We start from the raw sequence: 72,089 nt of genomic DNA, 5'->3' as shown, positions 1-72,089 counted from the left end.
AGAAGAAAATACCAATCATGTCATATTGCAAATATTGATCCATAATTAACAATGGTTGGGATTGTTGTATGTAAAATCGTTATGCTTTTATGCACAATCTCCTCTTCAAATTGTAAAGTAGTCGGGGACTTTAGTTTAAAGCTGACTTTCCTCAGGAAGAGTTTGATTTTCCTAGAATTGATATTAAATGAATAATAGAATGGTAGGAGGCCCTATTTAATCCTTAAGCATAGGCCATAGGCTTTTTCTTTAAATATGCTTTGGTGCTGGAAACACTTAGAGTAAAGCTAATGACAAAACACATTGTTTTCTATTGTCCATTATTCCTCTGTGTATATGTGTCTATCTCATTTAGGCAGTTAACGTGGAGTAAAAGCCTAAAAAATACCAAACAATCAAAATCTCACCCATGTTCCTAAGAAGAATTTGCTCCTAAAAGGAATGACAATATTTCTATTGTTCTTTAACTGACATCTTTCTATGTGTATATCCATTCAACACTAAAATCAGCAAAATAATTCTTGGATTGTGTTTGCATCATCAGTTGCCAGAATATGGAGAGATTTTTAGAATAAAATGGTCATGGTGGAATTTGAAATCAATGCATACACACTGATGTGAAAACTTGTTACATTTTGTGAAAACTTGTAAATATGAGATTGTTCTTGGATTGATCAAGAATTATAACTTTTTAAAACTAGCATATTCTTTTGTGTTAACCTTGTGAATGATTAGTATGCCATATGCTATGTAACTAATGAAGAGAACACTTAAATTATTATTTCTGCCTGGCCCAAAATATGCTTAGAAAATAGGCTTACTCTTGGTATCAGATAGGTATTGTGTTTAGTGGCACAAAATGGAAAAAATCCAAAATAATAGTGTCTTGAACAAGGAATCATTTATAAAACATGTTAATTTTATTAAATGTTTTATATACATTATGCCAAATTGTACCATTAATAATCATCCTTTCCACTCTGTGCAGGCACACAGCTTCTTAGTGAACCATCTTTTTTGAAAGTTTTAAATGGTTAGTCCTGCATATCATCTGATCCCAATAAACTTGGTCACTGCTGATTGCCCTAGCAGTTGCTTTACATTAAGTCTAGAGTTTCCACTGTGAAAGATGAAAATTTTCTAGAGATCTCCTTTCAACATTGTGCTTATAGCTAACAGTACTGTACTGTACACTTAAAACTTCATTAAAAAGGTAGATGTCATGTTACATGTTTTTTATCAAAATTTTTTTAGAAAGTAAAAACAGAGTAACAGCACTTGTTTGGAATTTGAACAAATGATTTCACCTTCTAACTGAAGAAACTAAAAAACAAATACATAAGAAAACAAATGACCAAACAAAACAAAACAGTAAGTCATCCTTAAAAAGAAATAATAAAAAACAGAAATAGATGAAATAGACAGTAGAGACAATTAATAAGTGAAAAAAGTTGCTTTTTGTAACAATTAGTAATACTGAAAAATCATTAGCAATTTAATCAAGAAAATTAGAAGACAGAGAGGGAAAGAAAACAAAATAAATGCTATTAAGTGAAAAAAGGACATCATTATGGGTTCAATAAAAAGTGGATGCCAATAGAAATAAAAGCAAAAATTAACAAATGGGACCTAATCAAACTTACAAGCTTTTGTACAGCAAAGGAAACCATAAACAAAACGAAAAGGCAACTTACAGAGTGGGAGAAAATATTTGCAAATGATGTGACTGACAAGGGCTTAATTTCCAAAATATACAAAAAGCTCATACAACTCAACAACAACAAATAACAACAAGTAACAACTCAATAAAAAATAAGCAGAAGACCTAAATAGACATTTCTCCAAAGGAGACATACAGATGGCCAACAGCACATGAAAAGATGCTCAACAGCACTAATTATTAGAGAAATTCAAATCAAAACTAAAGTAAGGTAACACCTCACATTGGTCAGAACGGATATCATTTAAAAAATCTACAAATAACAAATCCTGGGAAGGGTGTAAAAAAAAAAGGGAACACTCCTACATTGTTGGTGAGAATGTAAATTGCTGCAGCCACTATCAGAAACAGTATGAAGGTTCCTCAAAAAAGTAAAAATAGAGATGCCATGTGATCCAGCAATCCCACCTTTGGGCATATGTCCAGACAAAAGTATGATTCAAAAAGATGCACGCACCCCTACGTTCACTATTCACATTAGCCAAGACAGAGAAACAACCTAAATGTCCATTTACAGATGAATGGATAAAGAAGATGTGGTACATATATACAGTAGAATACTACTCAGCCATAAAGAGAGTGAAATAATGCCATTTGTAGCAACATGGATGGACCTAGAGATTACCATACTAAGTGAAGTAAGTCAGAAAAAGACAAATACTATATAATATCACTTACATGTTGAATCTGAAATATGACACAAATGAACTTATCTATGAAACAGAAACAGACTCACAGACATAGAGAACAGACTTGTGGTGGCCAAGGGGGATGGAAGTGGGGGAGGGATGGATAGGGAGTTTGGGATTAGCAGATGCAAACTATTATATATAGAATAGATAAACAACAAGGTCCTACTGTATAGCACAGGGAACTATATTCAATATCCTGTGATAAACTACAATGAAAAGAATATGAAAAATAATGTATATATATGTATAACTGAATCACTTTGCTGTAGAGAATAAATTAACACAACATTGTAAATCAACTACACGTCAATAAAATAAATTTTTTTTTAAAAGTGGATGCCATACACAAATGTAAACCAATAAACTTTATAACTGATGAAATTTTAAAATGTCTTTATAATACAATTTAGTAAAGCTAATAATGAAGGGATTAATAGAAAATAAATATAATCCTACATGTATAAAAAATGGACTTCATAATTAAAAACTTTTTTACATAGAAAATTTCCATGGTTTCACCAATGAATTCTTATAAATTCCTGAAATATACTATAAATTTATGGTATGTGTACATGTCTACATGAATTTTATTCTTCAGTAATAATAATGATAATGATGAAAATAAATCCTTGCTCGGCCATTTACTCTTCATTCATCTTAAATTTAGTTTCATCTGTTATGAGTGTGTTAATAGTAGTATTTCCCTTCTAACTCAGTTGTGAGGATAAACTGAGATAATGAGTAAAGGGCTTAACATAATTATTATTATTATTTTCATAAATATGATATCATTTCCTAGACAAAATTTTTTATGCTATGAGAGATTTAAAGTAGATAAAAGAGGTTTAGGGTAAGATCTGAGATTGCCAAAAATGTTCCCTGTGTTCAGCGAGGCTTTAAATCATACAGCTTCTCCATAGTGGTCACTATTCAGTAATACTAGCTTCAGGAAAGATGGTTTTAGTCAATACTGAACATGTTTACAATGTACTTATTATGAGTAATGGAAGCAGAAGTATAATACTGCATAATTAAATATCCATATGTATAAGGTATTCAGAAGCCCAATGTTCAGTATGGGAATACTTTCCTAGCCAAATCTGACTGTGATTTAAAATCTAGTTGAAGAAAACTATATCAGATCTATCTGTGTATACACAGAGAATCTGGTTTCACCATGAAGATTAGATTTTATATTAAAGCTATGATAACTTATATGAAACTCTGTGTATTCAGGGATTACTACTCATATTTGCTACTCCAAAACTCAAATTACTGTTGTTTATATTTTTTAGCTTATTTTTGTGATTTATATTATCCCTCATTTCATATTATATTTTATTACTAACTTTATAAATGTGTATACAATAATCTAGAAAGTTGGTTATAATTTATTTTTTGCATGTAACAATGGCACTGTATCTTCATGTTTATATGGCACTTCATACTTCAAAATGTCACTATAATCATTAATTAGTCATATAGTAAAATTCTTCTAAATTGGTTTTCACAAGATCTAATATTAAAATATCCTTCCCTTGAAATCTATGTATGAAAATGAGAAAATTCATTTCAGTCTCAAAATCTGGCATTTAAAACTTTTCATTTGATTAACAAAATCATTGTTATCAACTTTGTATGAGAATGTACAATATTAATGTACAAAATTATTAGGTGCCCTACTAGAATTTATTTGGCACTCTAATAATTTACTGTCTTCACATTTTTAAATACTTTATGAATTACTATTTTCTTCCCATGTAATTTTATTCCTTAATTTCTCTTTATTTTCTTGTCATGTAGGACTTCCCAGTTTCCCCAATTCTCCTAAAATCAAATTTGGGAATTTTGTTTTTGAGAAATTCACTCCCTGTTAATTTCCCTTGATTTCCTAATATATTCTACGTATCAACTGTCCATTTTTCTAACATTCCCATTCCACATTCTCTGAATCTTTACAAGAATATGAAGTTAATAGGCATACCTGAACCCAGTGCTAAGACAAACTTCTGTTATATTTAGAGTGTTAAACAAATATTTCTTTAAAATCACTTTAACTCATGTATACCTAGGGAGAGAGATGGCCTTCTTTGGTTAAAAAATAATGTAAATCGAAAGAAAGTGCTTTAACACACATGAAGAGTATTTTTTCTCACATATCTAAGAATTTTCGTAAATAAATACACATTCATTTATTTCATCCTGAGTTTTCATCTCCATTTGTATTTTATTCAGCAGGTGTGAGCATCCTACTGTGAAGGAATGCCGTGTTACAATGTAGGTCAAGATTTAACCAACTGTGAAAAACAAATAAACTTACTGAACACATTTTGCAAAGCAATGAGCATTTGGACAAGAGCAATTCTAGTTTAAACAGATATATTTGATGAGTGGCTGACCTTTAACCTCATTTTATAGCTAAAATTGACTTGCATGCTTCTGTAGATACAAATAAGAAGATATTAATTGAATCTGATCTTTGCAGAGGTGATAGGTACATCCTCCAAAGGAAATCTGATCAGATCTCAGTTATTATTACAAATATCAAGGACTTCCCCTTCACTGTGGTTCTTTGAAGTGGGAATTGAATGATTCCTAGCTAAGGAGAAAAGTCATGGAATTCAGGTGAAGGGCTGAGCTGCAAATTAATTATATTTTAGTTCAATACTGATTATTAATCATGTCTTCTGTTGCTTTTATTAAGCTAGTGACTATAATTCAAATGAATACCAGTTGCTACTGTAGAGTAATATTTGATGATAGGACAGATCTATCTTAGATTCTGTACAAGAAAAAACAGATACTGGAAATAAAAATATCTCATTTTAAGGTCTCATAGCATAAACCTGTACTTAAGATCCAGTTGAATCATCAATTTAGTAAATAAGAACTCATATTACCTAATCTTATATATGTTAATTCAGTTCAATTCTAAAGAAGCTTAGGTTCACCAGACAGTTGCACTGATTTATTTTATTACAATCAGAATGCTATTAAAGACTGGCACAACTAGAATTGTGGAAATGATTGGTAAGGATGTCATTGTACTGGAATCCCGATGAAGGGCTTACTCTCAGAATGAGACCATCCTGCAAAATAACGGGTTGTTCTGTAAATTAGATAACTGCACAATTTTATTCTTTTGTGTAGTTTTAGAACTATAAAAATCATCCTAAGTTCCTGCTGTGATCTTCTGGAATGTACAATCTAAAAGAAGTATACCTCACTGTTATTCTTCAATGCTAAACTACGTGGCCAAAAAGCAAATCAATTTGGAGTGGAAAATGGTCCATATGCATCTCAATAAAAGCAATTTTATCTTCTTTTATAACAGCTTATACATTCTCCTAATGATGAAATAAAGCATGTGAGGCAAGGTGGCATTGAAAATAGAGTTTATAACATGAATTATTGGGAAAATGTACAGTATTTTCTAGTAAGTACTTAACAGTGTCATCAACTAGCACTGCTAATTTATATTCAAGAAATGTATTATGTGTTTTCTATTCCACGTACAGTGCCAATATTTTTGTTTCATTATTAATTTCATTTTCTGTGGAACTTAGGTATTATTTTTTAAGCAACTGCTTTTCTTTTCTTCAAATATTATAAATGGAAAAAATGCTATATGAAAAAAATGCCCTTGAAAGCTTTAAAAGTGGAAGATACATATTCAAATGTTTCACTTGATCTGATAATTGCCCATGACTAAATATCCATGCATGAATACACTAATACTTAATTATATATAGAAAGTAAAATTAACTACTATAGAAGCTCCATCTCTAAGTACAGGTGAACTGAATTTTCTAATAATGCATCCAGTTAGCTGATAACACATTTTGATAATGTATTATTGGGAGACGGGTATTTCTAGACCCTTAATAAATGTTGTTGTCTTAGAAGCCAACCACTCATCTATAATTCAGATCAAAGGGAAGCCACTGAAATATGGGGAACAAAGAAGAATTGCTGCTCAGCTCTACTTGATATGGTTTAGAAACATGGTGGGTCACAGAACTCAGAATGAAAACGTTTCAAAAATGTGAAGAGAAAAATAGGTGATTGGGTCTCAATGGACAGGGGTGTAAGTAAAGGAAATAACCTAGGAAAGAAAAGAGCTGGGGGCTGTGGATGATGACAGACTATGAGAAAGCATTTCTCTCATGCTCTTGTCTTCTGTTTAGTTTCACTGTTAATTCTATCAATTGTTCCCAAATCTTTACATATAGGGCATTACAGTTCTATTGAAAATATTTCTTTTTAAAAGTCAGTTCTGATGTTGAAGCTATAATGCAAATTTTTAATTTTTGGCACTATACTATAAAGCACAAGGAAGAACTACTTATTTAAACAAAAAAGAGAGTATTATTTCACTAGAGAGTAGTGCAATAAAGAGTTTTTTTTCTCTTCATATCAACATCCAATGTTGTCAGACTAATTTCTAAACAGATGCACATTTTTATAAAATGTTGACAGTCATATTGTGCTCATAAATACTGTTATAAATATACTATAAGGTTTATTTTACAGCAGATACTAGTTTGCCAAGTTTGAGAAGGGGAAACACTAATTCGTAAATTTGGTATTTCCAGCTAGTCATTTCTCGCTGCCTTAGAGAATGTGGTGACATATACCTTGTCACTACCACTGCCTTTGTCACTGTTGTACCCCTTATGACAGAACAATCACATCCTAAAAATGCAAGGTCTAGCAAAAAGCCTCCTATCAACTCTCTGGATATCACAATATTCTGTGCGATATATTTACACAGGGACAAGTTTCTGCACATTCACTCTAAGGCAAAATTCATCCAAAGTGGCCAGTAGTCCTATGGAAATATGTCAAAAATAATAAGCCATATGAGGAATGAAGGCATTAGAAAAAGATAAAACAAAACTTTAAAACAGGCAGAAGAAAAAAATAGACATAGCAGAATACACATTAAAATGCATATTAAAAGCTTCAAAAGAGAGGGAGAAAGGGGATATTATTAAAAACATAAAGCAAGAACAAGTGAATATGACTAGATGTACATAATGTGTATGAAAAATATACAAACTCAACCTTATTTTGTAGACAAAAGACATGTCTTTACAAAAAAAAAAAAGTTGGGAAAACTTTATCAGGCAAATGCAAGCAATAAAAAAGCTAGAGTTATTACCATGATCACATGAGACAGAATTCACGTCCCCAAAGCATTAAGAATATAAAATATTTAAATTTTCAAATACCATAAGTTACAATTAAATTATGAATACCCATGCACCATATAACAAAGTAGAAATACTGATATGGCAAGAAGAAATAGAAGAAATCTAGTAACAACAGGAAACATTAAAATATCATTCTTAGTCTAAGACAGGTCAAGTTTTGGAAAAAATGAATATGTGTTCGAAGATGTAAGCAACATCATCAGTAAAGTAGATCTAATGGATCTACTAAATATATCAAAATTTTACCTACATATAGAGAACATACCATCTTTTCAAGTTTATGAGGAACATAAATGTATATCATTATTATAATATCATATTACTATTCATTTAGCAATGCAAAATTTAATAAATTGGGAACAACACAAACACCATTATTTTATTATGATGTAATAACAAAATTAAAAAACTAATTATCTTTCTCCAGGACATTCAAACATTTAAAAACATATTACTAAACAGTTCTTTAATAAAAGTGGAAAATGAGAACACATATATAAGGTATGCATCATTATTTCATATTCCAATTCTTTCCTTATATAGAGCTTACTTTTCTGCAGCCTGCCTTACTCACATTTTAAAACTCACTAAAAGCCAATTGATATAAATCTACCTCATGTTAATAATAATGGTGCAAAATTCCACCGTATTGAAGTTCCACAATTTATTCAACTATTTCCTATTGATAGGTATTTATTTTCCTTTCAGGTTTCTATCTTTTTAAATTGATCTTAATGAAGTAAAACTCTGTGTATTTATATCTCTTTCTTAAAAAGAAATCATTGCATGTGCTTTCCAAGGAAACGTCAAAATCCTTTGATTAATTCAAATAAGACCCTCACAACAACAATGCACTTGCTGACTTCTTTAGTTCTTCCAACTGTTCCATATTTAATAACTTATCTAACAAAACTTTCCTGTGAGCTGTTTCGTCAGTTAATAACCTTCCCCACACAAACCTAACTTCACTGGGACTCTCTGGATATGCATCTGCCTCTGCTTCTTTACGCTGATTTCCTTGAAGACAGACCAAGCTTTACACACAGCAACTCAGGCTCAGCCCTATGGCTAGAATCCTGTCAGCATCAATAAATTCCAAATGAAAGAAGGAGTGAACATTATTTGGGTACAAAAATGACAGAATTTTCAGGGTTTGTTTATGGTTTATAAGTCCAGCTTGACACATTGTTTGAAAACGGACTATCCTGAGGATGCATCCTGTTCTTGGAATGTGCTACTCAAAGCATAACTCTGAAAATGACAGTGATCTGTTAATTCTTAATTATGGTGAATTAAGACTACAGAGATAGTCTTTTCAGATCAGAGTAGCTGACTTTTTTTTGGCTAAGATTTTGAGAAACAGAAAGGGTTGTAATAGTCTGTGGAGGGCTACATAAGAGAGGACTCAAATAGAAAACAACAACAATGAAAGCAACATATATTAGTACTTATATATGTGTATAATATTTATATATTATAAAAATATATGTTTAATATATATAAATATGTGTAATATTTATATATTCTACAATATATGTCAAGACTCCATTATCTATCTCAAAATAAAATGTTTGACCCACCCTATATTTGGAGATAGTTCAATCATGATTGATGTAACAGGACTTCCATTGAATTTTATAAAGTGTAACCTACATGAGAGGATACATGCTTAATGAAGTTAAGAAAATTAAAGTTAGAACCATTAACAGTAGTAGTAGTAGTAGTAGTAGTAGTGGTAGTAGTAGTGGTAGTAGTAGTCATAGTAGTAGTATTTAGCTGGGAACAACAAGTTTCAAACCTATTTTTTATTAATCATTTTGAAAATCTCTCTATTGTTTTTTAGTATTCAGAATGACTAAAATTCTCCTTTCAAATATTTGTTTAAGACTCAAACACTTTTGTCTTGGGACTCTCTCTGCATTCTTAAAAGTTATTAAGGATTCCAAGAGCTTTATGTTATATGGATAGTATCTATAAACATTTGCCTTATTAGGAATTCAAACAAATTTGAAAACATTGCTTATAATTTGATTAAATTAATAATAATAATTCCATTTCCTGGTAACATAAAAAATGTTATAGAAAAGTAACAACTTTTTTCCAAACAAAAAAGGAAAATTATAGTAAAATATGGCATTGTTTTAACTTTTTAAAATTCCTTTTAATGGACAATAGCTGAATTTTCATCTGCTTAATAATTGACAGATAAGATTTTAATCTTTACTTCTGCCTTTAGTGTGTTGTGATCTGTTGTTTTGACTGAAGTATGTGAGAAAATTTAGCTTCAGAAAGGTAGTCAGCTGGAAAAGGAAAAAGTATTTTACTTTTTCAGACCATTGTAGATATTTATTAATATTACAACAAAACGTGGCAGATTGTGGTTTCTAAAAGGGAGTTACAGTAAACAACCATCCCAGTTTGCCTGGGATTGTCATGGCATTAGCACTGAAGTCTATTTACTAGAAAAACCCTCAGTCCCAGGCAAACAAGAACAGTTGGTCACCTTAGGAGTTATAAATATCCAGGGAAACTAGAAATAACTGTGTGGTACTGGATTAGAGTTGGAAGCATCACATTTATTTAGCTTAATATAGATCCAGATGCATAGATTCTGGGAAGGGCTAGAAGCAGTGACATCCTGATAACAAACATACCCAGAGCCCTGATACTGGTTTCTAACTACCATTCTCTAATAAAAGGAATCAGAGCTCTTTTGAGAAATGTCTGATTCTAAAACTGGGGTAGGGAAAATGTAAAATGACACCATGCATCTTGTAGTACCAGAAAGTAATGGAGTACTAAAAAGCAAAAGGATCAGGGCATATCAGAGAAACACAGGAGCCAACCTGAAAGAGCTCCCAATGGGCAAAGCTGAAACAATTTGAACAGAAAGTTAATAAAGTGTCTTTTGGGATTATAACACAAAGTATAAAATAATATACATAAGTCCATACTGATATAATAAATTATTACACAAATAAATGGGGAGGTATTGAACAACTCCTTAACTACTCTTTCCAAGAGATGATGCAGCACTTAGTGACAGATTTCCAAATAATAATGTGGAAAGGTGGACAAAAGTAACTTTAGTGTGGAGCTATCTTAACTAAGTAATCAATTCAAACATTACCAGGGGTAAATCATTTCATTGCATGTATTCTCTTTGAAATGTTGTGTGTACTTTACCTCTGTGATGGTCTCCAAAATCCACAACCCCAGTTGAAATCCAAATAAAATCTGGAGGTTATTTTAAGATAATGTACACTATTGTTTTACCAGTTTTGACAAATGTCTCCTGCTAATTTAAAGGGTTGACATTTGGGGAAACTGGGTGAACGGTATATGAGAACTCTGTACTAAAAGCTTTTTAAAATCTAAAGCTATTCTGAGGAAACTTTGGAGGCAGAGGTTCCGGCCCCTGTGGTGGTGGAGACCAATACTTTGCCAAACCATGAAACCAAGGTGGCCATGATGGTTCCAGCAGCAGCAGTAGCTACGGCAGTGGCAGAAGGTTTTAACTATTGCCAGGAAACAAAGCTTAGCAGGAAAGGAGAGCCAGAGAAGTGACAGGGAAGCTATAGGTTACAACAGATTTGTGAACTCAGCCAAGTGCAATGGTGGCAGGGCCTAGCTGCTACAAAGAAGACATGTTTTAGACAATACTCATGTGTATGGGCAAAAAACCTTGAGGACTGTATTTGTGACTAATTGTATTAAAGGTTATTTTAGTTTCTCTTCTGTGGAAAGTGGAAAGCATTCCAACAAAGGGTTTTAATGTAGATTTTTTTTTTGCACCCATGGTGTTGATTGCTATATGTTAATAGCCTGATCATGGAGCTGAATAAATGTGTCTTTTTAAAAAAAATTTTTTTTAAACTATTCTAAAATTTTAAAATTTATTAAATTTATCTCTTCTACATAATCAAAATTCTTATTTTGAAAGGCAACTTGAATTTGTTTTGAATATAAACATAACATAATATTATGGATTTAAGGATGGTTGAATTTTAAGAGTCGATGGTAAAATGCAATCAACAAAGGTTAGACATATAAAACCAGTCTCCTTTTATGTCAAATTGGGCTTTAAACTATCAGTCCAGCCTCTGGTTTTTTTTTTTTTTTTTTGTAAAAATGTGAAAATATAAGAACTAGCTGTTTTTTAAAGCTCTTCCTACTTTACTCATTTTGTGAAACATGCTAGTGATGATGAGTTCAGTCTTATAATATGCATTAAATAATTATTAAAATTAAACACGTATAGTTTTATATAATCATAATGCACTTATTTACAATTATTTAGAAAATAAGAATATTTACTTTATTGTCTTATAGCACATAAAATAATTTGCAGCCATAAGGAAATGTACTTATGAGAAAGGATTGTGGTTTACACGCATCAGAAAATTAAGACGACTGAGTTTATGTCCCTAATTTTGAACTTAACATGTCAAACTCAGTTTGACATAAACTGAGTTTATGTCCCATATTGAACTTAACATGTCCAAAACCAAACTCCTTACCTTCCTTCAGAAACTTACTTTACCTGCAGTTTTCCCTATCTTGGTGGATGCTTTCAAGGTGCTCAGATCAGAAAATTTAGTATCATTCTTGACTCATCTTTTTTTTTCTCCCATTCCTCACAGCCACTATTGCAGAAAATTCTCTTGGCTCTGTCTTCAAAATATATCCAGACTCTGATCACTTTTCTCTACTTCTAGTTTTACCTTCCTACCCTCAAGTCATTGTTATTTCTTGCTTGGGTTATTGCAATAACTTCCACTCTCATCTCCTTATGGTTTACACTCAATAAAGCAGCCAAGTCGGATCACGTCTCTCCTTTCCTTAAACCCTCAGAATAAAATCAGTCAGTGCAAGCCATAGGCCCTAAAGGACTCAGCTCCTCTTAACTCCTCTGATTTCATCTTCACTACTCCCCCTACTGGCCATTCAGCTCCATTCACACTGACCTATTCCTCAAACACACTACTCCTCCCCAAACTTCCAGTGTCCTAAATGAATTCCTCAAACCCAATCAATAATTCTGTTTTCACGTTTATTTCCCTTTCGCTAGGCCTTTCCTAAAATTAAAATAAAATTTCAAATTACTTTGTAAAAATCGCTTCCTCGAAAATATGCAGCCTTCTCCCACTTCTTGGAACTTGGCTGCACTCACGCCTAGAAGAGTCTCCCACGTATCCTCACGGCTTGCTCATGCTCTACTTCTGTGACTTCAGTCAAACATCACTTTCTCCAAGAGACCTCCCCTGACTACCCTTTATACAACTTTAATATTATACAATATTCTCCACACTCCCAATTATGCTTTTCTGCTTTAATTTTTTATAGCACTTATCCCAATGCAAAATAGCATACATTTTATTGACTCACTGTGTTAGTATATATTATCTCCACAAGAATATGAATTTTTTTTGCCAGAAGGGATTATTGTGTATGTTTATTCATTGCTTTATCACTGGTATCTAAAACGGTGTCTGCCACATAATAAAAATGCAACAAACCCATGAAAAACAGATACGTTGACTGAGTCCAAAGGGGGTGTTTTTGAGTGATTAAGGGATTAGAGTATCTGAGGAGAGTATTTTATGAACCAGAACACTGGAAGTGCTGCCCAAGTGAATGTAGTGGTTAGCTTCTTTCAGTTGCAGAGAAATCAGTAAAATACAGAGTTGGGGACTAGGTTGATTCAAACACTTTATTTTTTATTTCTAAGCCTTAAACCCTCAGAAGGACATTACTGAAGAATTTCTCAGTCTAATTTATAAAAATACAGAGAGTATCTTTGAGAAACCTGGAAATTTTGTTTTATGCTAATTACCTAATTTAGTATTCAGGTTGGAATCACATTGTTTTCTGAAAAATGGGTCAAAAAGGATGAATTAGTTTCATTACTAACAAGAATTCTTAGCTAAGTAGCAGTTTTGCTTTAGGCTTAGTAATTAAATCTTGATGTGATATTATGTTGCCTTTCTCTAGCCTTGGTCTTGTGCTAATTGCCCTTAATCTGTTATTGATCACTGAAAATTTCTCCCTAACCTTTCCATCTCCTAAATCAATATCTCGAATCCAATCAATAATTCTGTTTTCAGCTAGTTTCCTTCATTTCTACATTGCTGTCTTTCCCCAATTTAAATAAAATTTCAAATTACCTTCTATAAAATCTGTAGACAAATTAATATATCACTATATACATCATTTCAGAGGACAGAAAATGAATTGGGTAGATTCCCTTCCTCTGGTTAACTTTTCAAGAATATAGTGTATAATTCATTTACTCTTGTTTTAAACATTCTTCTTTTTAACATTTTTATCTTCTGTAATGTATTCTATGTTAAATCTAGTGGGACAAGTAAGTAGTGTGTTCCATCAAAAGGGTTTGATGAAAAATTTATGTGAGAGAAGAGCAGTTAAGAGGACACTGGAAATAACTACCATGTAACCTTGCCCAGGGACTCCAATCTTGCAGATGACATGCAAAGGTATCAGTCAATTTAAGAAATATTTATAAGCACACGTGCAAATATATATTATCCCTATTAGTAAACTGAAAATCAGTACATCATGAATGAAACAGTTAATCGTTAATAAACTCTACATAAAAAACTGTTGGGCTTCCCTGGTGGCGCAGTGGTTGAGAGTCCGCCTGCCGATGCAGGGGATGCGGGTTCGTGCCCCGGTTCGTGCACACGCCACGGAGCGGCTAGGCCCATAAGCCATGGCTGCTGAGCCTGCGCATCCGGAGCCTGTGCTCTGCAGCGAGAGAGGCCACAACAGTGACAGGCCCACGTACCGCAAACAAAACAAAACAAAACAAAAAAACTGTTGCCATTTTATTATATGCCATGTTATTAATATAATTTATGTTAACATTGATGTCATCTTATTTTATTTTCTTTTCATTTATTTTCTCCATTTTGAATCCTTTACTAGCCAAAGAAAGAGAAAACTGAAAGCTGTTTAGAGGCATCCAAGTATAATGCTTTCACTTATAGTTGAAACAAGGAAACTGAGTACAGTGACATTGACTCCCCTAAATGACAATTACTTTTAGTAGCAGATTGGTCTAAAGCGTATATGTCCTCATGCTTGTCCATTGTTATGATCTATATGCCACATACACTCTCTTACTTGCCTTCAGCACACAAACGGAAAATTCAGATTCTTCCCTCTTTACCCTTGACGTATATTCTGCTGCATTTAAAATATTTTGCCAATACTCTGTCACTGGATAATCTGTTATATGTCTATAACACTGTATTTATCCAGCATACAGCATGTCTGGTGTCAAATTTAAACACTATTTTAACTAAGGAACTATTAAAATGATATACAGAACACTTTTAGACTTCCACAGTTTCATACTTTAAACAATAAGAAATTAGAGGCAAAGTTACAATATTACAAATTAAATATTAATATAAATTGTGTGCATATCCCAAAAATCATTTTGAGAAAGTTAATACTTGATTTCAAAAGTAAGAGTCAAATAAAAGCACAATTGTGATACAACAAGTATATTGTAGTTAATAATTTAAAATATTATTTTAGCAATATCAGAACTATTTTAAACTGTCACACTTGCTCTAAAATATAAGAAATGGATTTTAAACCTAAGTACAAAATCTATATATTATCCTAAATAAAATTGTCAGAGATAGGTTAGTACAATAATTTTTAAACTTAAAGTTGTTTGCTGAAACAAAATACTCCTTTTTAAAGGAGAGACTAGATCTTTAATTCTTTTTTTAATTTTTATTTTTTTACCATCTTTATTGGAGTATAACTGCTTTACAATGCTGTGTTAGTTTCTGCCGTGTAACAGAGTGAATCAGCTATATGTATACATATATCACCATATCCCCTCCCTCTTGCATCTCCCTCCCAATCCCACCCCTCTAGGTGGTCACAGAGGACGGAGCTGATCTCCCTGTGCTATACGGCTGCTTCCCACTAGCTTTCTACTTTACATTTGGTAGTGTATATATGTCCATGCCACTCTCTCACTTTGTCCCAACTTACCCTTCTCCCTCCCCGTGTCCTCAAGTCCATTCTCTATGTCTCTGTCTTTATTCCTGTCCTGTCCCTAGGTTCATCAGAACCATTTTTTTTTAGATTCCAGATCTTTAATTCTTTATAAACATTGCTTCTAACTATAACATTTATACTGACTTCATGAGATAATTATAATAAAAGTAGGATACAAATGGAAGTCTTGTATCCCCACAGGCATATTTGCTGTCATAACAAAATGTCTTCCAAGCTCAAATTTTAAAATGTTTGTCCCAAATTTATACATTACTCCATTTACCAGAGAAAATATTCACAGATGATTATTCATCCTTTGAATCTTCCTCCTCAAAAAATAATGCACGCTATACATTTCAAAGGAGCAGAACGGCTTGTATTTCAAAATCACGGGAAAAGAAATATGTGAAAGTACATATCTTGCCAAATGTTAGTATACAATATCTTTTGCGCTTATGGGCATCCATATACAGTAATATATTCCAATGCTTTATGAAGGATGGTTTATATGTTACTCTCATCACTGCTTTCCAAATGTTCAAGCACTTAGTAGAGTATTCCTATGCACAAATAACTGATTAACATAATTATTACTCATCTGGTTGGCTTTATATATTATTTTATATAAAATATTGTTGAAGAGGTAATGAATTAAGAAAATTAAAATCTAAAATATATAAACTATATCATTTAAAAACCTCCTTCCTCCATTCTTTATCTGCCCAGTTCTCTCTGCAATACCACATTCCCCAGGTTACCGATATTCCCACTGTTAGCAGCTTCCTTTCAAAGTTTTTTTCAGGAAAACACAAGTACATGAAAATACTCTTTTTTCCCCCATTAGTAGTATGTTATATAGACTCTTCTGTTCCTTTGTTTTTCACTAACCAATACAATTTTTAGGGGTCCATTCTCATTTTTAATAGCTGCAAAGAATTCCAGACTACAGATGGACTTGAATTATTTAGCTAGCTCCTAATGACGGGATTTTGCGGTTTAATTCTCCTCTCCTTGATCTGGTCCAGCCTTTGTTTGTACTTCTATAAAATATAGAATGCAGTGGAAGTGTTAGGGGAACCACTGACCAAAACCACCCACCCCCGCCAGGTAACCATTTGCATGAGTTGTTTTACGATAGGAGGTCCTAGTAAGGAACACGGAACTAACAAGCCACCACCAACCAGAAGAATTTGGGAAAGGTCAAAAAGGAGAGTCCATATGTCCTACCAACCTCCCAGAATCCTCCTCCCTGTAATCCATCTTGGCTGAGTGCCACCAGGAAGGACTCTGAGTCAGAATGATTGGCCAGAGACAACCTGGAAACTAATCCCATCACCATAAAACCTGAGACTGCGAGCCACGTGGCAGATCAGGTCTCCTGGGTTCCCTTACCCACCTGCTCTCTGCCCAGGTGCCCCTTCCCAGTAAAGTCTCTTGCTTTGTCAGCATGTGTGTCTCCTCGGACAATTCATTTCCAAGTGTTAGACAAGAGCCCACTCTCTGGCCCTGGAAGGGGTCCCCCTTCCTGCAACAGAAGTGACTCTATGTGACTTCTAGGTGAGATTAAAAGAAGAAAATACAGTTTTCTCCTCTTTCTTCTCTCTCCATCTCTCTGTCTTCCTCACTCCCTTTTATCTTGCTTTTCATTTATCTTTGGATTTCCCAAATCATATTTAGAAAGAAAATTTACTAGATCACAATCAGGAAAGAAAGATTTTATAGATCCAACATCTAGGGTAAAGAGAATTTATTCTTGAGCAATTTGCTTCAAAACTTCTAAGGTTTTGCTCTTGTCCTATTTTCTTTACATAATATTTAATCTTTTTGAAAAGTCCTAACAGACTATGCTAAAGATGGCTAGCTGTAGAATTATTGCCAGAATTCATTCAGGAAAACAGATGCATTTTATTTAAAGAAATGAGAAGTACTATTTCTGATTTATTTGTAAAGGTCCTGAAAATGGAAATTAAATAAATATCAGAAGCAGAAGAGGTAATGGTCAAAAACAGGACTTATTCCTGTGAAAAATATGGAGTTTTGCTGAGGTAAGCAAAGGACTCAGTGAATGAAGTCTATGAACCAATAAGCTTGCAGAAAAGAGACAATGGAAAGGCCAGTTGTCACAATTAACATAACTTAAAATGTTAGTTTTGAAAACCATTTGCACTTGAAGAACACTCAGAATTTCTTGAATATACTTTCATTATTGTGAAAATGATAATTAAGTACTCTTTCCAGTGAGCACTTAATATAGTGTAGTCTTGCTTGGTAAAATATTTTATGTTTAAAAGAAAAAAAGTGTGTTTTTCTTAGCAAATGTTATTACAGTGAAAAAGATTAAGGAAAGGGAAAACAAAAGTCAAAAAATGTAGCAACTTTATTTTGACAGATGACTGCTTGTCTTCTTTGAGAATTGAAATGCTCTTTCAGTGGAGAGTTGCAATTCTCCTGCCTCCCTTGGAATCCACACTGCTCATTTAAACTACGTGCTTGATAACGTTTTCAACTTACCGAAGGGTACTTCTGTTGTAAAGTGATACATTGTGGCCAAATCAATCTTCCTAATGGTTAGGTGACTGTACCACTTCAGTTGGTATTACAGGTTATTTAGCATAAACATACATGTTCTCATTAAGAGCCACATTTCCTGAAAACACAATGACTCACCAGTGAAAGAAATTTTGTCTGTCAATCTGAAACTAATTTCTCCAGTGCATACTCTATATGTCTAGTTGTAAGACTACACAAATGTCACTCATAAAATAAAATTATGTAAGAATAATACATATAGTAATTTACATGATTTTTTAACATCATATTACATAATCTATTCAACAACAAAGAAGACAAAACTGGCCTTGAGTGTTTTTCATCCTCATAAGAAAGTTCAGATAACATATAAACATCATTTAATTGACATGGATTTGACTTTCTTAGATAAAATATAATTTATACTTCACATATTTCTATTTTCAGTTTCTCTGGTTAAATGTTTATGGTCAGAGTTGGTGTCCATGCTATTCAAAAGTCTGTGCTTTGGTAAAAGATGGAAATAATCACTTAACAATCCTCAAACCTGACAAATAAAATATTTTGAAAGATTTACGATACCAGTTCAACAAAAAGACATTATATGAATAGAGAAATGTAGATGTTCAGTCAACATTTAAAAGCATATTTAACCTCAGTAATAAAGAAAGAAAAATTTTAAAAAATTAAAAAACATTGTTTACATAACTGTCAAAGAGTGGGTGAGATAGATGCATATACTCTAGGGGTAGAAATAAAATTATAGTACAATTCTTATGAATATAGGCTTCAGTATATAATTATTAAAGATGTTCATATATTTTGGTGCAGAATGATTCTCCCTACCGTATTCAACTAAGAAGACAATTGGTTATAATATTTTAAAAGTTTCAATGGCCTACATGCCCACCAATCAAAGAATCATTTAATAAATTATAAATATCAATAAAATTAAATATTTTGAAGACTAAGTACTGAATAAGAAGGAAAAGCTTATGACATTCTGTTAAATCAGAAAAGTACTGTACAAAACTCTTCCTCTCTCTGAGTGTATGTATATGCATATATTTATATGTAAGTCTGCATTTGCTTATATGTATGTGTGTGTATATATATATATATATATAAATCTAAGAGAGTGTATTGCAAATTATTAACACTGGTTACCACTAGAAGTTGTAGGGATAGTGACTATATTTTATTTTCATAAGTATAAGATTATATTTTCATAAATGTGCCCCTAGACAAAGATAGGACACCCACTGATGCTTTAGCACACCTCATTCTGGCCTTCTCCAACTGTGTCTCAACCCAGAGTGCAGAGTCCACAGGGCCCAAGTTTCTTGTGAGAGATATAGACTGAGCTTTTGTAGGCAAGCTGAGGTAGTGGACAACATCCCTGTGGTATATTATCCTATTAAAGTGGAAAGAAAAAGGGATCAGTGGATGCGGGGAGCGAGAAGCAGCTCTCCCCACACCACCACATTTTGACAAGGAACTCTGAGAATCCCCAAATTCTATGTTTTTCTTGTTTTCAGGTTGTTATGAAAGTATAATTATGAACATAAAATGATTGAGTGTATTATACTTATTTCAAATATTTACACATATGGGTTTTCATTGACATAAGAGGTAGAAAGATAAAATGTTAGTACGTTAAATTCATAAACTCTAATTTTAAGGCAATTCTAAATAGTCAAGGAGTAGATTACTCCAGGACAGGAAAGAAAGTATTCACTGTTAAAGTCTGGAAAAGTTTGAAATTCAGACTTTGTGTAGAGAGGTTTTCTAAATTCTTCCAGAGCCCAAATAACACAGCGAGAACTAAACCTGGAAGACTCAGATCACAGAATTCCCTTTTGTGCCATTAAGGATCAAGTCTGAAGACTGAGGTCAACAAAGGAGAAAGTTCTGCAAGAGAAAGTGTCGCTCTTTTTTTCTTTTTTTTTTGAAAGTGTCGCTCTTTAAGGTTCGGAGACATTAAGGGTGAGGAAAAGAAAGAAAAAGAAGAGAGGGGGATGGTTGGAATTGTGGTAGATGAGTGAGGGCAATGTTGAGGAAAAGGCAGGTTTCTGCCCTCGTCCCTGTTTTCACCTTAGACCACAGGTGCTAAAACAACCAAGAGCAGGGTGGTACAAGGTGAACCTTAAGATTGAGCTTCTAGGGCCACTCTTCCTTATCCTGAGGCCTGGATAGCTTCAGGACTTCCTGCAATACCTCCTCCCCCAGGTAGAGATGAACAGAAAGTAGTCGACCTGAGAAACAATTGACCAACTGTCACAAGCAGGAGGTGCCCAGTACAGATGGAAGATGTGGCAACGACTCCACATGGGCTATAGGTAACCTCAGTACAAGAGAGGGAGGCTATCAGAGTTCAACAACAACAAAGAACATCCCAGTGAATGAGGGACACTTTCCCTGCAGTATACTTCCAAATGACACTGAAGAACCCTACCCACCTCACCACACCAAAGTCATACCACACAACTCATGCCCTCCACTTGGACACCATCTTAGACAGAAGCTAGGCAAAAAGGATATTGAAAATGAGAAATACTAAGTAATTATTATAGAGGTTTCAGCACTAAACAAAAGACATGATTAAAATATTGTATTGGACCATGTTTTAAGAGATTGGGAGTTGACATCCATATTTTAATTTAAACTCTTTTGGTATAGATAACATTATACTGTATTAAATCTGCTGCTTGGTTTAAGCTCATCTGGGGTGAACTCCAGGAACTGAGTTTAGTTAGCTCTTGATTAAAATTACTACAAGGATGACTGCTCCAAATTCTACCTCTCTATGTTTTAATCTCTCATCAACACATGGGGTTTTGCTAGTCAGCACTATAAATGGTAGAAATGGATTTTTCTTTATGATATCAGGATTGGCTGCATAATTTGTGGGGACCAGAGCAAAATGGAAAAATAGGGCCTGTTGTTCAAAAATTAAGAATTTCTAGACAGTTGAACATCAGAATGTTAACAAGAGTGGGGCCTTTTTGTGTGGGGTCCTTCATGCCTGCATAAGTCATACATCCATGAAGCTGGCCCTGAGTGAGGTTGTAAATAAAGCTAAACATTGTTAAAATGTATTCTGATTTGAATAAATATGTGGAGTAGAAGGAACAAATCTTTTTTTCCAAAGCAATCCAAACAATATGTGTTGATACTCTACCCTCCATCAGGAGGAATTTATCTCCTCATCCCTACCATGCCCGAGCTGGACTTAGGAGCTTGTTTTGAAGGAAGAGAGTATGGAAAGAGAAAACAGTAACTTTATAGAGAGAAATCTGACAAAAATTACCATAACCAACAATCAAAGTACATGTCACCAATGATAAGACATGTGGCAACCATGTGTTCCTGATATGATGAGAAGGGAGCTTCACCTCTATGGTATTTTTCCCCCAAACCTATAAATAACTGCAGGCTAATCATGAGATATGCATCAGACGCACTCAAATTTAGGCATATTCATCTGACCAGTACTGCTCAAACTGTCAAGATCATTAAAAAAAAAAGACAAGACTGAGAAACTATTGAGAACTATGATAAACCAGAAGAGAACAAGAAGATATGATGACTAAATGCAATGTGGGATCCTAGAAAAGTAAAAGATTTCTGGAAAAATTGGTGTAATCTAAATAAATTCTGGAGTTCAGTTAATAGTAATGTATGAAAGATGGCTTCTTAGTTGTGACAAATGTACCATGGTATATATGGTAATATATCTAATGTACGTATGGTAATATATCTAATCCTTTAACATAAAGAAATGGATGATGGGAGTATGGGAACGCTCTGTATTATCTTTGCAACTCTTTTGCAAATATGAAATTATTCAAAAGTAAAAAACAATAAAAATGGTTCATAACAATTATTTGTAAATTAATTATTTGTAAATCAATTATTTACAATGTATGAATTGGTTTAGAATATTGATGAGAAATCCCTTCACCCTAGCATGAACAAGGTATAAAACAAGATGTAAAATCCTAATGGGCTCTGTAGCATGTACACTTATGAATAGCATTCTAGGTTTAATCGCTAAATAGGAGTCATGTATCTTAGCCATTTGCCACCTGAGGTTTAGAGAATTCTTGATGTCCTGACTGATGGATAAGGATGTCCTGAATCCTATTGCTAGAATATTGTTACATTTGCCTCAGTGATCCTTTAATGCCTGGTATTTTCAGAGAAAAGTTCATTCACAAAGAGTGTGTTTTGTTAAATCAATGTCACTTATTTACTTGGATTCTCTTTGATTTATATGCTCAAAATCACATGAAAATCAATTGCTAAATATTATTTTGAAAAATCTACGAATTGACAATTCAATTAGACTTTGATTTACATTTTTAAAGGGGTCTTAAAACAACCAACTTGCAAAACATATTTTATGCAGTCATTTAGACTCATTTTCATTTTTTACAGTGCCTGAAAAGATATAAAATTGCTTTACGAAGACTTGCCAAATAAGTGTTAACTATACCTGCTTTTTTTTTTTAAGTAAAGTCATTTTTGACTGAATATCTTATGAAACAACTGAAAATAAAATGGAACACACTGTTCATTTTGATATATCTTTGTCAATACAACATTTTTGATAAAATTTCATTGGCTTTAATATGTTAAGCCAACAACATGGAATTTCATGTTTAGTTCATTCAATTTATGGAAAGTGTTATACAAGTTGACTAGCAATGTTTTCTCAGTGTCAAACTAATCAGAAAAATCAGTCATACTTTTTCTCTAAAATAGTATAACTTCATTTTCTTCAGTTTAGGTAAATATATCAATATACATTTAGAGGCATATTATGAGAAACATTTAGAAAGAAATGACTAAATCTTTTAAGAAAGATTGGCATCAAAACGATAAAGATACAATATAATTAATATATTCATTTATATTGTTACAAAAAGAAGATAACAGTCTTTCTCATTTAATGAATAATGATCTAATGTTTCACTAAAATTGTGTTATCTTTGAAGTAAAGTATAAAAATGTGTGGCATGATTAGTTATAATATGTATAAATGTTATTTTGCTTTGGGAGGAATATTAAGTGCTAATCACATATAAAAATTATAAATAACTCCACTAAATTCTCTTTATGTCATTATTAAATTTTCTCTACGTATTGAATGAAAGACAAAAAACTCATGCCACTAAATGAATTGGTGCAGCAGTTAGCATGTAATTCTATTTTTAGTTAACAGTGGGTAGAGAATGTTTAACATTGGTAAGATGAAAGAAAGTGAGGATTAACTGTAATTAGAATACATGTTTTGTGATACGGTTTGATCAAATATATGTTAACTATTTTATTAAATAATGCACAGAAATTCTATAAGAAAGCATATGAAATGTTATCTCTAGATTTTATCTACTGCAAAATAGAAGGGAAAAAAGAGTGATTCTTGAAACTATTCCAGTGACAACTGAACAGATTAGAATCAGTGAAGTTTTCTTTTAACTAATTATAACCTAGGATGAGAATAACTGAAAAAAAATATTGTTTACATTGGAATATTTCCAAAGAGCGATGGTTTAATGTTCAGTATTTCTTGCCAGTGTTCTTTTAGCTTTGCTCTCAGAAGACTCTTCCAGGTAAGAATTAATTCTTTGACAATTATGGGACATGGAAGAGGTGCACTTAGCTGAAAACTGCAACTACTCTCACCACCAACACTCCAGATGTGTATGACTTTTGATGATTCTCACGAAAGTCTTAATCCCCCACTCATGAGTTCTCACTCTTAACAGAAATATATGTAAGACAGTGAAATATAGTAAAACATTTTTTAAAAATCTTGATTAATTATTATTATTATTATTTTTGCAGTACGCGGGCCTCTCACTGTTGTGGCCTCTCCCGTTGCGGAGCACAGGCTCCTGATGCACAGGCCCAGCGGCCATGGCTCATGGGCCCAGCCGCTCCGCGGCATGTGGGATCTTCCCGGACCGGGGAACGTACCCGTGTCCCCTGCATCGGCAGGCGGACTCCCAACCACTGCGCCACCAGGGAAGCCCAATCTTGATTAATTTTTAAAGAAAAATACAATACTTCAAAATTTCCATTTGTTTTATGCTATAGAGTTTTTACTCCCTAAAACAATGAACCATGTATTTTTAGGTACACATCCTTATGTAATTCTACATATAGTGGCCCGAATACAATAGTAAGGGAACATTTCTGACAGGACAATCTATCTTCACTCAGTCACTCCACACTTGCCTCCCTTAACAAACTGCCCAGTGATTCTCACAAGATTCTGCCTTAGCTTTCCACAGAAAAGTAATAAAAGTAGTCAAGAGGCAGACAGCTATACTTTTCTATCTTTATATAAGATTATATAGTGGTCGGATCAGCTTGTGTTTGCTGATTTACCGTTCTTGATTTCATGTCTGACCTCTATACTATATTGTCTGACTCTTAAATAGCATTTTGAAAAAAAAAGTTTTTGTTACTATTAAACTAAATATCCTATCTTCAGGTTCATTTACCAAATAAGAGTAATTTCTGACTTTTCTAACCTTTTTCATTTAGCATATGTTCTCTAACAAGTGTGATATAGTAAATGGCCATTTGAATCATAAAGAATGCAAAATAAAGCCAAGAGCTACACTGCATTGAATTCCTAATGCTTTACATATATTTTCCCCCAATATTACCCTCTACATTTGAAACTTTGGAATTTTCAGCTATTCTTGAAATTATTTCCATATTTCTATTATACACCTAAAATTATTACTCTCTATAAACTAGAAATTTAACTATATATATTTTTTCTCTCAACTAACTCATGACACTAGTAGTAATCTTTTTCTGTTAAATGACTATTGATCTAAACTTTTCTTGTCTGTCCCTAAGTGATTTGTCTATAAGGCAGTCTTAGAATTTTTGTTTATGAGAAATTTAACAAGATATTTTTAAAAGACCAAATCATGTTCATCCCATATAGAAATGTTTTCTTTCCTCTAGACTGTTCTACTAGGTTTATATCAAATAATTTCTGTTATTATTAATTCTACTAAGATAGGTATTTGACTTATTAGTGACTAGTGCATGTATGTTCAGAATCATTTATGAATTCTTATTATATAAAGCACCCACAGAGTCACTTTAATACACTTTGTGAAAATGGTAATTTATAATAATGACCCAGAATTAGTATTAGCATAATTTTATCCTTGATTGTCCATGAAATCCTCAGGCTTTTGCCATCTGATTTTAGTATCTATGCTAGTCAGAGAGTTCTAGAAAAAAAATCTATTCTCTAGGAAAATTACAAGTATTTTATAGGATGGAAGCCTTATAGGATATTATGATTTGACATGAATATGTACAGTGAATTCTCCATGAGGAAATTGACTTATTTTCTTCAATACTTAAAAAATATTGTAAAATAGTACATTAAAGACACTATTTACTTAGAAGTATTTGATTAAAATATGATAATAAAAATAATATCCCAATTATTCTTTTTGGTTTCCCTAGGTTTAGATTTTCAAAAGAAGCAAGAGTAAGGATTTGTTACTTAAATTTCCTTTTGTCATAAAGACCAGAGCATTACCTAAATTTAACTAAAGTTTCATTAGTCAAACTGATGTAATTATACATCATAGAAACAGAAAACAATAAGCAGCCTGAAAGTGTATATCTTATCTTTGGGGGAAATATAATTTGAGAATAGTTCAGTTAAAGCTACTATTTTTATCTTCTAAGGATGTACAATGAGGTGGCGCCATAAGAAAATGAATTTCATGCCGTCATTCCATTATTTCACTTCTGTTTTAGGATTAACCTGACACCATGTTAAACTTTACAGAGGACAGAGTTATCTTTAACTCCACCTCAATTATTATTTTCCTTTCATAAAAAATGCACTTTTAGGGAGTTTAAGCATTTGAAGCAAAATAAGAGCAGAATAAAATCAGTTATATCATCATTATAAGGAGGAACAACATATTTGGACTCAGTGTGTATTCGTTTTATTCGTTTGCTTTTGTTTTGCTTTGACAAACATAAGCGGAAATGTTGCTTCAATTTGTAGTTAAATTTGGATCAATTTTGGAAAGAATTGTTAAGATACATAATTCATATTATAACTATTTGCAGGAAGCAGATGATCTTGTAATAGCAGAGACATATAGACACTGGAGTCAAAAGAGTTTACCATAATTATTTGGGATCCTAAGAGTTTACCATAATTATCTGGGAGCCTAAGAACAAAAGACATTTATTCTCAGTCACTGTAGGGCTTATATAGGGGTGGTCATGACTAAATGAAAAGATACTTGAGCTTTAGGGTGAAAAGTGGAGGAAGCAACTAAGATGTCTTTTAATAGGTAAATGAATAAACAAATTTAGTGAATCCATATAATAGAATAGTATTCATTATAAAAAATGAGTTATCAAGGTATACAAAGATATATATAAATTTAAATGCATATTGGTAAGTGAAAGAAGCTAAATCACTGTTGGAGTGGTAATCTACAGACAAGCAAGGGAAGAGGTAAGATTACTCATGTGATAATGGATTAGAGTTGGAGACATCTGTTAAAACTCATGCTAAACTTAGTAAGTACAGAGATGGTACACATAGAAATATTCTATAGATACGTGTATATACATAGATTAATATGTAGGCATATTCCTTTGTTCTGTCCACTGACAGGGCCTGGAAGCAATGATAATCCAACCAGTAGAAAAAACATTCCTAGCATCCGGATTTTGATTTCTAATACCATTCTCCAATAAAAGGAATCAGGGTAACTTGGATAGTTAGTTCTAGGACTGGAACAGGACATATACAAGGGCCTGGAGCATCTTTTAAAGGCAGAAACTGGGCTTCCCTGGTGGCGCAGTGGTTGAGAGTCCGCCTGCCGATGCAGGGGACACGGGTTCGTGACCCTGTCCGGGAGGATCCCACATGCCGCGGAGGGGCTGGGCCGTGAGCCATGGCCGCTGAGCCTGCGCGTCCGGAGCCTGTGCTCCGCAACGGGAGAGGCCACAACAGTGAGAGGCCCACGTACCGCAAAAAAAAAAAAAAAAAAAAAAAAAAGACAGAAACTAAGGAAGTGTTCAGACAAAATACAATACTGAGTTATGTCAAAAGGACACAGGAGCTAACAGAAAGAGCTCCAGTGGCCAAAGCTGGGCTATTAAAGCAACAAAATTAATAAAATAGTACTAGATTATAAGCCAAGGCATAAAATAAGTATCCAGTCGTCCATAATAATTCAAATAAACAATTTAATAAACAAATAAATGGAAATGGAGAGACAAATTTCCTGTGCAGAAGAACTGCAAATAATTTATATAAATACACTGCCCTCAACAATGGGGAGAATTACTCTCCACTCTTTGTGTGTGGGTTACATATAGTGACTTCCTTTCAATTAGTACAGTACAGAAATGGAGAAAAAAAGAAGAGTAGTTTTATAGTGGAGAAATCTGGCAAACAGTAACTCAGCCAGGTGATCAAGGCCAACATAAACATCGATAAGTTATGTTGACAGGATGTGCCCTTGATGTGATGTGATGAGAATAGCACTTGACTTCTGAGCTATTCTCCTCCTTCCCAAAACACAGACACACACACACACACACACACACACACACACACACACACACACACACAATCCCTGTATAATCATAATTAAAACATCAGACAAATTGTGACTGAGGGATATTCTACAAATACCTGACGAGTACTCCTCAAATCTGTCAAGGTCATTAAAAGCAAGGAAAATCTAAGCAACTGTCACAGTCAAGAGGAGCCTAAGGAGACTAATACAGTATCTTGAGAGAGAAAAAGGACATTTGGAAAAAAATAAGGAAATCTAAATATAGACTTTGGTTAATTATAATGTGTCAATACTGGTCCACTGACTGTGACAAATATAACGTAATGCTAACGTAATACTTTAATAATAGGGGAGGCTGAGTGTAGGGTAACTGGGAACTTGCTATTTTTAAGTTATTTAAATATTTCAGGCATTTTTCTAAACTAAGGAGAATGCAGTGGATATAGAAAGAAGTACATGGATTTTGCACGTAGGGAGTAAAGATCAGCAGGACTTGTTGGTATACACAATATGGATATTAGAGTAAATGTAACTTGTGTTTTCTACTTTGGGCCAAAAATAGGAATTGAATTGTCTTACCAGATTTCTTGTGTGACTGGATTAGCTAAATGGAGACGTTAAATAGATAGTTTCTACAGGAGATATGAATTTGAAACTCCTACACACAAGTTATGTAGAGAGTTTAGGAATAAACCTTAGTAATGCTACAATTTAATGCCTGGATTGATCCAAGAAACTTGAGGAGGAGAGGTAAGAGTGGATAATGGAAAACCAGAATGTCTTGTTGTTCCAGAAGGAAAGATAAAAGAGTGTTATAAAGGCGAACTAGTTAATGGTAGCAACTTGTTATTAAGAATTCAAGTAAGTAAAAGACTGAAAAATATTGTTCATTGGATTAAGCTACAAGCTGCTTACGAGAGTCATTTTGGCTGAATGATGGTGGAATGGTGGGGATGTCAACCAGATAGGCTTATGATGAGATTGGTTCACCTTAAACCTCACTTGAAGGTCCCAAATTCCCTTCATCTGTCATCTACACAGAAGCAACTGTACTGAAAAGAGAGCAATAAAACTTGAGTTGAGATATGATAGGATTAAAGGAAAAATTACCTAAAGTTCACTGAAAACACTTTGTACAAAATTGTCTGAAGAGATAGTATATCTTCTGGGGTTACATTTACATCCATGGCTTCAATTATCTGTATTTTAATGACTCAAGCTGGTAATTTTCATAGTCAATCTATTCTCTTAAGCTTTGAGTCACCTATATGTGTCCTACTGATATGTCTATATTTGTTACTATTTAATTACTTGCTTATGATATGGAAAACACTGGGTTGACATCAAGCATAAATTATTTCCATGTTTCCTGATACTCAGTAGTGATAGCTTTTCCATTTTACAAGTGAAATAAGTGAAGTGTGGAGACTAATTAACATGCCTGAGATCTCAGAGTTAAATAAGAACCAGAAGTCATGTATGTCTACCTTCAGAGCCCTCACTATTTTGGTGGTGTCATCCTACATCCTAAATAGAAGACATTGGATTATTATTCCCAAACTTTTAGTTCCTCCTCCATTCCATATTTCAATTAAAAGATCTTCCCCAACCCAGTCATTTAAGCCTGAAAAATGGCCAAGATCATTCTCTCTTCTTTACTTTCACAACTGAGTGCTGAAACAAAAAAAAGTCACCTATTCTACCAAATATCTGCCTGTTCTACATTCTCCCATCTACCCCATGCCACTGCCAAATTTGAGGTTATAGTTTCTTTTTCCCGAATTATATCAATAACCTCCCTCTTGGTCTGTCTTTAATCTCTTCCACATACACAACACATTCTTCATAGAAATAAATAAAATCTCTGCATGTGGGTTCCCTGGTGTTTCCAAGTGAAATTTCTCCATGGTGCTCAAGAATATCTGAAATCTCATAGCCTGACACAGAAGCTTTCTATCGCCTGGCCCCAGTGTAATTTGCCAGCATTATATTTTACCATATATATCCAGGCACATTTTCTTTAGCCATGGGGAACTATTTTAAATCCCATGAACATGCTGTATTCTCCCATAAGTATAGAACATTGCTAATTCTTTTGCCTTGGCCTGAAATACCGTTTTTTCCCACTTCCTATTTGTCTGCCTGCATAACTTTTATTTTTCTTTAAAAACACACAACTTAAGAATTATTTCTTTTTAGAATTTTTTTTTTCCTCTGCCACTGCTATGTTGCATTGGCTGTGACAACTGCACAAACTGTCCTTGTGTTGATCACCTTGACATTGTTGAGAAGTCCTGGTCAAGTTTTTTGTTTTTTTTTTGTTTTTTTCAGAATATAACTCACTTGGGGCTTGTCTGATGTTTTAATCATGATTGTATAGGGGTTGTCTTTTTATTTGGGATGGGGGGTAGGAATATCACAGAGGCAAAGTGCCATTCTCATCACATCATATCTAGGGTTACTTTCGCATTTTCTGCAGTGCATTCACAGCCTGCTTATATCATGAATTTAACCTTTTAATTCATATTATATTTTGTGCAATTTTTCCTCTTTTGATTGTGAATTCTGAAGAGATGTTCTCTTGAACATAGTAGCTGCTCCATTAATGTTTGCTTTCCTTGAATGAAAATGATAGTGCAGATTTTAGAAAATGCCTCAGATATTATTAGAAGCTTGAAGTTAAATAATAAATAGATTTTTAAAAACAAATAATCACCAGTGAATATGTTTTCCATCAAAGTAGATATAATTTGAATCTGATGACACAAAACAAAGGAAACATTAAAGCAAGAATAATAATGGTTAAAAGTTCATCATCAGTAAGAAAATGGTGGGGACAACTCTATTGGCCATGCCGTCTAGTAGTGGCATATAAGAACTTGAAGAGTGTTATTGTTATAATAAATGTTGAGAGAATTATGATAATATAAGTTTCCTGGGTGACACTAAAACAAACCTTATATTTGTATATTAGTGTGTGTTTCAAACTGATGACCTAACGATCATTTAGTGTTAAAAAAAAAAAGAGGTATGCTTATTCTAAAAATATTTCTGCTTGAGTCTAGCGTGAACTAATAATACAGTTGAACTATTTTCTAGTTTAAAACCCATAATTAAATAGTGAAGTTGGGGAAAAATGACAAGGGGATAGGAAACTAGAAATGACAAGCTAGCAATGAAAGCTATAAGATGACTAAAGTAGAAATGGAGAATAGAATCCACTTAAGAGAGAACTCAAAACTGTCGGTGAAATAAGAATTGCTAAAATAAACTATTTATTCAATATGGAAAGGGAGGCAAGAGTAAGTATCATGAAGTTGCTGAGCAAATTAATTTAATTTTAATTTCAGGTTAGAAGGGTTTTCAGGACTTAACATACTACAAAGAAAGGCTCTAGTGTTCTCATTGATTGGGAACCTACTGAATATCACGGATTAGCCCAGCCTACTTTCAACGTGCTCAGAACACTCACATTAGCCTACAGCTGAACAAAATCAACTGAAACAAAACTTATTTTACAATAAAGTGTTGAATATCTCATGTAATTTATTGAGTACTGTACTGAAAGTGAAAAACAGTATAGTTGTCTGTGTACAGAATGGCTGTAACCATATGGGTTGTTTACCCTTGTGATCTCGTGGCTGACTGGGAGCTGTAGCCGCCGCCCAGCCCAGCATTACCAGGGAGTATCTTACCACATATTGCTAGCCTGGGAAGAGATCAAAATTCAAAATTCAAAACGGTTTCTACTGAATGGTATTGCTTTTGTACCACTGTAAAAATCATGAGCCAAACTATCATAAATTAGGGACTCTCTCTAATTGCACTCTAATAAAATAATTTCTTATCCATATCAATGGCTGCCTCCTTAATTGAAGATGTGAAAGCCTTGTCATACTACAGGTTACAGGAGAGCAGTGAGGAGATTTGTCTCTGGTTACTGTAAAAAGAGAAAAAGTTTCTAAACCCTATCAAAAGTTAGCTACAATTGTAGACATTAGATAACTGTCACAGTCTTATTTTGGCGGGGGGAAAAGCATAATCAGACTAGTAAATAAACTTTTGTCCTCATCCTCTGAGTGCCTGTCATCTAGCAGTGGTTTGAAGGTCCAGTGCTTTCCTTAAGTATGTGTTTATTCCTTGTTATTTGCATCATTCTTCCATCTCTGTAAAGCTTTCCTTCCTCTTAACTTCTCTTTTGTCCTTAATCTTAACAGGTGGCAAGGTTATTCGGTGGCAAGTACCCCAAAATATCAAACATTGTCCTAAGATATTTGTTCTGGGATAAACTTTATAAACTTAAAAAGATTTGCTAATTCAGGAAATACACACACATACACACAAACACCCATACACACAGCAGCAGCATTTTGAGCTACAACAATTCTGATGACAGGACAATCAATTGCTTTCATGACACTACAATATAAATCAAAATATGTCTTGAAGAAATTTTAAACAGAATAATCTTGCAAAAGTAAAATTCTAAAATATTGTCATCTGTGCAACAAAAATTTCATACAAGTAGATATCGAATTTAAAATTTCTTTATATTCCTTGGTGTTATCTGCTAATTTCCTTCTTACATGAGGTATTTAGTGTAGCATATTTGTTAAATGATGGGTTAGACAAGTGTCCTATGATAGGAGTGCATTATTTTTTTAAGTTTTATCATCAATTATTATTTAATTTTACTGAAAAAACTTAGTGGTAAAGAAAACCTTTAAACTGTAAAGCAACTTTATTTAAGTTTAAACTGACGATTCCTATCAGTGATCTTTCCTATTGGATGAATTAATAATAATACTATTGATCAAAGGAGTAATAAAGAAATTTAATATATGGAAATGTCTGCATTATTTTACTGTACAGAAAACAAAACAAAAAAACTTTTGAGAATAAACAAGTCTCTTCATATAGATTCACAAAAAAGAACTATAGGTATATTATCCATGTAAAAATAAGCTATTTATTGAACACTGAAATAAAGGTAGTGAGAGAGCTTAGGGAATGTGTGTGAAGAAAAAAAAGGTAGATGGTTTCTTAAAGGACAGAATTGAAACAGTAATAATGCATGTTTTGATGATTTATTATTATATATATACTATATGTTTTAAATATATATTCACATATACACAGGTTTTAAATATTATATATATATTCATATCTATCTACATCTATCTATTTATATACAAATGTAATATAAATAAGTAAATCCCAGGTAGTGTGGATACTAATGGCCAGTGGAACCTAGTGTTACAGTAGAATCACCTGGAGTGCTTTGAATAAATACTGATTCCTGGAATCCACTCTTAGATAATCTGATTCAGTTGTTATGGGTAGACTTCATATACCGATTTACTATAAAAGTTCCATTTGCTAATTTTAATGTGAAGTTGTTTTGAGAAATAGGGTTCTTGAATAGTTTGGAATAATCAATCACAAACATGTGTGAGTGTGTGAACGCATGTGTGTGTTTGTGTATGTGTGTATTTGTTAATTTGCAGATGCTTTTTTGCTTTTTGGTTTGGGCTGGTGAGCTATTTGAATAAATCCCAATGGTGACAGCTGTCCAGCAATTAGGAATCTCCACCTTATAAAAAAATCTTACTAGAAAATAATATTGTTTTTTGCCTCCTTATAATCAGCTGTTAAAATTTCCATAATTAATTCCATGTTATGTAGTTTTTAAATTGGCAGATGATTATGTAAAGGAACTGCAAGAGATAAGGCAAACCATGCTGGAAAGCAGATTTTTTCCCCAGAAAACCAGATTTCAATTAAATAAATACAGGCTGCTTCCACTATTCAGTAAATTGTCTTTAATATAAGTTCTGTTTCTTGGACCAGTGCTGAGATCAGAATATATACAAGATATACTTTACTCTGTAGTATCTGTCTGAATAAATGTATACACTCTTTGCTTTTTGGAATGCATAAATTGAGAAAAATTCAAAAACGAATGTATTTTCTCCAAACTAGAATACATATATCTTCTTGTATCTTTTGCTTATAAAATGTTTTGCTGTTCAAACTTCTCAAGATCTGTGGAATGTATTTAAACATAAGAAACAAATGTTTAATGATAATAATGCTTATAAGTAAAATTTATCCAAATTAATCACCAATAACAAGGAGATTTACTGAATATTGATTTGCATAAAAACCTTTATATGAAATGAAAGGAATGGGTATCTGAATACTAATGTATGTTTTTTTTCTTACTACATGCTCTGTAGTTATTTTATTTTGACTACCACTCAGGGATTGATGATTCTTCACCACAGCTCTCAGGAAGGGTGGCTTAGTGAACAGTGAAGAATCTATAAAAGACAATAGACTGAGCCTTATCTTCAAACATGGGAGTGGGCAAGTTCCTGATAACATAAGGATTGCACCCTAAAGAAACAGAGTGCTTTGATAATATTCATATATTAGGCAATTGCCACAATCACAGTAAAGTTTAATATCTAACTCACTTAAAATACAATGTCAATAAGACAAATTTCCAGATGCCAGCACCTACAGATCAAACAAATAATTATTCTACTTCTTTATTTTCTACATAAACATTACACGATATTTGGATTTTACCAAACTGATTTTAGCCTTATGCCTGTAGTTCAATTCCTTTTTCATATATCTAAACATAACTGGATGCCTCATATTTATGATAAGAGGGCCAGATGGCTTTTCCCACAACCAGGTATATAGCTTCAAAGAGAGACGCATTCTGTGCCTCTTTGTAAGTGCTCTGTGGACAATGTGATTGGCAGTGATGATGTCAATCATAATTCCATGACCTCATTTAAGCAACATTAAACATCATCCTGGTATAATTTCTTATAAAATCTTTGCAAGGATTCCATATTTCATGTATTGAATTAGTTTAAGGCTTGGTTTTGATAAACATACAAACAAATTTTTGAAGGACTTACTTAAAATCAGTAGCTACTACTTAATAATAGTATTTAACAATTATAATTTATTTTGTTTTTTCCCAAGAGTAAAGAAAAATTCATTGCTAAACTGCTTAAGCTTTAAAATGACTAATGTTATCCTGCAACAATTACTAAAATAAATAGATAAAAACTTTAGAATGAAAAATAACTAACAATAATCTTCCTAAACACAAAACCAAGCAAACAAAAAAGGCCTTATTAATCCACAAAAAGAGTTTCAAAAAACCATAACTTGCCTGAAAGTAGTGACTCTCAGATTTTGTTTCACCAGATGTGCTGGGTGATATAGACAGGTCTAGGTATACATAGGATTGTGTGCGATTCTGTGAACTCCTGCTTTAATATCATCTATTTCTTATCCATTCAAGGGATAAATCCAAATGTGCATGACCGTGAAATAGAGTCCACTATATTTTTAAAAAGTATGTCATGCACACATTTAGGTTTAAAATTGGTAACTAGTTACTTGCGAACGGCACAATGCTAAATTTAGTACACCACATACCACGAAACTGAGACAAAGCCTCACTCTCAGAGATATCATGAGGTATTCTGTTCTCATCTTCCCTCCCCATGTCATGCTTGGAAGTAAACCCTGGGAGCTGGGAGATGTTCTAAGACCTAGAATGATCTCACTGAGAGAAAGACCCAAAAGAGTCATCATTAGCAGCAGTTAACATCTAAAACCAGGAGCTGCTGCCAACGACTGTAGGTTTTATAAGGATTGCCTTGACAAGGGGGACTTTTGAAGATACTGCTAGGAGTTGTTCATAAATTTTATATGCACCTCTACAATAGGGCTGACACCAGAATTTCGCCATTGGGAAGAAAAGAGAGGGTAGGCATGGAAAGAGAATTTCAGTCTATGTATCGGTTCTGATCCATTAATAGTATTCCCAGAAATGCTACGTTGAAATTTTATATAGGCTTACTGTGAAATAAGTACACACACCTGGGTCAGAGGAAGATATGAAATGTTTGCTAAACCTGGACAAGTCTTATTTTATAGCTAAACATAATTAGTAGGATAACTTTAAATATTTGAGTTCCAAAAAGAAAGAAATTGGTGATCGGCTATATATATTTTAATGAGTGAGTTTATATATATATATATATATATATATATATATATATATACACTTTTTTTTTTTTTTTTTCGGTATGCAGGCATCTCACTGTTGTGGCCTCTCCCGTTACAGAGCACAGGCTCACAGACTCAGCGGCCATGGCTCACGGGCTTAGCCGCTCCGCGGCATGTGGGGTCTTCCCAGACCGGGGTCCGAACCCGTGTCCCCTGCATCAGCAGGCGGAGTCTCAACCACTGCGCCACCAGGGAAGCCCTATACTTTATATTTTTGATGAGTGAGTTTCTGCTGGAAATTCAGTGAACCCCAAAACACAGTTACACAGACTACAAAGACCCTGAACATGTCATTTATACTCTCTGTGCCTTAATGTCCTCATCTATAAGATGAGACTTCAAATCTATTTTACAGAGCTGCTGTTAGTAGTAAATGAGCGACATAGTGGAAAAATCACTGAACTGAGAATCAGAAAATTTTGTGTTAGTTCTTGTTCTGCAACCAAGTAGCTGAATTGTTTAGACAATGCATTTGATATATCTGGCTTAGATCAATATCATCCTCCTCCTCTTCATCATCGAGGACTTATCGGGCACTTATTATTTGCCAGACACAGTTTAAAACACTTTAAATGCATTAACTTATTTCATCTCCATAGCAGATCTATAAGGTATATAAATACAAAATGAAGTATTTTCAAAGTATAAATATTTATAGTTCTTTGATCCTGACTTGATTATATCCAAATGGAACAAGCATTCCCTCACAGAAACAAATCAAACAATGAAGTTAAAATACAGAAAGAGAAAAGCAAGATAATAATTATGTGCTACCAAAATAATCATTCAAATAACTATAAAATCATTTGGAACTTGTCATTTCTTAGTAAACATCAACGTCTATTTTGTTAATTTGTTGTCTACAATATATGTCCATTGTTATAAACTTATTTTAATATGTTTTATACAGAAACAATATTGAATCTCTATTATACTTTCAGATTCGCTTCTTATTATCACTTTTAAATTTCCAATACATTATTTTGCATAGAATTGATGGGATGCTAGACACTGTTGAGATAAACAGAGGATTATACATATGAGTTTACAAAAATTAAATAGGGTGTCAGATGTTAGAAAAGGACATGTAAGTTTTAAGAAAGAAAAACAAACTCATTGGTGTCTAGTTAACCATTCTTCAAAATCTGACAAGAAAACAGTTCCATTACATTGTGCATTAGAAACACCAAACAGACAGGCAAACAAAACATATCCTAAAGGTAGATTTCTAATGATCAATAAATTAGAGTTAGATAATTAACTCCTCTTTTTTCTAAAGGATTCTTTCAAGGTGACTGTTCTAAATTTTCACCATTTCTGAAATGAAATGTTCTTTGGTATATTTATCTGTCTATACACAATGTATTGGCTATTTATGATAGGGTTGAAAATGATCACAATGTTAAATTAATGTAAGTTTTAGGTACAGTTGAAAAAATAAGAAGCAAAAAAAATGAAACAATATTTACATATTTAAAATATAAGTAATATAATGATTAATTAAAATAGAAAAGATTAGAGACAGTTGGTTGAATCAACTCTTTAGCACATTTTATTGCTTAGAGAAAAAAAAGAAAGCAATGTGACCTGAAGCTAGTGTGAAAGGAAAGAAAAAGGAATGAGAGTCTGTTTTATTCTCACAATTCAGTTAACACCACATACTTAGTTCCCTCCAGTCCTGAGGCTGGAGGACTGTGCTCTACACTCTTGGAAACCTGCCTTGACAGATGGTCTTAGTAGTTACTACAATCATGACACCCCAACTTATACCTCTCACTTCAAAGTCACTTTTGTTTATTAAAGCTATACCAGAAAGAGGGGCATTGGAACTACTGCTTTAAAGACAATATTTTTTCCCCATAAAACATATGCAAAAATTAAACACTTAGGAAAATCATGAAGTTATTATTGATGCACTACATAAATATCTTGAAAACTTTGGGAAATACAAAACAATTATTTAAGATAACAAAAAATTTATGCTTCAGTATAAAACAAGTGTGTATATAAAATCCCTCAGTGTCCCAAAGAGAACTATTAAAATAATAATTTAGCCAATAATTAAAGAAACCTAATCAATCAAAAATCTTTTTGTATATTGAATACAGCAATTGAGATACAAATACATGCTTCAAATCACACATACACATGCATGTTCATATATGCATATGTGGAAATCTTGCTTAATCTGTCAAATTCATGAAATAATTTAATTTGCACTTTGGTCTTCATCATCAGAGTTGTGTTTTGACTCTAATCCAGTTTCACGTTAGTCATCTTTACTTCCATCTAAAGTCTTTGAGCTTTTGTATTTTTAGACTCCATGTACGATGCCATCATTGAAAATTTAATCCAGAACTACTATTAATCATATTTAGCATTTTTTGTGTTGCAAAATATATACTTTGATGTAGCATAATCTTGCTTTTTCTATTATTTTTTAATTTGCTAGGAATAACAAATCCAAATTTTGTAGAATAGTTGTAAAGAGAAAAATTTAACAGAAGGCAGTAAAATAATTTGTATCTGCATTCCTCACGGGAACATTAGACTCCACTGTTGCTCCATGCAACACTGCTTAGCATAGCAAAAATATAAAACACTTTAACGATCAATGATGTGGTGACAGGTACAGTTAATTATGGCACACCTACTAAAAAGAATAATAGATATTTTGCTGTCATTTGAAATACAGTGTAGAGATATGTTTATAAACATGATATTTTAGAATTATATTTCCATATAGATATACTCACAGTATATAACATAACAGGATTTAAAATATATTTTGCAATTTTAAATATATATATTTATTTAACTATATAATATATACTATACACACATTTGAATAATGGACACATTAAACAATGTCACACATTAAAAAAACTCTAAGTCTATGAATCAGTATGTCAAAAATTGGTAGTAGCCAGGTTATAGCATCACCAATGGTTTGTATTAACTATTTTTTGCTCAGTTCTAATTATAGAATGTTAAAATAATAAAAACAAATACTCAGGTTAATTTTTCCAAAAGAAAAAAAGTCAATGTAACTGACTGATATTTGTGAAATATAAACATTTAAATAAGTAGTCAATTCAAAAGTAAAGCAGCATTTGGTGGTATTTCAAAGTATGTCCATTGATTCCCTGATCGGAATTCCCTGATTCTCTATACCTACTATTTTAATTCTTTGATTACAGTTTCTTCCTTAATGTAGTGACTATTAGTTCTGGCAGTTTGATAATTCTCAAACCTTTGATTTCATCTCCCCTGAAAACTTCCATTACACTAGATCCTAAATCCTCAGTAGCTGGTAGAAAAAGAGTAGTTAGTGGGAGGAGTTTTTAGAAATCATATAAAATATATTTTAATATAACTCAATTTGTCATCACCACTGTCAATTCCTAATCTTCAGAAATTTGGAAAATTTTGGGGTTTTCATTGAAAACCCAAAAACTTAAGATTTTTAAAGCTTCATTGTGTCTAAGAATCATGTGGGCTGCCTGTTAAAAATAAAAATAAAGCGTCTCCACTCTGGAAATCCTGTTTATGTAGATCTGGGCTCAGCTCTAAGGACCTGAATTTTTAACAATTAAAGGATTTTCATGTGAGTTATTAGCCTACCACATTAAAGATATTGTATCACCATTATTTTATAAATAAAAGGCAGATTAAAGAACGGTTGTAGAAGTGAACTTCTCTAAAATGCTTGGTTAGAAATATGCTTTCATTCTCCTGTGTGCTCAGTTTTATAAAATACTACTGATACTAGTATTTTAAATGATTTGAAAAAAAAACTAACAAGAATTGAAATGGGGAAGTGGTATTTTTTTCAACACTTCTGTGGAGTAAATTAGTTTTGATCATACTCCCAACTTGTTTGCCATGATTGATACTCATGTGGTCATTTTTTTCTTTTAAAATCGTCTATTTATAAACAGCTGTTTGTAAGTTTGAGAATGCCAAGAGGAACACTAGTTTTACGCCAGGAAGATCGCAGAACAAAAACACGGAAAACCTAATAATTTTCCTTCAGCCTTGATTGCAAAAGCAAGTTTAGCAAGACCGTTCTTTACTGCCGTTTAAATATGGGTACTTTAGCCTCAAAAAAAAAATGGTTATAATGTTGCCAATGAACATAGCAATTACTCAGGGGAGTCGGGGGGTGTGGAGACGACAGTGATTTGCCACAAAACTATTTCAAAACTTTAAGGGAAAAAAAGCCCTGCAATTAAAGAGTACTCTTTTAAAGAAAGGTGTATTTACTTAGATTTTTAAAAATCATAACCTTTGAAAAGTGATTTGCTACTGCATGTCTTAGCGCAGGTGTTCAGGTGTTCTGTATAACCGATTTGTCAAGAGTAATTGGTGGGTTATGTTACCTTAAAAATAGGTAGTTATTTCATTGGTGAATAGAAGAGGAGGTGTATGGGGGAAGTTTTATATTCTCAGTGTGTCAGGTTTTTAAAAAAAGTCATCCATAGATTACATAATTTCCCTATATATTCATAACTAATTTAAATTAAAATAGGTGACATTATTTGATTTTGCAGTTCCTTTATGGGAAAGTTTTCTTAGATTTTAAGGATATAAGGAAGGCTTTAAAATAAATTCAAAACTGATATAAAGTAAATGAGGAGTTTTTCATAGTGACTGCAATTTTCCTGAGTGCCCTCCATTCTATAAACCTCATTTGCCTTCAGGGAAAATATCTAAAATAAAAGTGTCTTTGTGTTATCATACTGGTTTGATCAAACTGCATTCTTGTGTACTGAGTCTGTAATTCATAAGCATCTTATCATTTGCCATGTATGGAACTTATGAACTTTCCTTATACCATTTAGATTCAGAAGACTTCTAAGTCCTGTGATACCTTTTTTTATTTCTAATGGCACTTCCTTACCTCAGCATACAATGGAAATGTGATATAATATAGCAAGGTATTTGCTAGAGGGGAGCAAACTGAACTTCTTATTATATACTTCATATATGCCCAGAATCAGCTCATGTCCAAACCTGTACTCTGAGTTCATATCAATTTTTTATACAATAATTACTGTTACCTTAGATCTACGTGAAAAATAAAGGGCATGGGCTCAATATGCAATAGGACTCTAGATTAACGAATATTGTACCACCATTTTATTTAGGAAAAATATTATAAGGAGTTTCATTTTCAGTATTCTTTAGAACAAATTCCAAACTACTTGTCTGTATTCAGACAAGTAGTTTGGAATTTAATATTTTGGAATTTAATATTATTTGTATTCTGCTTTCTTCAAATACTGAAATCAGCTACTAAATTATATCATCGGTGACTTGAAAGATTAACCCAGTTACAATAATTTAAATCAAAAACTGTGCCCAAATCTTTTCTATAACCAGTCATATTCATGAAATCCAAGTCTTACAGATTCTAGTAATATTAACTCTTCAATTATCTGAACAATGAGAATTAAATCTCTTCATTTATAAATTTACTCAACAGAAATTATTTCTCTCTTTCTATTTCTCTCCTCTCTCTTCCCACTGTCTCTCTTTTTCTTTCAACCTGGGACCTTTCATTCAAATGTAAGGTTTATTTAAAACAGTATGTGGGGCTTCCCTGGTGGCGCAGTGGTTGAGAGTCCGCCTGCCGATGCAGGGGACGTGGGTTCGTGCCCCGGTCCGGGAAGATCCCACATGCCGCGGAGCGGCTGGGCCCATGAGCCATGGCCGATGAGCCTGTGCATCCGGAGCCTGTGCGTCCGGAGCCTGTGCGTCCGGAGCCTGTGCTCCACAACGGGAGAGGCCACAACAGTGAGAGGCCCGCGTACAGCAAAAAACAAACAAACAAATAAACAAAAAAAAACAGTATGTGAAAAATATAAAAATGGAACTAAGCTGGTTGAAACAGACTTAGATGCCCAATCCCCTTCTTCTCCCTTTTCTCAACACCTTCCAGGTCACAGAGGAAGGTCTCTTGTGCATAATTCAAATTCCCTGATCTAAGATTTATGAAAAAAAATTAATGAGGAAAAGAAAAGAGATAACACACTGGTTTCACATTTTATTTTCACATTAATCTGGCTATTATGCAAATGTTTTATTCCCATTCTATCTTTTATCTTTTTACTCTGTGTGTGGTATATTTTATCATAAATGCAATTTCAAAAATAATACGCTGAAATTTATTAATGTTTTAGTTTTTGCTTTTGTACATTATTTCATATTTTCAAACGATCTTTACTTTCTAAATGGCATGAGTATATTATTCTATCCCCAATTTTTCAATTTATAGTAGTCCTATATTTTTCTGATACTTTGTAATTTGGCTTTTATATAGTTATTTACTTGAAATATTTGGATTTTAATTTTTGTAATGATCTGAATGGGAAATTAAATTATCTTCACTTTTTCCAATGATATTTCCAATGTTCCTATCATATTAAAAGTTTCTTCATTTTCTCACAGAATTAAAATACCACCTTTGTCTGATACTATAACAAAATACAGATTTGGTACTGATCTTGTAGCCTCAATTTTTATCAATTTGTTTCTTTATTATACCATACTTTAATAATATATTTTACTATCTAATAAAGAAGGTTATCTTGTTTTAAAAACTTCTAATGGCAGGTATATACCCAAAATAATTTAAAACAGGTTCAAACAAATACATCAACATTCATGTTCATATTTACAATAGCCAAAAAGTGGAAACAACTCAAATGTCCAAAAATACATAAACAAATTGTAATGTATACGTACATACTATTCACCATAAAAGAAATGAAGCAATAATGTGGGTGAACCTGGAAAACATTATGCTAGGTGAAAGAAATGAGACACTAAAGTTCATATATGGTATAATTCCATTTATATGAAATATTCATAGTAATATAGTAAATTCAGAGAGACAGAAAGCAGATTGGTGGTTGACAGGGGCTGGGGTGGGAGAAATGGGAAGGAACTGTTTGGTGGGTATGGGGGTTTATTTTGGAGTGATGAAAATGTTTTGGAACTAGATAGAGGTAGTAGTTGCACACATTGTAAATGTAGTAAATGCTGCTGAATTGTTCACTTTAAATGTTTAATTTCATCTTGTGTGAATTTCACCTAAAAACTCGTTTAACACCAAAATTTGTATATAATATTTTCCAGATTTATTTTGCATTTTCCTTGTTGATTTGCATTCAAATTCTACATGATCATATTATCTTTGGATAATGATAGCTTTATTTCTAATTATTATTTTTATCTGTTTTGTCATATTATGTTGGCAAAAACTTCTAATCAATGTTGGCAAAAGTAGTGATACTGGGAAGTCCTTACCTCTTTCCTGATTTTAAAGGGAAAAAGTGCTGCACATTTTGTATTTGTATTAGTGACTCAGGAGAAAACCAAGTATTACTTTAGGTACCTGCAGTTTAAATGGAGGGACATTGGTAAGAGGGCTGTAAGAACAGGAAGAGCCAAAGTAAAATATATGATGTTGTTCAAATGTCTGAAATGGCCTGAGCGTGTGAGGAACAGAAGAAGAAAGTTATGTTACATAAAGTTGAATAAATACACTAATGACTGAGTCTGCTGCAGTTTATGCTTTTAGAACTGCCACTTCACATCTGAGTAGAAATCTAAGAGGCAGTATTTATAGTATATAAGACTGTCCATTATATATCCAGTACTGTCCAATACAGTCATATTATACTGTCCTTAAAAGTAGAGAGGTGAGGGTATAAGGGGAAATATGTATTAAGAGCCAATAGGCAAATCAACAGCAAACTCCACATCTTTGGCTACTAAGCAATCTTACTCATGCTACTACCCATATTTAAACTTCCATAAAGAAACAGCAGTGATAATTTGGCTTTGTCCAGCATGATGGAACTATTTCTCATGCAAATGAAGGTGTACTAACACTTCTGCACAAAGAGGATAATTACAGGTGCACGTCAGTCACTAAATGCATTTCTGGGTGATGTTAATTCCTCTCTTATTCAGACACCTGAATATTCTGTGACCTAAAAATACATTGTACAATTAATCATGGCCAACACTCCTTATATAAAGTAGTAGGAAAAATGGTAAGCAGAAAAATTATTAATGTCTACAAACAAATACCAAAAAGCAAGGAAGCCAAAGTCCATAACTGCCAAGGTCTTCAGTTTGGTAATTAGAAGTGAGTGAACAGTTGATATTTACAAATTACACATCTAATGTTCTTCTCATGTGCCCTTTGCCCTCAGACAGTACCTAAAACTCATCATAGTTCTTGAGCTGGTGAAGTGACCCAAACCTCCAAAATGAAGGATCTGAATCTTTTGTGGTCTTGATTTTATTAGGTTGATGCCATCTTACATTTACTTGCTACACAACATGAAAGTAATAATAGAATCTCCAGATAGTTTTTAAGTTCAAGGCGTAGGCCTCTCTATCTCCACTGGACAAAGCCAATCCTATTTCCCCACAGCTTTAGGACTGAGCTCCTCAGCAATTACACTGAATCTTTTCTGTGCATACTGATTCAGTCTTATATGGAGCCCAATATAACAATTAGGCCATTTTAACTTCCATCCCAAGGGAACTGTTGCTGTGCCCCTGGAAGAAGCATTGGGATATAAGACCTTTGAATCACCAGAGACCAGAGTTGACATATCACACACCGAATATTTTGTGAGTGGCTTATCAGGTGTAAGTGAAACCAAGCAAGACCCTGCTGGACCCTCCTGGGCACAAAAGCCTTTCTGTGTCTCCCGTTTCTTGTTTGAAGGAAAAAGGCTTTTAGCCTCCTAGACCTTCCCTGAGTTCCAAAGGGCAAATTCAAACAGTTACTAATTAGGAGAGTGAGAGAACGCAGAAATAAATAACAGTGCAGCGATGGGGCCTGGTCCTGCCTGGTTCCTCTTCAGGGGGATGTGTATAACAATCTGACACACATCTGTAAGTTCTTCTGCAGGAACCAAGGTCCCCACCCAGATGGAGGATGGTAACTTCAGGCTGAGCACAAGCATGTGGACCCCAGACTGGTTGAAACCAGAAGGGTGACGACTGAGATTCCTGGAACCCCACCCTGTTACCTCACCACTAACCAATCAGAGGAGGGTTTACATATGCTGCCGCCTTCCCCCCTAAATTTTGTCTATAGAAACTTCTTCCCTGAAATCCATGGGGGAGTTCGGGTCTTTTGAGCATGAGCCACCTGTTATCCCTGCATGGCCCTTGCAATAAACCTTTCTCTGCTCCAAACTCCAATGCTTCAGTTCGTTTGGCCTCACTGTGTGTTGGGCACATGAATTCAGGTTCCACAACATAAGAAGTAAGACAGGTAGCTAGGACATGCTGGGGAAACAATGGAGCCCCAACTGTCAATGTTTCAAACAATATATACTTATTTTTCTCCTATTTAAAATTGCATAATTTAATTAATTATTTCATAATTTCATTATGGAGTGGCTTAGGGCTCTGTTCCGTGCTGATTTCACTCTGGGATTCAGATTGGCAGGGTAGTCACCCTATTATATTAACATATGTAGTGACAGAGGGGACAAAAATAAAGCTATGTTAAATGGCAGTCTGATTCTTAAAGAAGTGACATGTAACAGCTCACACTTCATTGATCAAAGCAATTCATATGGCAGCACATAAATTCTAAGGGGTCAGGGAAGTGTAATCATGCCAAATAAATAAAGAAATGAACTGGAAATATGTGGTGCACACAACTGGGTACTACCACTTTCTGCCTTCCTGGTAAACAAATGTTTGGTTGATTTTCCCTTTCACTATAAAATACACTTGCTGTTTCTGCAATTTGTTGTATCAAGCTCAAAATCTAGCATTTCAGGGCAGTTTGGAGTAGTCTTTCTATCACAAGCTGATGCAGAGAAGAAATCTGTCTGCACCAGATTTCTACTAGGTTGCCTTTTGGATTCAGAAAACCAATAAGAATACAAGCTCCTTTCCACACACTTCCTTCATGGAGAAGCAGGATGTATACACTCCTGCAATTAACCTCTGTGGGAGGTCCTACTTTTTCCATGTTTTCCTGTGATTTCGTTTGGTGCTGAGCCAATGTCTCATTCTGCTACATGCTTGGAGAAATTTATTAGCTAATAGTTCATGTTAAGTTTCAAACATTGTTTCTTTTACTCCAAGTTAATAGACTTTGTGGCACTAGATGCTCAAAAATTTAATGGCCTCATATATTTTATCGTAGTCAGTTCCATGTACCAATGATCATGTCTAAGTTGTTCTTAATAAACTTCTTAGCCTGCCTGCCCTCCTTCTTTCCTTCCTTCCTTCCTCCCTCCCTCCCTCTCTCTCTTTCTTTCTTTCATTTTTTTTTCTTTTTCTCTTTTTCTCTCTCTCTTGACTTAATTGAATATACATTTGTCTTCTCAGGCTTTGGTGGGAGAACTACATCTTTCATCTCTTTCCCTAACCTTTTTGTCCAATTTAGTGGATTTAATTAGTGGTATGCCCTTAAATAGCCCTTTAATCTAGAACACATTAAAAAATACAGAAATTTTAACAGTGAGAGTGTCAGATACTCTTGACTGAATCCTTTAATTTCAATTTGCATTTTTTTTGTTGCTGTTCAAGACCTTCTTAAATTTATCTTTCAGCAGCTGGGTTTCTTCTAGAAATCTAAGTTCCTGGATTCTGAATTTTACTCCATTTTATTCCTGTATGTATACTATCCCTTTTCTGAGGCAATCTCTTTCTTGAACTACCTTGTCCAGTTTAGCCAAGAGCAACCAACACACAGTACAAACACTCTGTTTTATGGCCTCTAGACTTAGAATATAAGTGCACACAATTCAATTCCAAAATCACCACAGGGAATATTTCCCAAATGATTCACTGCTGCATTAAAAGGGACACCATCCTTCCAGGCACTAACTCTCTGCTTAATAACCAAGCACTACAGTGTTGGCTACTATTTAATGCACATATATATTTAATATATAATAAATAAATAATATATAATAAAATGAAACAATAGATGGTATCTTTCTTTTTTCTCAGTGCCTGCTTATTATTATAATGTATTTTAATATTTCAGTATGTGGTACAAACTCAAAATTCTCAGTGGTTTAAAAAAAAACTTTCATTTTTTGCTCATCCTACACATCTATCATACATTGGCTGAATCTCCATCTTGCCAGCGTTAGTCTGGGAAACAATCTGAGGGGGCAGCCATCATCTCAATTACCGCTGGTCATAATACGAGAGTGAAAAAGTGCTATGGAAACCTTACTGTTGAAAGTTCTGCGTGGAAGTAATACATATCATATCCATTTTTAGTTTATTGTTAATGCAAGTTCAAAAGTGGCAGGATGTGCATCTGACACTGTGCCCACACACAGCAGTGAAATCTTTCATATATATCCATGTCTTGATTTCTAGTTCTATGCATTCTGGCAACAAAAGAAATAGAACCAAGAAATGGTCCATATTTCAAAGTCTATATATATCGCCTCATAGAATTATCCCAAACTTACAGTGTTGTCTCTTAGCTAGAGCCTAAACTGAATATTCAAGTGATAATTCCCACATTTTATGAGGCCAACTGCTTCTTGATAATGGAATATGTCTCGAGGAGTAAACTTCATGGATGTGAGGCCATCAGTACAGTTATTTTAATGAAAACTAATTTGCTTTGATAGAAGAAAGACTTTTTATGATATCACAGCAATGAATACTATCAGACATTTATATATTGTGGCTGACATAGCATTACAGGAAAGAAGATATTCCATTAAGGATAAATCACTGTCTATGATTCAAGGGTCATATAAATGTAAGCAGTCTGCCTCTAGGCGACTTGGTGGTCTCTTTGGTGAACTGTGCCATAGCATAAACTTAGGTTGCTCTCTGTTCTTAGGAGCTTTGACACGTGTTGAGGCGGTAGCTGAAATAGTGTTAGAGAAGAAACTCCGAAATTGTTAAACACACATGCAACCTCCCTTCCTGCTATTATTGCCTCTTTGTACCTGGTTATGTGGTACAAGCACTGATGTTAAGGAAAGAAGCTAAATGACAGCCAAAGAATGGGTCATCCTGTCCTCCTAGTTATTTCTAGCCTCCTTTGCAGTGAGTACTCTTTGCAAGCTTTCTTGTTATGCATAAATATCTACACATTCTGTACCCATTCCAAAACGTCAACGGACATTACTCTTGCCCAGATTTCCTTTTCATCTATATTCCAATTTTGTTCAAGTTCCTGACCACTTGGCCAAAATGTTGGCCACTATCCGTAAATTCATGCAGGATCTTTGGCTATAACACATCCAGTCAGAGGTAAAAAACAAATGTACTTTGTGATAGATTGCCTACTACGAAGACTTTTCCTTCCTATTGTCTTCAGGCGCATTCCTGAGTGGGATTTTGATGCTACAGCAGTTTCCAGATGATGTTGACATAATATGAAGACCCATCCAAAAATTAGGTGTAGACATTTTTTGTTCGTTTTATTTCCTCAGACTAGTCATAAAGAACAGTTTATAAGGCTATAGGTGTGACGTGTCTAATTTTAAAGGACGGTTTATGTGCAACCTGAAAATTCAAAACTGGCAGCCTAATGATTATTGTCCAAGAGCCAGTGAGAATTTAATACTTCAAATCTCTAGATACTCTTACTATTAAAATTACTGAAATGGAAGAATCTAAGAATGTATTACATTTGAATGGCAAGAAAAGATGAATCAGGAGAATAAAAAATACACAGAAGTAAACTATGACATAAATAAATGGCACAATTCACAAGAAATGAGGCTCAACAACAAAATATAATGTCGTAAACTGGAAGATAAATCAAACTTGTTCAAAATTTGAAACACTCAACTGAATAACAGTATAGATGAGAAAGTATTTTATCAACATATGCCTATAATTTTATATATAGTTTTGTAAAATCTCTTTCTTAAATACGGTTCTCTTCAACTGACTTTCAAAGGAATAATTATTAAGAAGAAAGGTGTGCTCCCTGCTGGGTTGTTACTGTGTGCTTTCTAGTTTTCCTTAACTGTTAAACTGGAGCTTTATTAAAACTTCAAAATGCACTATAATGTCTTTAGTCAAAATAGTAATATGACAGGCAGATTTAAAACATTAGTTTAAGAATATTTATGGCATTTCTAGTGGGAAAATTACATGTTTTAAATGGACGTTATTGTTTTTCATAAAAGTGCCTTAAAACCAGTATAGGCTTTCCACAGGATCTGGAACTAGTCTTCCTGGGCATTTTTGTCACTTACTGACTGTGTGTCTTTGCCAAGTTCAGTTACTTCTTTATGCCTCAGTTTCCTCACTTGAAAATTGAATATATAGGCATAATAATATTACCTACCTTTGTAAATGATAATGATTTATATTTACTGTCAATAGACATATATAGGGTATCACTGATAATTTATCATGGACAGTTTCATGGATTTATGGCATAGAATCTATCAGCAATATTTATCAAATGCAATAGAAAATCCTCTTACTTCACATCACTGCACTTGCTGGAGAAAGAAACTATCAACTGGTATCTTACATTGTTCTCATCTCCTCCATGGATCAAAATGGATCAAAATATTTTCTACATATATTTGCCTGGTCAATAATTCTCTAATCATTGGGGAAATTCAAATCAAAATCATAATGAGATATCACCTCAAACCTGTCAGAATGGCTATCATCAAAAATCAAGAAGTAACAAGTGTTGGAGAGGATGTGGAGAAAAGGGAACCCTAGTACTCTAGTGTTGGTGAGAATGTAAATTGGTGCAGCCGCTGTGGAAAACAGGATGGAATTTCCTCAAAAAAATAACAATAGAACTACCACACCATTCAGCAATCCCACTCTTGGGTATTTATCTGAAGAAAATGAAAACACTAATTCGAAAAGATATATGCACCCCAATGTTCATAGCAGCATTATTTACAATAGCCAAGATATGGAAGCAACCTAAGTATCCATCAACAGATAAATGGATAAATGGTTAAAGAAGATGTTTGGCTATTTGCAGCAACATGAATGGACCTGGAAGATATTATGCTTAGTGAGATAAGTCAGACAGAGTAAAACAAATAGAATATGTTTTCACTTGTATGTGGAATCTAAAAAAAATAAAACAAATGAACAAATGTAACAAAACAGAAACAAACAAAGAACAGATCAGTGGTTGCCAGAGGAGGGAGGGGCAAAATGGGTGAGGGGCATTAAGAGGTACAAACTATACTAGGTATAAAATAGTAAAATAGGTAAGTTACAAGAATGTAATGTACAGCACCGGGAACATATCCAACATTCTAACCTTATATGGATTTCAATTAAAAATATTGAATTACTATGTTGTACACCTAAGACTAATATAAGTCAACTATACTTCAGTTTTTAAAAATTCTTCCTTTATCAGATAAGTGTATTTTAATTTGTATTGTCTTTGAGAGTGGGAATTCTCAGCTCATAGCCATTCTGTTTTGTTTGTTGATATCTAAAACAATATGGAACAGAACAAATATCTGCAGCAAGATTGCCTCTAATTTATTAAGGTATTTTAGTGTGTTTAATAGGGTGAATAGTTGTATAATAAGTGAATAGCTAGCTAGCTGTCAAATCAATTTTAGAAAGCTAAATAATACTGGATCAAATTTAAAAGTCTTTCTCTAGGCAACTGGCATATTAAATATCTCAGTTGCAAATGAAAATGGTTGTTTTATTTAGGCCTACCATTATTTAGGACAACAGAAAGAATGACCTAACATGTAATTATGTGTCACTAATTATTTGGAAGAGATTCATATACTCAGTTGTGCCCAGGGAATCCCAGGCAATGTTTCCTAAATGTCTGAAATTTGTAAATAAGTGCTTTGTCACCTATATTTAAATAATATTTGAAGGCAGCTATTTTATTGAATTTAAAAAATAATTTAGTCCTATAAAATGCAGGAAAGTTTCTGTTATTGTTATCTTCAGCATTAACATTTCCTGTATCATGTTCACAACTAAAGAAAAGTCTGGCTAATGGGATAATAATCTGTGTTTATATAATAGGGACTTCAGATTTTATAATAATATAATGAAAGATGATTTGTATCAGGTTTCCAATTTCAGGTACATAATTGCTTCTTCCATTCATTCTTACCAGGCAATTTTTTCAAAGTATTTCTTTATGGGAGATATTTCAATTGACATAATTATTTGAGACAGTGCAGAATTTTTCAAATGTGATTACAGTGAACAGATTCTAGGGTGGCTTCTGTTGGAGAGACATTTATAACTCAAAGTTGTTTCTCTCCTAGAATATAATGCTCTTTGTGTCTATACAAGAAACAGTGACCAACAATTTAATATGAAGAGCTGAATTTTTCATGAGATTTAGCGGTGGCATTATATTTTGCACCTGCATTTTTATAAGCATAGAATTTAATTGCTCCTTTATTTGGCTAATTATTTTTATATTTGGCTGTTTTTGCCACTACACCAAGATTCAATTGTGCACTTATTGATCCCCTTGGGAAATTTTGCTCAATACTGACAATTCATAGTCATAATTTAATTGCAGAAATGATGCATGGAAGAAAAAAAATGTGTGTATTAAATCTATTGAGAAGAGGAAGGAGATACAGTTGGACTTAGAAATAAATTTCCAGAAAGAGAGCTATTATTGGCAAATACTTTCAAATCATTTCACAATTACATTTTTAGGGAGACATGTCTGATTATCCTTTATTTTTATTTTATATGAGCTCTTGCTTTCAGGGAGAAATAAGTCATAACACATATCACTATGTACATATACATAATATATTAATGTATATAACTTTATATATATTATTGTTGTACATTAGTTGGTAACTCTACTGCTCCTTCATAGACTAAATATCTTGTCCCAAACTAGCTGAGTAAACTTTATTTTGCCTTTATATTGAAGAAAGACTTATGAGAGACAAAAGTATGTTAATATATCTATATAATTTTAAATTCTGTTTTAGCCTAAAGCTCCTCCATATTTTGTCTCTTGTAGCATTTGTTAAAATGGCTTAGAATGAAGACATCTGAAATTTTCAACTGTATAATAAAAAGTAACAAAATAGTGGAGGGCAAGGCTTAGTGGTTTTTATTTTAAGACAGCTTTAATGTAAGAAAAAAAAACGAACTAGTATATGTACAAGTACTTGAAACCTTTAAATCAAGTATCAAAAGCAAGCTATCAGGTGCTTTCATGAGCTCTGATTCAAAATTTTACTTTGATACCTTTACCAATGTAATGTAGTATGTACGTGACAAACAAAGTTTACAAAGAGTCCTATAATGAACAGCGCAACTCTAAACACTCACCTCAATCTTGTCACACTTTCTAGAGACACAAATTTTAACTGGTTCTCATTTTAGTTTCAAAGTAGTTTTTAAATTACAAAACAAAGCTTATATTATTACTTTTTCACGTTCAAATATTGATGTCCAGTTTAAAAAGCAAAGATTTAGTTCACATTCCCCAACCTCTACTTCCACTCAATCCCTCCTGAAGAAAATTTCCTGCACAATTGATTTTACCTCTTCTAGGGCTTTTAGATATAACTTCAGATAATATGCTTGAATCAACATTTTCCTTCAGCTTTGACTCCCACAACATAAAGTGAACATTTTAATGTCAAAAGCCTTTCCTTAATAGATGCTCTTTCACCTCCTAGTTCTTTCAGCTGTACCTTTACCTTTATATTTTCAAGGCTGATTGCATTTGCATTCTGCTCACTACCTTAAATTGTCCATGCTTTAATTTTTTTCTTTCTGTCTTTGAAACAATACATGTATGTCTTCTTTACTATATTCCCAAATTTAAACTATTTTAAAATAGTGCATGAGGCACTTCCCTCGTGGCGCAGTGGATAAGAATCCGCTTGCCAATGCAGGGAACACAGGTTCAAGCCCTGGTCTGGGAAGATCCCACATGCCGCGGAGCAACTAAGCCCCTGTGCCACAAATACTGAGCTTGTGTTCTAGAGCCTGCAAGCCACAACTACTGAAGCCCGCGCGCCGAGAGCCTGTGCTCTGCAACAAGAGAAGCCACCGCAATGAGAAGCCCACACACCGCAAAAAAGAGTAGCCCCCTCTCACTGCAGCTAGAGAAAGCCCGCGCACAGCAACGAAGACGCAACACAGCCAAAAAATAAATATAAATTAAATCTTAAAAAAAAATGCATGAAATCTATTTTTCTTGAAGACAGCATTTTTACTTTGAGTGGATTGCTCAAATTAGTACCAATTGATACTTCATTAATATCAATGTTCCTATTCATTGAACCTCTGGTTTACTCCCACCAATTCTTATATCTCACAGTTTCCTCTTTACTGTTTTTATTTTTTTTAATGTTGAGACTGCTTTTAATTTATTTATTTTTAATTTTGGCTGTGTTGGGTCTTCGTTTCTGTGCGAGGGCTTTCTCTAGTTGTGGCAAGCGGGGGCCACTCTTCATTGCGGTGCGCGGGCCTCTCACTGTCGTGGCCTCTCTTGTTGCGGAGCACAGGCTCCAGACGCGCAGGCTCATTAGTTGTGGCTCATGGGCCTAGTTGCTCTATCTCTTCCTAGTACTGAAAATTCTAGTACCTTCTGTAGTTTTCTAAAACTCACATCTGAAACGAGGGCCTAAATTTATTTTGCATTCATTTGACTGCTAACCAGGTTACATATTTTCTAACATAACCACTTGAATAAATCTATTAATATTTTATAGAAATCACTTAGCTGGTTTTATTCTTTAAAAAGTGTTTTCCATACTGAAACCTAAAAGTTATTCCCTTACATTTTTTTTCACTTATTTAAAACCTAAATGTATGTGGAATTCATGTTTGGAATTAATGTCTTATATATGAATAAAATTATGTTTTTTAAAACACTTAAAACCTGTGCTTGGACAAATTATTCAACATTACCAAAGAGTCATACATTTCTCCACTCTTCCAAAATGTACCTTAATTACACATGGATTTTTTATATTTTGAAGAATCTACTTCTAGGCTTTCTTATGCTTCCTTGAGCAACGTGTCTACCCTTGTAAGAATACTAAATTCATTTGATTAGTGTAGCATTTTAGTTCATTTTATTACTTGTGGGGCAAAGTTCACTGAATAATTTTTCATTTAAAACATTTCTGAGGATTTTTCCATGGGTCATTCTTCTCAGGTTAAATACAGACTAATTTGCCATCTTAAAAATGATATATGAATGGGGCTTCCCTGGCAGCACAGTGGTTGAGAATCTGCCTGCTAATGCAGGGGACACGGGTTCGAGCCCTGGTCTGGGAGGATCCCACATGCCGCGGAGCAACTAGGCCTGTGAGCCACAACTACTGAGCCTGTGCATCTGGAGCCTGTGCTCCACAACAAGAGAGGCTGCTATAGTGAGAGGCCCATGCACCGCGATGAAGAGTGGCCCCTGCTTGCCACAACTAGAGAAAGCCCTCGCACAGAAATGAAGACCCAACACAGCAAAAATAAATTAATTAATAAACTCCTACCCCCAACATCTTCTTTAAAAAAAAAGATATATGAATGAATAAAATCAATGAAAATTTGGAATTTTAATAAATCTATTAAGATATTTGGTGATTACAGAATAATCTTTAACAGTAAGCCTTTGTAATCACAGAGAACTGAGTCTGAAGCAGAGTTCCTCTGTTTACTAATTTCCAGGTCTAATATTTCTCAACTGCAAAAGGAAGATAACAATATAGACCTCACAAGGAGGTTGTGAATTTTAAAACAGATAATTATTTTAAGTGCATACCCGAGACCCTGGCTCTAAATAACCATTCAGTAAATGGTTGCAGTATTAATCTAATTTTGTCAGAGGACTGAGTAGGAATGATTTACTGATCACCCTCAGCCCCTTTCTTATTGACAACATGGGCTGATTTCATCTCTGCAGTACTTTTGAAAATTAAAACATTAAACCCCAGCTTTCTTTGTCAGAACAAGAGGATTATTGAATCCACAAAAGGTGTTATGATACAATATAAAAGTTATAATTATGTGTGATGACGACTAAGCCTGTTAGAAATTTTCTGGCTTTGCCTTATGTTATATTAATGACCTCCAATGAATCATGCCTCCCTGGGTCCATGGCTCTGCACTGTGACATTACCATTGCTACCATCAAAAGTTGAAGTTTATCCACCCCTGTCTAGTCTGTTCAGTTTGCTGTAATAAAATATTACAGATTTGGTAGCTTATCAACAACTGAAATTTATTTCTCACATTTCTGGAGGCTGGACACCCACACTCATGGCACCAACATGGTTACATGAGGGACCTCTTCCTGGTTCATAGCCCACATCTCTCCCTGTGTCTCCACATGGTGGAAGGGGCTAGAGATCTCTCTGGAGTCTCTTTTATAAGGCACTAATTCCATTCATAAGGGTTCCACTTTCATGACCTAAGCACCTCCCAAAGGCCTCACCTACTAACACCATAACCTCTGGTGGTTAAGATTCAACACATGAATTTTAGTGGGGGGACATAGACATTCAGATCATAGCAACTCCCTTGACTCTGAGCCTTGCTTGTAACTTGCCTTGACCAATAGAACATGGCAGACATAGCATGCAAGTTCTAGAGCCTAAGCCTTGAGAGGCCATACAGTTTCCATTTTCACATTTTACATTTCACAACACCATGTTGTGAAAGTCCAGTCTAGCCTATTAGAGGATGAGAAGCCACTAGGTAGTGAATCAAGATGCCCAGCTGACAGCTTGCACCAACTGCCAACTATGTATGGGCCTCCTGAGCCCTTCAATCCTAACAGAGGACTGCAGCCACGTGAGTGATCCCAGCAAGATTAGCAGAAGACTGCCCAGATTCCTGAACATAGATTTCAGAAAATAATGAAGCATTGTGTTAAGCCATGGACTTTTCAGGTAATTTGTTTGACAGTAATAGAAAAATAAAACAAAATAGAACAAATATGCAGGGAGAGGTGAATGTTCTGTCCCTCCACTCATCCTGCATATAAACTGCTTGTTCTAGGGATGGGGTCTAAATAAGAGGAGATGGAACCTCCTGTCTTAACAATATAAACTAAAAACTAAAATTGCTTGAAGGATAAATCAAAAGGAAGTTCTTCCAGTTTCAATTTATATAGGCCCAACCTGTAACTGAAAAAGACTCTTAGAGACATCTGGGTAAAACTCAATGTCCCTCTCTTTTCTGTGAATGTACTAAAAATTAAAAGAAAATGAAAACGGAAAGAAAACTCCATACCCATACATGGAGACAAACCCAATTCCAAGCAATGATTTTTACAAAATGGCTCTCAAATGCAGTGACATTTGAAACAAATCTGGGTAATGTGCAGATGGTGGACACATTTTGCCCCAGATATTAAACAGTATCCAGATGAAACATGCATGCATAGAAGATGCATAAAAGATCAATAGATGCAGAGAAAGCTTTTGACAAAATTCAATACCCATTTATGATAAAAACCCTCCAGAAAGTAGGCATAGAGGGAACTTTCCTCAACATAATAAAGGCCATATATGACAAACCCACAGCCAACATCGTCCTCAATGGTGAAAAACTGAAACCATTTCCACTAAGATCAGGAACAAGACAAGGTTGCCCACTCTCACCACTCTTATTCAACATAGTTTTGAAAGTTTTAGCCACAGCAATCAGAGAAAAGGAGAAAAAAGGAATCCAAATCGGAAAAGAAGAAGTAAAGCTGTCAGTGTTTGCAGATGACATGATACTATACATAGAGAATCCTAAAGATGCTACCAGAAAACCAGTAGAGCTAATCAATGAATTTGGTAAAGTAGCAGAATACAAAATTAATGCACAGAAATCTCTTGCATTCCTATACACCAATGATGAAAAATCTGAAAGTGAAATCAAGAAAACACTCCCATTTACACTGAAACAAAAAGAATAAAATATCTAGGAATAAACCTACCTAAGGAGACAAAAGACCTGTATGCAGAAAGTTATAAGACACTGATGAAAGAAATTAAAGATGATATAAATAGATGGAGAGATATACCATGTTCTTGGATTGGAAGAATCAACATTTGAAAATGACTCTACTACCCAAAGCAATCTACAGATTCAATGCAATCCCTATCAAACTACCACTGTCATTTATCACAGAACTAGAACAAAAAATTTCACAATTTGTATGGAAACACAAAAGACCCCGAATTGACAAAGCAACCTTGAGAACGAAAAACGGAGCTGGAGGAATCAGGCTCCCTGGCTTCAGACTATACTACAAAGTTACAGTAATCAAGACAGTATGGTACTGGCACAAAAACAGAAATATAGATCAATGGAACAGGATAGAGAGCCCAGAGATAAACCCACGCACATATGGTCACCTTACCTTTGATAAAGGAGGCAGGAATGTACAGTGGAGAAAGGACAGCCTCTTCAATAAGTGGTGCTGGGAAAACTGAACAGGTACATGTAAAAGTATGAGATTAGAACACTCCCTAACACCATACACAAAAATAAGCTCAAAATGGATTAAAGACCTAAATGTAAGGCCAGAAACTATCAAACTCTTAGAGGAAAACATAGGCAGAACACTCTATGACATAAATCACAGCAAGGTCCTTTTTGACCCACCTCCTAGAGAAATGGAAATAAAAACAAGAGTAAACAAATGGGACCTAATGAAACTTAAAAGCTTTTGCGCAGCAAAGGAAACCATAAACAAGACCAAAAGACAACCCTCAGAATGGGAGAAAATATTTGCAAATGAAGCAACCGACAAAGGATTAATCTCCAAAATTTATAAGCAGCTCATGCAGCTTAATAACAAAAAAACAAACAACCCAATCCAAAAATGGGCAGAAGACCTAAATAGACATTTCTCCAAAGAAGATATACAGAGTGCCAACAAACACATGAAAGAATGCTCAACATCACTAATCATGAGAGAAATGCAAATCAAAACTACAATGAGATATCATCTCACACCAGTCAGAATGGCCATCATCAAAAAATCTAGAAACAATAAATGCTGGAGAGGGTGTGGAGAAAAGGGAACCCTCTTACACTGTTGGTGGGAATGTAAATTGATACAGCCACTGTGGAGAACAGTATGGAGGTTCCTTAAAAAGCTACAAATAGAACTACCATATGACCCAGCAATCCCACTACTGGGCATATACCCTGAGAAAACCATAATCCAAAAAGAGTCATGTACCAAAATGTTCATTGCAGCTCTATTTACAATAGCCCAGAGATGGAAACAACCTAAGTGTCCATCATCGGATGAATGGATAAAGAAGATGTGGCACATATATACAATGGAATATTACTCAGCCATAAAAAGAAATGAAATTGAGCTATTTGTAATGAGGTGGATAGACCTAGAGTCTGTCATACAGAGTGAAGTAAGTCAGAAAGAGAGAGACAAATACCGTATGCTAACACATATATATGGAATTTAAAAAAAAAATGTCATGAAAAACCTAGGGGTGAAACAGGAATAAAGACACAGACTTACTAGAGAATGGACTTGAGGCTATGGGGAGGGGGAAGGGTAAACGGTGACAAAGCGATAAAGAGGCATGGACATATATACACTACCAAACGTAAGGTAGATAGCTAGTGGGAAGCAGCCGCATAGCACAGGGAGATCAGCTTGGGGCTTTGTGACCGCCTGGAGGGGTGGGATAGGGAGGGTGGGAGGGAGGGAGACGCAATCGGGAAGAGATATGGGAATATATGTATATATATAACTGATTCATTTTGTTGTGAAGCTGAAACTAACATACCATTGTAAAGCAATTATACTCCAATAAAGATGTTAAAAAAAAAAAAAAAAAAAGAGTCATGTACCAAGATGTTCATTGCAGCTCTATTTTCAATAGCCCAGAGATGGAAACAACCTAAGTGTCCATCATCAGATGAAAGGATAAAGAAGATGTGGCACATATATACAATGGAACATTACTCAGCCATGAAAAGAAACGAAATTGAGCTATTTGTAATGAGATGGATAGACCTAGAGTCTGTCATACAGAGTGAAGTAAGTCAGAAAGAGAAAGACAAATACCATATTCTAACACATATATATGGATTAAGAAAAAAAATGTCATGAAGAACCTAGGGGTAAGACAGGAATAAAGACACAGACCTACTAGAGAATGGACTTGAGGATATGGGGAGGGGGACGGGTAAACTGTGACAAAGTGAGAGAGTGGCATGGACATATATACAGTACCAAATGTAAAATAGATAGCTAGTGGGAAGCAGCCGCATAGCACAGGGAGATCAGCTGGGAGCTTTGTGACCACCTAGAGGGGTGGGATAGGGAGGGTGGGGGGGAGGGAGACAGAAGAGGGAAGAGATATGGGAACATATGTATATGTATAACTGATTCACTTTGTTATAAAGCAGAAACTAACACACGATTGTAAAGCAATTATACTCCAATAAAGATGTAAAAAATAAATAAACTCATTCTGCTGTAAAAAAAAAAATTTTTAATAAGTAAAAGTAAATATAATAAATAATTTTTGCATTTCAGGATGAAACATTCTTTCCTAAGCATAATGACAACAGAGGAAACTAATATATTGCTATATTTGATTTCATAAACTTCTAACATTTTATATATATATATATATATATATAAAATAAAAAGAAAACCACAAAAAGTAAAAGGCAAATGATGAATTGGGGATGATCCATAATATTTATGACAGATTTATATAGCAAATATGCAAAGAAATTTATAAAAACGGTTATCAATAAAGTACCAAGAAAACTAATGATCATTTTAGAAAAGAAGAAATATAAATATCACAGAAAAATATGAATACTGTACATATGTAACCACATTAGTTAAGCAAAATAAATAAATAAAGTAAGCAACTTTGAATTTGTTAAAAATGGTGGAGGGTTAGAAAAGATGGCGGTGAATGTGACCCTACAAGTGCATTACCAGTTTTTAAAAGAGCAATTTGTGGGGAGTTGGTGGAGAGATTGAGAGCTGGAGGGCAGCAATTACATAAATGGCTACTGATCCAGGCAGGAGAAAGTATATGGACATTATCATAATATGAACAATTTATAATCTACATAGCTTCATGCAAAGTTATCAAAGTCTTCTGATCACTCAAGAGTGAGAAATCCAGACTGCTGAGAGCACAGAGTGACAAAATATAGATTAAGAAAAAGTATTGTAGGATATTATACTGAATTTCAAACTGTTATATCCCTCATACACTCCTTAGCTACTCCCACCCTATAATTCTTATTAGACAGTTGGCATGAATAATGAACCTAAAAAGGGAGCAATTATTATTAGAAATGGATCAATGTGGTGCCAATGCATACCTACTCAATATTTTTTTTAATAGGAAAGGGCCATTTTACATACACACACACACACACACACACACACACAGGCATGCACACGCTCCCTCGCGCCTTCTTTGAAAACAAACCAGTACCCTAAGTGGAAAATCAAAGAAAAAAGTGGAAAACAAGAGACCGAGAAGTATCTGATAACCTCAGGAATGGAATTAAAAGTAAAATATATTTTAAGTAGCAGAAAGGAGAATAATAAATACTGTTAAAAACACAATCGTGTATATAGAAAACATACGTAAGAAAGAAAACATACAAGACAATGGAAAAAGACAAAGGATTCTGAATAATTAATTGAAATCTAATAGATACAGACAACTAAGGTGACCAAACATCTAAGTGACAGAGGTTACCAAAGAAGAGGAAATATGACAAAATATTAATAATTAAATTTTGTCCTGTTACTGTTGCATGTGTGATAAGAGGAGACTAGATCAAACTGTGCAAATGCACCATTGTAAAACAGAGTTCTCTTCTCATAATTATGTGACAAAAAATAACAAAGATGTATTTTCTGAAACCTTTCATCTTTGCTCTTCACCTGCACCATTTCTTATACATTGCCTCACAGTAATTTTTTTTCACATTTTTGGCTGCTGTTATATACATAAATACACCACCTCATTGACTTTACCTTAAAATATGACTCAATTCTGTCATAATAATTTGACAATAGGAATCTCCTTATTCTTTTTCTTCACTAATTAAATACTTTGCTTATCAATGTATCTTTTTCTTTGTGCTACCTGTTTCTCAATGCAGCCAGTCACAGTATTCTTCAGTTTCCTTGTTAGATAGCACTAAATTCAAGTTCAAATTTTAATATTGTTAGTATCTTAGAAAATTAAGATCCCTTAGTTTCTTGTTTGCAAAAAACATAATTATTTTATTACCAGGCTGTAATGAGGATTGAAATGGATAATAATGTTGCACATGTAATGGAATACAATAAGCACCTGAAAGAAATTTGCTATCATTTACTATAAATTTAGTACTTAGAGAAAAGTATATTTGAGATACAGTTTGTCATCATTTCCAACTTTTTGCATCAGACATCACAGAAATTAAAAGGTCACATACCTGTCACTCCCCAACCCAGGAACCAGGAACTGAATTGTAAGCAGCATATTCCTAGGAAGAAAGAAAGGGTAAATTTCTCTGAATATAGACTATTTTGTAGATTTAATTTGGGAAATATAAAATATTTTACATAATGTAAAACAAAATTATAATTTTTTAATAAAAAACAAGGTCTAAAAAACTAAAGCAAAATGAAACAAAATAACCTAAGTCTTATACATATATGCATATCTATTTATACACATAGCACAGAGATGAGATGATACAATGTCTGCTACTTGTTTCAAAATTTCAAAATATATTTATGTATCAGCATTCATGGTCAGTCTCCTGCTGCCTCTCCTTGATTTTCTTTTCTCTGTCTCTCAGAAATATTCCATACAGTTATGAAGTTTTCCTCATGGATCATCTATCTCTTGGATATCGGTTTCTGGGTGACAGTTCTGTTAGTAGCTCCTTTATGGAGCAATTCCTTTGTTCTAGTTTATAATTGGCTCCCCAACCACAGAGTTTTACTCCAGAGTATTTTCCAAAGTGTCATGGATTTCTTAGCTTCCTTCTGTGGCTTTACCAGGCTCTTACTTTTTTTACCCTTTCTGTTTACTGTCTTATGAAATAACGTTATGAAAGAGAGCTATCTCTCTAGTCATCATAATGTTTTTATCCTGAGTAGAACACTTATCTAGACTGTGACTTTTTTTTTAAGCAGAAAGTCAGTCTCACGGCCATTCCGAATTCATGATCGCTTTTCATTTGTTTCATCAAAGATCTAGTTTAAACTGTACTTCTACACATATATTTATTGCTCAGTTTTGACATGAATATTTGTATTAATATCTATCATTTTCTTCTGTGATCTGTATAATTAAGGAGAAATCACAGAAGGGTCATAGTTAATTTCACGATTTATTGATAAGTAATGTAACAATTTATGGATCAATAGTGTAACACATATCTTTTGTTTCATTCTAACATTCACAACCTTCCAGGATACAGAAAATACTTTACATTTGAGGATTTTTTAAACAGTTCTTTTCTTATTTAACCGTTGTTACAATTTGTAAAATGAGGAATGTGAGCCATTTCCTATATAAAGATGAACACCTTCGTGCTACCCATTTCAACCTTGACAGTACTTGAATACATTCTTAACATGTTAGATTCAGGGAAAATACAGTTCCAAGCCAGTGTGAAAATGTGATCTGGGTACCTCTGACCATGCCATCTAAAACCCTGTGCAATTGAAGAAGTATTTGTAGGGAATGGAGTTCTGGGATCTGCATCTCAATGAGCACCTCAGATAATTTTTCGTACACACAAAATCATTTGTGAACTATGCATATTTTCAGTGTTGAAGCAGCTGTTCCCAACATTTGCAAATCAAGGAAATCTTATGCATTCAATTTCCTTAAGTAATAAAAACATTCCCATATGCTATGTATGTGTGTGTTTGTGTGTGTTTGTGTTTTACCCTATTAGGTTTTGTGAAATATTCAAAATGCCATATTCTCCTACCTCTGTCAAAGGGGTTTATGAACCTCCCAAACCTATAACTATCCTACATCCACAGTATGTATTTTGTTCTGATTATCAAATTTTATCTTTCAGAATATTTGGAAAATACAGCAAAGTAAATATGAAACTAAAACCAACCAAAGATAAATGCTAAAAATGTTTTTTTGACTCTTCATTCTATGCATGCATATCTGCATAAAATTTACAAAACAATACATCACATGTTGTATAATTTATATTTCTTTTTAACATTATAAATTTATTTAATTAATATTTGATTAGAAAATACATTCATATGGTTTTAAAGTAAAATCAAAATTGTATAAAGTGAGGATTCTCTATTTGCACTGCTTCCTATCTTCGGTGATTCCCATGATATCCCCAGAGGGTAGGTTATCACTGCTACTAGTTTCCTGTATATCCTTCCAAAACTTGTATGTTTATAAAAGTGGATGGATATATATTTGTTCCCTTCTTGTTTTGCACAAATATTTGCTTACCAATATTTGCTTACCAGCAACGCTGGGCTTCACCAATGGGGTATCTGTGCGTGTGAGTGTTTTCTATACACTTGATGTCATGTAGAATATTTAGATTTTATATTCCGTTGCCAATTTAAGAGAAAAATTAGAATCTTATACATTCAGTAAATGTTTTGATTCCTATATTTTGATCTTGCATATTCCTTCTCTTTGTCTTGCTTTTATATTCCCTGTACTTGGATTTTTATTAGAGTGCTAATCTCATAATCTGTTTGAGCTCTTTACCATACAAAATAATAATTTTTATCTGTCATCTCTTTTATGTAGTACAATATACCAATACCACCTTTGTACTTTCATTTGTGGTTTTAATTTTCAAAAATAGATTTCTAGTCAGATATCAATTCACTTCCAGTTTATGTTCTTAAGTTTCCTCATCTGTAATCCCTACCAAATTAGTTAACAAGCTTATTGTAAAGAGTTACACACAGTGGTATGCCAGTAAATGTTTAATAACCAGCTCTTTGCAGAAAAAATAAAGAAAGCCTTGATTTGTGGATTTGTCAATTTTTATAGTGTAAAGATCTATAAAATCTACCTACTGCTCATGAGAAACCCATGTCAGGCAACCAACATGCTGTTTACCAGCTCACAGAATTCTGTAATTCTTTCACTCAGCTCTCACCTATCACAGAGTAAGCTCTAAATAACTGTTTCCTCTTATAGTTGTTTTGTATTGTCTAATAATTTTATAGCTATATTTTTTCATCAAAGTTTTTTATTCCATTTTAAATTTATTTTGATGTAAGTTGAGAGTGAGGCTCTAAACTGTTTTTATAATTTTCAGAAATATAATCAATTGTTTCAATTAATTATAGTACACAATCCACTAATTCACCATTGGCTTATGATCATGGAAACTTTTTTACTTATTTGCATCCACACACCTCATTTTAAGTAGCAAGAGTTATGAAAATTAATGGGAGTCATTTCATTTATTAACGTATCAAATAGGCTATGGTTCAAAGACTGTTCAACATTTGGAACTTGGAAGTAAAAATTCTTAATGATTCTTCATTATACATACCCATTTAGTAATAAAGATACTGAGAACAAAAAGACTTTACCTTGAACAATGACCTACAACTAACTATACAGTTGTTTATTGAGTTTCTTATTTCCCAGAATAGCCCTATACTATTGTCTTACTGTGAATTTGGGGGCTAAATCAAATGTTTAACAATGACATTTATGATAACTTTCATAAGTATGCAACTGATGGAAATAAAGTTACACAAAATAAAAGTAATGCCTGTCTGGTGCATACTAGTAGGTGTTCATGACTATACTCCAAAATTCAATTTATCTTTGTATTGTATCAACCTTCTATTGAAGAAGATATGACTTCCAACTACTGAAAATTCCATAGACATAAGACATGTAGGAATCCTATGCCAACAGATTATCAGGCCAAATTTTGAATTTCACTAGTCTCCTCTTAAAAATAACATCTCCTCTGCCTTCTAGTTTGTTATGTTTACTATCTAGTCATTAGGTCCAGATGGCACTACATAAAAATTCAGGTTGGTAATTATTTGGAAATATGAGCAATAGCATAAAATCAACATAAAGATGCTAAGACTAAAAACTCACTTTTAAATTTTCCATTGAGGAAACTGAAATTCAAGTAAAATTAACCCTAGATTGTTAGTTATATAGTCATTCTGTCAGAATGTAGTAGGGTGTAATTTTTTAAGAGTCTGTTCTGAATTAATAGATTCCTTGCATTACAGACATTCCTAATTAATTCTTAGTAGTTATTAACAGGGGGTTACTATGAAGCCACTATCATGGCTTTTTGATTAGAGATTGGTTTGTGAATATTCCTACATTTATTCCAGGTACTGCCATTTAACATTTTAGAATTGTGATGATAAATGAGATTAACAAAATATTGCCCTTTTGGTTGAAGTAATTTTCTCTGAGGAGACCATTTTTAGTTAATGTATTTAACCTTGTATAAACCCACTACCCAACAGATAGTTCAAGTATTCCTAAGAATTTATATAATCATCACTTGGAAATATTCTTAGAGGATATAAAATTCAGAAAACTCATATCTTGCCTTAAGATATCTTTGGTATCAATATTTTTTAAGGAAAGTCTACATCAGTACTGAATAAATGATCCTTGTTTTATAGACAAAGTCAACCTGTTAAGTGAGATCTGAGTGTATGATATCACATATAATTCTATTTCAGAGCTATTTTGCTTCATTGTTTAATTTAAATATGGGTATATATAATACGGTTATATTCAAATGTGGAATTACATAACTAAATATGTAATCATATACTTACATGTTTGTATAAATATATAAGTTCTTATGCATAGACATCTTGTAAATAATTTATATTTCAATACATTTACCTTATTCAAAGTGTATCAGAAGTATTAAAATTTAAAAAAACACAGACACAAAATTAAAAATTGTAATTATGCTCTATGAAGAACTTTATGCTAATTCATTAAAAATCTCACAACTGATATATCTTGGGAAAATATAGATACCACAAATGAATTCAAGAAAAGGGAAAAACCTGGCTACACAAAAACCAGGAAAGAAGTCAGTAAACTGATTAAGGAATTATCCTCCAAAGAGCTTCAAGTCACACAATAGCATTGTATTTTACACATAGGGGAAATTTCTTTATTATATAAAATTCCCAAGTGATAAGAAAAAAAACACATCTTCAGACCTTATTATATGGAGCTCTTATGAAACAGAAACAAAAATATGATAAATAAATGATGAAAATACCTACTTTTTAGTGATATTTTGTGCTTTTTAAAAGAATATGAGATGTTAATATTATAAAATAAAACAATGTATTTCATCAATGCATGAAGTGAAAGGAATTAGATATTTGAGCATTTCAATACATCAAAATGTCAATCCAGTTTAAAAAATAACAATTATTAATAAATAAGAACTTTTTCAAAATGCCTCCTTTGCATTGATTAGCTTCATTAGCTTGAAGCTATACACACACACACATTCATTTAGGTTTACATAATTTATATGTATTATATGTATGCATATAATACATATAAATTGAATACATATGAATGTATTCAATGAATACATATATGAACACATATATATGCATCCATATATACACACATATATTTTTATTTAAATTAAGGTAAAGAAAATGTAAACCACTGTCTTTACTATTTCTTAAAGTGTTCATATCATTGCAATAAATACTGGAGTGGAAATATGAACATGAATATTCAAAAAGAGAAGAAAATGTTGTTTACCTAAATTAATAATAAAGAACCAACTGAAATACAATTAGAATAATGAGAATTCAAGTAATGTGGCTGAATGCAGAATAATTATGCAAAATAATATGTAGTAATCATAACCAATTTGTTTATATATTTTCAGAAGTTTCACATTTACAGATGCCACTAAATTGGTAAACAAATAGAGTAAGACACTCATGAGAACTGTATTAACATTATAATGCTTATTAATTTTTTTAAAGTTGGCTTTTCCCCCTTAGAATAAATGGAAAGATGTTATATGATTCTGAATGAGAAAAACAAATGTTAGTCCAAAATACCACATCTGCCATACAAAAAGCTCTCAAATATTTATCTTTTCGAAATGCTGCTTTGTGACAAATCCTTATCTAAAGTGTCATGAACCTTTTTGTAGCTCTTTTCTCCCCTTAAAACAAAAGCACTGTGTTTGAAGCTCTAGACAAAGGAGAAATGAATGTAAATTTCATTACAGTCTTTTAGTATAGTTCCCATATTAACATTTCAAAATTTGAAAAATTCTGGCCTGGAGAGTTTTAGATGAAATTTTTAAGATGCGTTTTTTCTACAAATTAGTTTACATATTAAAATCTAATGAAAGTGCAGTCCCAATAGACACTGTCTTTTAATACACTAGAATTTTCTACTCTAAAATATTTCTAGTTTCTTTATATGGCTACATTTCTAAATTTCTGTTTCTAATACTATTTGGCAAACACATCTGCTTTTGATTTGCTTTCTCTGCTTCTATACGCCTTATTTAGTTCTTTAATGCCTCATATTAAACTTTGAACATAGCATGAGACATCTTCTACTGTCTTACTTATTTTTCGTTTTTGTTCATCTCTAGTTTATTTATCAGTATTCCCTCTTTCTGTTCTTACCACAGCCATTGATCCACTGTTTTGTTATTTTTCTCTATATTTTCCTAAAATCCCACTTTGCTGCTTTCCTGTCATTCTTCCTCTGAGTATCCTGGATTCATGTATATGTGGTTTCTGTTTTACCCCTTAAACAAGTAAAAATGAGAAGTCAAAATACTTTTATTAAAAAGACACCTGTTAAACTTGAGAAGAAAAAAACTGAATAACAATTTATTCTCTAATTTGCACTCAATTTGTTTCTGTTTTAAGCTTTCTTTTATGTTTATTATCATATTTTCTTCATCTATTTACTATCTAGGTTACTATTCTACAACGTCACCTCAAATCTCTAATACTTCTCCTTCCCTCCAATACTCAACCAATGACCAGGGTTGGTATTTCACTAAGATATAAAAGTAATTATAACAACAACAAATGCTGTCTCTCAATGACTTTAAGCCACTTGCATTTTTTTTTTTTTTTTTTGCGGTACGTGGGCCTCTCACTGCTGTGGCCTCTCCCGTTGCGGAGCACAGGCTTCGGACGTGCAGGCTCAGCGGCCATGGCTCACGAGCCCAGCCGCTCCGCGGCATGTGGGATCTTCCCGGACTGGGGCACAAACCCGTGTCCCCTGTATCGTCAGGCGGACTCTTAACCACTGCGCCACCATGGAAGCCCCCACTTGCATTTTTATTTCTGCCTTCCCTACAATGGATTGCATTCTTTAGTTCTATCCAAATCCAATTCCTTCACACATTCACTGAATTCCATGATCTCTTTTCCACCTAAGAATCTTGCTCCAGAAAGCCTTCTGTATATGGACAGTTTCCACTCTATACTAGATCAGTTCCATCATGGTATATTTCTCATCATTAAAAACTAGTTTTTCTTTGCTCCTTATCCCCTTCCATTCTGTCTTTTTCTCTGCTACCAATTAGAGCAAAGTGTTCAATATAATTGTTCAAATTTAATGATAATGTTGTCTCATGCTTCTTGGAATCCACCAGGATACTGAAACAGCTCTTGTGGGGATCATCAGTGAGCTCCATGCTGCCAAAGCCAATGGTCAAGTGTCATTTTTCATCTTATTTGGTTTATCAGCAGTGGCTGACAAAGCCAATCAATAATTTGAAAGCGTTTTCCTTTCATGACCCCAGGGGATCATTTTCCTGACCTCCTTTTCCCCTTCACTTTAGTTGATCTCATCTAATCATAAAAACAACCAGGAAAACAATACCTGTTCTATATGCTAATAATTTCCAAATGCCTATGTCTTGCCCCATTATTTCCCCTGAATTCCAAACTTCTATATCCAAAACCGTTTGGATGTGTAAAAAAACATTCTAACTTGATATGATCAAAACTGAACTCCTGATACACAAACCCCACCACAAATCTGATTTTCATACAATCTTCTCCATCTCAAATAATTACAACTCCATATTTCTGATTGTTCAGGTTGAATACCTTGGAGTCAACCTTGTACAGCTCTTTCTCTCCAACACTGCATCTAAACATCAGGAAATTCTGTAAGCTTTGGCTTCAACATATAGAATCTAATTATCATTTCTTACCATTCCTACCACTATATTCTGGTCCAAGGTATCAACATCTCTTACCCTGATTATTAAAATAAACTTTTAAATGGTTTCTAGCTTCAGATCTTGCCCTTCTATATTTTATCCTTTACACATTAAAATATCCTATCCTATTGTATCTTATTCTATTCTATGTTACCCTATCCTACCCTGTTCTATCCTAAATTATTCCTGTACTTTTTATGCTTCAAAGAACTTTTTCATCATCTGATATAAAAAATCCCCTCCCCTCACTCACAAAAGGTTCAGGACAGATTTGTTTTGTTGACCACTGAATCTCCAGAAACAACACACATACAAACACACTCACACATATACATACATATATATGTATAAAACAAATGAACATATATATGCACATATATATTTTGATATATATGAAAACATGTATGCCAATAAATATGTTGTTTGAATGAATGAAAGTTAAATGAATGAATTACCACCAAGATATAGACTTAGAACGGTGTGCTATTCCACATTTACATTTATAACCAAACATAAAGCCTTTCTCTTGGTTTACCTCGTATAGTAATAACAGCAAAGGTATATTAAAAAGTATGTAACTCTGAATACAATTGTCCAATTTAAACTTCACAGGTTTTTGAGGTGACATTAATGAGAATATTGGTGTTACTAGGTGTGTCTGAGTTGCACTTTCTACAGGATTAAGCAGTGACTCAGCCCTCTATCCTGTATTTTCTTTTCTATTCCTCAGAGCCACCCGAAGATACTCTATTGGTTTCAAATATTTATCACATTCATTTAATTAATAAGCAAATCTTATTCTGATAATTTTCTGGGGTGGGAGAATCAGGATATGTAAATGAATTTCACAAACTGGTAAGCACTCTTACAGAGGAATGGAATTGATGTTCTGAGTTAAAGATCAGAATCTCAGTTATTAGCAAACTGCTTGAAGAAGTCTCTATCCTCAGTCATTATTTATCAGTTACTATAGGGAGTATATCTTCAGTTATTTGTTATGATTACTATAATTACTATACATGAATATATCTGGGATTCCAACTATGTCTAATATAAGAATTTCCTTGAAATCATTTAAAAAACATATTCAAATCCTACATCTCCATTCCCAGTCCAACAAAAAAACACCGGATACTACCGAGATTCAGATGGTGGGGATAGTGTGTGGTCATTTTTAAATGATTTTTTTAGAGTGATGCCAACATAATAACCAATACAAATTCCATGTATTAAAACTCATCAATGATTCCCGTTATTAACTGAATAAAGCATGTTTTGTAGCATTTAGTGTATAAAACCATCTGTGGTCTAATCGCTCATAGCTTCCTGCCTCAACCATTTTCAGCCCTATTCTGACCGTTCCTGCTGTGCAGTATAGAACTGCTTGAGTTCCTAGAACACACAACTGTGTTTTTGTTTTTATGCCTTTGTTCATGTGATTTCCTCTGTACTGAATTTGCTCCTCCCCTCCAGTTTATATCCTCCAAGAGTCAGGTTAGATCAGATTGGTGCTAAGACAGTCTTGCTTAACTCTCCTCTTTTTGGCTCCTCCCCCAACACTTTTCACTATATATTAAACACTTATGTATAAATGAATAGACCTATGGTTCTTAACTGTTGTGATATCAAAACAGTTTGAAACATTCTTCTTTAAAAGTATGTCCACACCCCACACTCTCATCTCCCATGCACCAGGGGACATATTGATAGTGACAGGGTTAGGATGGTGGGAAGAATGAGGTGTTTAAAATGTTTTTAGAGTGATTCTGATTAAAAAAAAACAAAAAACAAAAAAAAACTGAAGAAGATCTTGAATTCTTAGAAGGGATTTTTAAAAATTGTAAATTCATCATCTAGCAATAATAATTTAAGTTTTATCATACACACACAGATAAATCAGCACAATTTATCCTAACAGGAAGAGGTAATGGGGGCATCATATGTGTCAGGTACATGTATTTCTGGCCACCTAATACCCTTCAACTGTATTTCTGCTCTGAGAGACATTACATTTATGCTCATAATTTATGTAAAGAAGGAACTCACTTTTTAAGAACTTTCCACAAATTACATCCAGAAAGATGATGCTACTCTACTTTGGAAGCTTCCTTGATATATAGATATTTTTTTACATCACCACCATAATATTCTTGCAACAAGACATATACAATCTCAGAAAAGTTTCCTTCTAGATTACCTGACTTCCATCACAGAAGATTTTAGTAAGCCCATCTGGAATTCCCAACCTCTTTTCATAACATACCTGTAAGTTTTGCTTTCATTAATTTCTTAGTTAGAGGGACCAAGGTGTTCTTTTTGTCCACAACTGAAACATAGGCAGTATTGGGAGGTAAGATAGGAGGAAATAACTTTCAAGGTAGGATTTGTTCTATCTAATTTCAAGAGAAGAGAGTAGATGCTCAGTTGAAACCTAAAGAGGTTAACGTGTATAATGATCTGGACGCCAACTTCCAGTTTAATTTCCAGGTAAAATGAGGAAAATAGTATATACAAAACGTGGCAGGCAGAATAATGCTCACCCTCAAAGATGTTCCTAATCCCTGGAATGTGTGACTATGTTATGTTACATGGCAAAGGGGAATTTAGATTGCCGCTGGAATTAAGGTTGCTGACACTAAAATAGATTATACTGGATTATCTGGGTGGGCACAGTATAATCACAAACATTATTAAAAACGGAAGAGGGAAGCAGAAGAAAATTAGAAGGAGATACTTCTAACCTTCTACAGAAGGTTGGTTAGAGAGATGCAATATTGCTGGATTTGAAGATGGAGGAAGGGGGTCATAGCCAAGGAATGCCTCTAGAAACTGGAAAATGTAAAGAAACAGATTATCCCCTAGAGTCTCCAGAGAGGAAAGCACCTCTGCTGACAACTTAGTTTTTATCCTGGTGATATACGTGTTGCAATTTTAACCTATAGAACTCCAAGATAATACATTTGCATTCTTTTAAGCCACT

Source organism: Orcinus orca, chromosome 15 (genome assembly GCF_937001465.1).
Source record: "Orcinus orca chromosome 15, mOrcOrc1.1, whole genome shotgun sequence".
Classification (NCBI taxonomy): Eukaryota; Metazoa; Chordata; class Mammalia; order Artiodactyla; family Delphinidae; genus Orcinus; species Orcinus orca.
Note: the sequence above shows the minus strand (reverse complement) of the source record.